Below are 72,089 nucleotides of genomic sequence, written 5' to 3' on the forward strand. Positions count from 1 at the left end.
GAGGGAACCTGAAACCTACTAAGTTGCTTCTTTCCTGAATACACAGAATCAGAACTTGAATAATAACTCATTACATTGGAGCACAACAGTCAACCCTTTTATTACTCCCTCCGATCGGAAAAAAAGGTGTCTCAGCTTTGAACTAAGGTTGACCGGAGGGAGCAATACGCACTGATTACAATTTGATTGAGGTTTTCGCTCTGATTTATTTCCTTCATTCCATAATATAGTGCGCCCATGCTTTCTGAGATTTAAATTTGACCATAAATTATACTGATTTTTGCTCCTGCCGCAGTTGATCTCGTTGGTAAAATTTATGATTAAACTTAGATCTTGAGAAATGCTAATGCACTACATTGTAGAATGAAGGGAATACTAGTTAGTACTCCAGTTCGAGAACCTGAAATCCAAGATAATTGCTTCTATCCAGAACAGAGCAACCTTAACTTAATTTGATTGTATGGAAGAAACAACAGACAGCTAGCCCATCTAGCTAGCAGGTCATCATCGTGTTTGTCGCGGACCCATGTGCCACGAATTTGACCATATCTCAACCAGACCTCTTGGTCGTTTGATTGATCCTTGTATAAATAATTGAAAAATTTCTATGACAAACGCTGGAAGGATGTAGCCAAACTCGAGCACGGACTCGAGCACAACGACGACATACGCCTCCTCCCAACATCAATCGTACGTTTGTACGCGCGCCTGCAGTCCCGACGTGTCCACTGCGCATCCATAACACGCACCGGTCGCGGCCGGCTCGCCGCTGAGGCTTATTGCCCTGCACCGTTGCGGCCTCAACCGCAGCGCAGCACCTGCATGCCGCCATGCCGCTGTGTGTCGTTGAAGCCACCACCATGCAGGTCCTTCATCACCGTGCCACGACAGCCACCGCGGCCTCCTCGCCGTGCCACGCACCTCCATAAACCGACACACGGCCCGGAGCATCGCGCAGCAGCCGGCGAACTCCGCCACCGCCGGCACGCCTCCGGCAAGGAGAACGACGCCTAAGATGAAACAACTCATGATACCAATTGTTGTTGCCGCTCTCTTTCTCTCACTCGCACAAACGAACGTGGAAGATGAAACACACAATTTTTCCGGCGCACAAACGCCTCCGCCGCACGAACGGCGCCTAGGCCGCACGAACAGCCTCACTTTACTAGGCACATACCCAGGCGCGGCAACACACCGCAGCCTACCCAGAGAAGCTCTCTCACAGCCGACCGGACGCATACCACAGTCCCGGCGGAGACTACCTCACCTCTGGCTCCTAGGCCCGGCTCATACCGGCGCACTTCGATGAGTACATGGGAGGGCTTTTTATACCCGGACGCCCACACACGACCAGGCCATCACACCGGCCACTAACTCACGCACACACGAACACGCATCTGGCGCACCCGACGCCGGTCGCCACCGCACATGGCATGGCTTATGCCAACACTCTGCTACTCATATTCATCTTCCTCCTCAACTCCATCCCAAGATTCTTGGGATGCTGTATCACCAGGCCCTCCCGAAATTATTGCTTCGCCTTAGTCGAGGCCTGCGTCGATCAGCCATGGAAGCAGCGGCTGTCTGTCTACCCTGGTCGATCAGACATGGGAGCAGTGCGCATCGAGTATCATAAAATACCAACCCAAGTTCGATCAGCGTGCAAAGCCTAATCCATCGGCCTCTGTTACTGCCTACTGCTGTGCAAAACCTGAGTAGAAGTATAGTGTTATCTTGTATTCTGAAGACGGACTGCCACCATGCGCACGGACACAACGTACTCGTCCGGGAGCTACGACGGTAGCACTGCATGCTCTCATTAATGGTCAATTATGCTTGGGACAGGACTGCAATGCATCCCGCTGAACACAACCACGCAGCTCTTCCTCTCCTTCATACGTACCCTCATGTTACTACTCCTGTACTCCTGTTTTACCCTAGAGATTGGGACGATATAGTGGAGTAGTGGACTCGAGGAGGAAGATGCATGGACCTTTACTGGCTGGCACGCTGCTCCATAAATACCAAAAGCAATGGTGAGGTACTAAGGTAGGTGAAGATGAGAGTGGGCAGTACTACGTACGTCGACGTGTAATAAAGCGCATGCCAGCGGAAGTCGTCCGTACATGCGTTAATTTACGCCCCTTACTGTAGATGCAAAATCCAGGGTAGGTGCGAGCATAAAATGAAGAGGGTCACATGCGTTAATTTACGTTTAGTCCTTTCAGTGTCACGAGGCAGACACCCTCGTCGGTTCGATCTTTTTCAGCTCCAATCAGGCCGCCACATAGGAGGCGTAGGCACGCACCATCCGCAGCGACCGTCGAGCACGAGCACATGGATGTATTATTGGCAGACCCAGCTGCCTTGGTCGTCTCTTGACACAACTAACCCTCCGTCCACAATATGTTTTCAAGCAACTTTTGGAGCTGCGACAGTAGCACTGCATGCTCTCATTAAAATGGTCAATTATGCTTGAGGCAGGGCTGCATTATTCATCCCGCTGAACTGAACACAACCATGCATGCAGCTCCTCCTCTCCTCCATACGTACGCTCCTGTTACTACTCCTATTTTACCCTAGAGATTGGGACGATATAGTGGACCCGAGGAGGAAGATGCATGGCATGGACCTTTACCGGCTGGCACGCTGCTCCATAAATACCAAAAGCAATGTTGAGGTGGGTGAGGGTGAAGATGAGAGTGGGCAGTACATGTAATAAAGCGCATGCCAGCGGAAGTGGTCAGTATACGTACGTGCCTTTAATCTACGCCCCTACCGTAGATGCAAAATCTAGGGCAGGAGCGAGCGATGCTCGAGCATATGAAGAGGGTCACATGCACCCTCACGGATCCACAGTAAATGTCATAAACAGGGTAATAAAGCCAGGCCCATCTCAACCTGGCAATGGTTAACCGTAACGGGCATCCCCATGGGGAGTTACTCTATTCAGGGATGGAGATGTGCCAGCTTTAATACCCACGAGAAAGCTGGTGTGTCAAATACCTTACCCAGCACGTAAGACGGAGATGGGGATGGGATAACATTTTACCCACCTTACCCGTGAAGGCCTTACATGTGGGCTCTAAAATTAGTGAACCACATGTAGTTCCTGCCCTTACCCATCCAGATTTTCACCCATCTCACCTCTTTGGCCAAAAAGCCCTAAGCAAACCCCAACCTAACCAGAAGATATTATTTATTATGCCAAAATGATATTTTTTTTCCTACTAAAATGCTACCGAAGGTCGTCGTTGATTGCGTGTATGGGTTTCCCCAGGGGGATAAAAAGCTGATGGGGATAGGAATGAGAATATTTTATCCCCGCGGACCGGTATGGGGATAGGGATGAGAAAACAGTGAAACAATGTTCTACTATGTACAGTGAAATATGAAAAAAAATCTGAAAGTAAAAAAAAACACAACAATTAATCATGAGAAAAAGGGTAACTAAAAATTAAGTCATTACAAAGAGCTTATCCCTCACCTGCAAAAAAAGGAAGAAAGAAAGAGCTTACCGCTAGAAGCTATAGTGAACAAATAACAAAACATGCAAAAAGCTAGGGTAAAAGAAGAAGGACGCCCACATAACTCAGCTCGTGCAAACAAGCAAAAGTAACCCGTGGCTCGTGCGTGGAACCGTAGAAAAGTGATGGGTAGAACACACAGACACACAAGGGTTGCCCCTCGTAGAGACGAGCCGCGCACCGGTCGTTCCCACGATAACGAACAAAAGCCATCACGAATCTTAGTGTGGTGATCGGAGGCCTAGAAAAGTGACTGGGACCATAGTTAAAAACTCAGCTAGCTAAGCTTCAGCAAAACCGATAAAATAAAGTTAATAAAATAAGATGAAACGAGGAAAAAAGTTTAATGAAAAAGAATACATTCAGGTTGGAGAGAGTGAGCCTAAAAAGTTAACTCAAATTTGAGAGAGTGATTGAGGAAATGGGAGAAAAAAGCTCACAGATTTGCCTTGAATCTCTCGTTATGCACAGTGTAGTAACTTGAAACAAGACCCATCCAGAGCAACGACAAAGGGACAACACAACCAGCTCCCCGCCACCTGAGACAAACAGTCCCAATGGCCTAGCGTGTGCTGAGCAAAAAGAAAAAAAAAAGATCAGATAACAGTCCGCTCCCCACGTATCTCCATAAAGCACGGATCTTGGCTTGTTCCCCGATCGGACGGTCGTTGACATGAATGAGCCCATAGATAAAACTCAGCTAGCTGAGTTCTAGCAAATCCGTTATTTTAATTCATAGAGACAATACGACGTCAAGTATTTGCACTCGAGCTCAAATGCTCTTGGTGGACAGTAAAATCAGAAGAAAAAAATTAAAAAAATCAAAATTCTGAATGAATGTGCATGCAAAATTTTATTATGAATGAACATTTCTGGAAGTCGTGGCAAAAGAACAAAAAATTGATACTCCGAATATGCTATTTTTGAAAGCATCTTGGAGTACTGATTTTGTATTTTTTGCCATGACTTCTACAAATGTTATTTCATGATTAAATTTTTTAAGCATAGAAAATATTTATCAAGGGTTACCAAAAAAAGAATTTATTGATTTTTTTTTACTTTCTTTTGATTTTGCTGTCCACCCGAGCTCATTTGAGCTCAGGAGCAAAAGAACACTTTCAGAGACGATACTTTGAGCAACAATTACTTTGTTAACATATGCTTTCTATGATCTTAGATTTTATAGTCGTATCTAAATACAGCTTACCTTTTCTCAAAAAAGAAAACAGCTTACCTATTACTAATTTAGTGGAAGTACTATAACTTTGTTCATCGATCTGATCCTGATCCTAGTGTAGTCAAATAATTTGGCTACACTCCTTGTATGAGTGAAGTCAAACAATATGTCTTATATATCGGACCAGAGTCATTTAATAGCTATGTATAATGATGCTATCTTAAGGCTAGTTGTAATGGAGAGTACCATAACTAGTATCATGCATATGATACTAGTCTATGATACTACATCCGTAATGCATAGTATCATATGTTGGTATCATAGGGGACTATATTTATTGTCATGCATGACACAAAGTAGCACATCATTTAATATGATACGGTATCATGATATGATACTCAAGCCTCTCTTTCTTCATTTAATTCTATGCCATTTCATCAAAATTGCTTAGCTGGCATGCATGATACTACCTATGATACTCCCATTACGGGCAGCCTAAGATTGTCACAAACTAGTGTAGAATAAATGTTGAGATGGTGGAGAAAGAAACCATAAGACAAGACTTTTCTCCTCTTAATTAAGAGATGATTTTTTTAGCAACAATTGTCTCATCACATATTTAAGGATATTTATTTATTGAAAAAATACTAAGAATAACCTATCGTACATAATTTTTTATTGTCTTATCTAGATTATCGAAAAAGACATTCGCCCCGCTTTATATATAAATTATAAAGCAACAACCATCACATACTAGGTACAAATGCACGCCACCATAACACATGCGCACACCCAAGGCAGGATACATAGACGCTGAGCGCAGAAACAAAACTCCTAGTACTACAAGAGCAACCGGAGTCCTCAATCGGGAACATGCTATCGCGAAGAGATGAAGCCACATATGACAAACCGTGTGCTCGAAGGCGGCGCCTTCAATAAGGTTATGACACCAGAGCACCGCCACCGCCCGGCCTGAGGATCAAAGTTTCCCTGGAACAACACGATGGGCAATGAGAGCCGCAACGACGCCTTTAAAAAGGAAACGAGCTTTGCCGCCGCGGGGGTTCGTCCGAAGATAGATTGGGTTTTCACTCCGGCCAACACTCACAGTCACCGAACGCCACACCTCGGCGACCACGCCGCCCACACGACCACTGCCACCGGGCAGCACTGAGCCACACGCTCTTCCCATGAGGACCGTGGAACCACCACCAGGGCCGCCGCCCCGGCATCCAAGACCTCGACACCACCTCACATGAGACCCACCGCTACCCCAACCAAAGATACGAGTGGAAAGGATCCGCCTTTCGCACCCCTTGGCGGACCCACTGCCAAAACCCAATAGGCCGGCCAAGACAGGCCTCGATCGACCCGTCCTGCGGCACCAGGAGCGAGACGAGCTCGGTCCTGCCGCCGGGTGCGAGACGAGCTATGGACCACGCGCCGCCGGGGGAGGGCCAACCTTTCGACAGAGGTAACGACCAGACGATGAGGAGATGGACCAAAGGTCGAAACGGGCCGCCTACAAACAAGCCGACGCCGAAAAGCTAACCGCCACCGCAGTCGGCCCGCCAAGCTGCCGTGAAGCCACCCACGGCCGGAGCCGTAGCCACACCGGGCCACTGCCCAACCTGCGTCGTCCGGCGAGCTCCAAGCGTCGGAGCCGCCGGACACGCACCAGCGTTGGCACATGCCGCCGGCACCCCCCATCACCTGATTTGGTCGAATCCGGCAGAGAGCCCGTCCGCGCGCCACCTCCTGAGACGGGAGCTCTGCAGCCACTGCACCGCGCGCAGGACACAGGTCGCCCGGTGCGCCACCACCAGCCTATCTCCCCGCTACATCGCAAATACGCCGCCACCCGAGGAAGCCGCCCCCGCGTCGCTGCCCCATGAGCAGAGGAGGAAGAAGGGCCCTGCCGCCGCCACGACCACCGGGCTTTGTCCGACAGCGCCTGCCGGCGGCAGCGGGGAGGAGGGGAGGCAGGCGGTGTGGAAGGGCCTACTGGCTAGGGTTTCCCCCCGAAGCACGCGGGCGCGTCGCGGGAGGGGAGAAGGGGGATCCTTTGTGTGACGAATCCTTATCTGGATTACGTGGCGGGCATAAAATAAAACAACTTTATCAATCATTGTACATGCCCATACCGATGACCAGGCCACTTTTACCGCTGCACACGAGAAACATAGATAGAGTGTACAGTGTGTTGCCAAACGTTTTTGAGCTCGTTGCGGCAATCAATGGATCGTCAAGCATCCTAAGGAGCGCGGGTAGATGGTCACAACTGACCCGGTTTAGATACATTCGTATCTAAAACAAATCTAAGACAATTTTTTTGGCGAAGAACCTCTGTGTCCTAGGGACACTTGATGTATACATACAATTTTGGAGTCTAACCTGCTGAAGCGACTGGGTGGATCACCTGACGCTGCGAACCAACCTATGATTGAATGGTTAGAGGGACTGTGGTATCCTCAGCCCATCTGGGTTCAAATCCTGATGCTTACATTTTTTTCTGAATTTCTGCTGATACGCATTCAGTGGGAGGCAGGCCCGTATGTAGACATGTGCAGCTGGAGCGGTTGCACATGGCCTCCAATTTTGAGGGGGGGGGGGGGGGGGGGGGGGGGATAGAATCAGCGATTACTAGTACTAGTCAACTGATTTGGCACTAATTCATGCAGTTTTATATAAGTGTAAATGAAAAAGGACTTGCCCTGAACATCAGAAACGCCTCCAGGCCAACCTCACGTCTCTCTCTCGGTATTTGCGTTTCTCATTTTCACTGCATGTTGAGCGATCCGGCCCCATGCATTGCCACACATCACGGTCTCCAACCTTTCTCCCCTCTAATTAGATTCTTGTAGACATTTTTTTGTTCTTTCTGATTTTTTCATTATTATTTTCATTATGGCAACAAGTAAAGTCCTTTTTGGTGATGATAAAATGTGAATTCTCTTAAAAATACTCCATCATCCGAATAGTTAATACAAAAAAGTTCAATTAATATTTTTACATATATGACCTAAATTTAATTTCGCACCGGGCCCCGGATTTGAAAGGTACGGCCCTGGTGGGAGGAGACGTACGTTTCCGTCGACGACGAGATGCCTATGGGGACTTCGTAAATTTCAAGATAATATGCCGGGTCAGTCTTTCGGAGATGCTCATAGGGGTAGGGTATGCATGTATGCATTCATAGGGATGAGTGTATGCGCGTGTATATGAACACTTGCGTCTGTACTGCGTTCAGGAAAAAAAAGATCACATGACGCTACACACGACCAGCACTGGTTGCTGGGCGTAAGGTGGTCAGCTCCGGCTCGTATGTCCTTTCTTTGTCGATACCCATCTCCCGCGAAACAAAATACTGACCGGTACCGCACAGCCTCGAGCGAGTGCCATGCATGCTGACTCGGTGGTGGTAACGTGGAGGGATTGACCGTGGACCGTCAAGTAACTCCCAGCCCAGCTACACTGGTCCAACCTCCAAGTTAAATAAAGGGTGGAGAGCCAGAGAGCAGAGAGCAGCTGAGCAGGAGTTTTTTAGATAAACGACACCGGCAGGCAGGATGAGGGTGGCGGTGGTGGGCGGCGGGGTCAGCGGGCTGGCGGCGGCGCACGAGCTGCTTTCCGCGAACGGCGGCGTGCGCGTGACCCTGTACGAGCAGGAGGAGAGCCTCGGAGGGCAAGCCAGGACGGTGGCCGTCGACGACGGCGCCGGCGGTTGCGCCAAGCTCGACCTCGGCTTCATGAGCTTCAACCAGGTCCGTACACTGATGAGTTAATGGTACCTGGATCGACTTGGATCGTTCGTGTGCATGCATGCATCCGCCAATTATTTGCCGTAGCTTCGTGGTTCACCCACAGACATGACATATCAGTTTGTGCGTTTCCAGCGATAACACATGTGTGCTTTCCTCTTTTCCATTTCTCGTGCGTTGTTGTGTTTTTGTTTTCGAGTCGTTGTCGTGTTGTGTCGTATCATTGGTTGCAACGATTTCAAAAAAAAAAAAGATTCACAAAGAGTGCTTATCAGGCTTGTGAACATTGCTCCATTGTTCAGAGAGAAGAATATGGAGCTCTCAGGTGCTCCATACTCCCATACGAACATTTCCTTTAAAAAAATACTGATAATTTTTTAAAAAAAATCTAGAATACAGGGATATCAAACCTGGGTCTGATCTACCCCTATATGAAATTTTGTGAAAGAATACCAGGAAACGTATTCGTGGCAAAAAAGATAAAAAAATCCTATGTATAAAAAAACACTGTTTGGATGGATTTTGTTCGGACAGTATTTCCTTCGCCATAAATAAGTTTTTGGGTATTTTTTCATGAAATTTCACACGGCAATAGATCGGGGACCCATGTTTGGTATCCCCAAAATTCAGATTTTTTTTGATTTTATTGGTACTTTTTATGATTAATTTTCGTATAGGGGTGTGGAGCACCCAAGAGCTCCTGTGTATTTTCCATACATTATGCCTTTTGTTGGTGGAACTTTTTTCCAAAAAAATACAAGAGAACTTCAGGTTTCACAGCCCGTATGTGGTCAAGGCTTGTAAAAATTGATGTTATTCCAAAGTTCAAAATTTTCATTATTCCTTCGAAAGCCAAATGTTTTTTTCTTCCCTCTGAATCAGTTTCGAATTTTTCATTATTCCTTTTTCTTCCCTCTGACTCTGAATATGCTGGTTCATTTTAATTCTATACAGAAAATCTAAACATACGGGCGTCCGGCGCCAAGCGTTCTGTCTCCCACCTTTCCATCCGGAAGGTTTCCCACCGTTCGCCAGGCGGTGGTGTGCCTCTAACTCTAAGCACAAAGATCATCTTTCTACTACAGATATCATCGCATTTTCACGCCAACCTTTGCATTATCATCATCGTCATTTGGTGTCTGATTCCATGTGCTCATAGTTCAAATGGAGAATTTTGCGTGTGGATTTGTGTTTGTGTTTTGCGGTGGTGCACCGTTCGTAGCAAAAAGTGCAAATTGATACAATACTATTCAGAAAGTATACAACAACGTTTGGCTGTCACAACGAGAACGGTGGCAGTGCCAGAAATTCAATCTCGAGTATTCAGTTTAGTTTTGTAGTCAAATAAATGAATTTCTATTAAAAATCAAGAGTTGTACATGTGTATATTGATTTTACCAAAAAGCTGGAGAGTCAGTTGAGTACCAACTTAAACGTGGCTTCGCCACCAGGCGAGAATGCTTGTAAGTGAAAATTGCTCTGTTGTACAGAGGGAAGAACATATTATGTTTTACATTTTGAAGGAATTAGGAAAATTTCGAAAAGTATTACCCCAAAAATAATTATCCAAAAGTTGTTCCTTACCTAATGTTGTCTGAATGTGTGTGGTGGTGTAAGTGTGTGTGTGGGTCTACGCCTTTTACTCAGAGTTCGGAGGTAGAAAATTTTGCCACACAGAGCATTAACCAATGGTGGGAAGCTTTACTCTGATAGTATAGGACCTCCTAACCCCGGGACTGAACATATTAGAAGATACTAGTACTATACTTTGTTCCTCACTAAGATTAATATTGTGCTATATGCATCAACGTAGGTAACATATCCCCACATGATGGAATGGTTAGAAGGGCTCGGGGTGGAGATGGAGAGATCGGACATGTCTTTCTCAGTGAGCACACAATCGAAAGGCGGCGGCGGAGGATGTGAGTGGGGCAATGGCAACGGTATCTCAGGCCTCTTGGCGCAAAAAACCAACATATTAAAACCCAGTTTTTGGCGCATGGTCTCTGAGATAATCAAGTTCAAGAATGATGCACTGACGTAAGCAGTACAGTTCGCATATTATAATACTTCCGTTCATAGCTGGATGCCTTGTGTTTATACTATATGATGACAGTTAATTCGCTGGTTTGATCTTTGAAATGAAGGTACCTGGAGGACCATGAACACAACCCTGATCTGGACCATAATGAGACATTGGGGCAGTTCATTCAGTCGCATGGATATTCCCTATCGTTTCAAGAGGCTTATCTTGTACTGCTTCTGTCTAATCTACTTGCTTATGTCCTCCTTTAGTGTAACCAGAAACCCTTCATTTGGCAAAATCTCACATCAGAATTCTGCTTTCAATTTTGACTTTTGAGTAAATGGCACGAAATTGTACATTTGGTGCAGATTCCAGTCTGCACAGGCATGTGGTCATGTTCATCACAAGATGTTTTCAGCTTGTCTGCTTTCTTCGTGTTGTCATTTTGCCGTAACAATGACCTTCTTCAGGTGCCCAGCTACTTCCTATGCATGTTCCTTTCCCATTGCATTTGTCTTTGTGCATTTGAAAGCTGATTAAATCGCTGCACTCAGCTGTTTCGTCACACCCAGTTTCCCACTGTCAAGCCTTGTTCGCAGTCCTATGCAAACAAGGTATGCATTGCGATCCAGCAGCCTCAAAAGAGGTTGCACATTTGTAGTTGTTACACTTTTTAGGCTTTTGCTGTAGGCAAATGCAGGGACTGAACAATGCGACTATTGCAGGTAAAAGGAGAATTGGAGAGCATGGGCTGTCGAATTAAAACCAGCTGTCGGGTCAAATCTTTTTCAAGTCTCGATGGATGTGCGTACATGCGTTATTGTTTGTTTATTGCCTGTACAAACAATGAGTCATCATATATATTATTGATTTACTGGCTGAAACAATCCTCTATCTTGGCACTGCAGTAGGTGGTTTCAGAGTCTTGGAGAATGATGGGTCAGAGGAAACATACGACAGTGTCATCCTTAGAACACCCTGTAGAGCAGGCTCAAAAATAACAGCAAAACGGAAGCTTCGGCCTAACCCCTCCAGCAGCTTGAATTAATTACTTAATTATTAACTGTGGTATATTTGTTCTTTTTTCCTCTTCTAGAAAATTGAATCTGCCAGGCCTTTCTTGGTGACACTCAACCCCCCTTGTGTTCCGGATCATGTACTGCTTAAATGGAATACAAGGCTTCCTGTTCCATCTGTGGCTGTGGCGAAAGCTTATCTTCAGCTTGATCAGATCCAGGGAAAGAGGGGAATATGGTTCTGTGGGACATATCAAGGTAACTTGTTTCATGAATTTCAGTTTCTAGATATGTACGATATACTTATATATACTACATTAAAGTTAAGTGTGAAATGATCTAAAGAGCACTAGGTCTCAAATGTCTCTTCTACATTGGATCTTAGGTCATGGCTTCTACGAAGATGGACTAAAGGTATTTGCGTGCCCAACCTGTCCATTTTTCCTTTTAGATCTGCCTCGCATAGTGAACCATACTGTTGCGTGCTAAATTGCTAAGGGTCCAGCAAAGCTAAACATAACTACAACTAGCCATATCGTTCCCTGCAAAAAAACTAACTAACCATCTCCTTGCTTAGTTCCATGTTTTTCGTTTATTCATCTATGGGGGCTGTTTATGTTGGGAATTCGCCGCTTGCCGTAGATCAGATCACCTACAGTACGCCGGTGCAACTAGTCTCAGGACTGAACCACGTACAAAGCTAGAAGCAAGCAAGCAAGCACCCGGCTGGATCGATTCCCACGTCCACTAGCACATGCACGTACAAGTCGCCGTAATCAACCTCGACGGAACACAACCCGCCGAGACGGCCGAAACACACGTACGCACACGAGAGAGTATTTGTTTTGCCTCAGCCCGTGGGCTTCATCGGTTGTTTTTGCTTTTCTATTTATAAGATGCAGATTACATGACCTTGACTCACACGGAAAAATACCGACTAACCTGCAACCTGACTCCAACTAGGACTCCTTGTAGTACTAACTCACGTAGAAAGTCTAGGACTCAACTCTAAGCATTATACGTGTCACGTGGGGAGTTTGGAATATCCAACAGTTTACACCACCCTGACATATATGCTTTTAGTTTCAGTCACATAATTTAGAGTGACTATTTCATGACTAGTTATGTGAGGTCTTTTTGTGTTGGACATATTGAATCGATGCAGTCCGGGAAAGCAGCAGCTCAAGATTTGCTTGGGAAGAAATGTGAGCTTCTGCTGAACCCAAAGAAGATGATTCCATCATGGACCGAGGCTGTGGCGCGCTTTCTTGTTGCAAGATTTTTCAACCAATACATATCCATTGGTAACTTGATGTGAGTCCTCGTACGAAGTCGAGATACTACGCGACGTCTAGTTATGCTTGTTGTTCACCTTAATTGTTTTTGTACAGATTGGTCGAAGAAAGAGGTAGTGTGTTCACCTTTGGTAAAGCTTGCGACAAATGCCGTGTAAAATCTGTCATCCAAGTTCATGACCCCTTGTTCTATTGGAAGGTTATCTTCTCTTCTCTTGTTGTGACCACACGTGCATTTAAAATAATTCTGAGTAGTGATGTGTCCGTGGATGTTTCCTAATTTCGTATATACTCCATGCTTTGTACACCTGGTTCTTTCATGTGTTTATCCTGGCTCTTTCATGGCTTTCAGGTTGCAATAGAAGGAGGCATGGGCTTGGCAGAAGCCTATATCGACGGTTGTTTCTCTGTTCTTGACAAGACAGAAGGCCTTCTGAATCTTATCCTGGTAAAACTAAATCATAGTCCATGAGCTTATGGGTAGAGCTGTTTCCTGTTCATTACAGATCAAATCCATGATCAATTACTTTGCAGATTCTCATTGCTAACAGAGACGAGCGTAGGAACCGACGTATTGCCAGAAAAGGGTTCTGGAACCTTCAATTCCCCACTAAATTTATATGAATTGATTATAAAATGAAGTTGTACCTATGAGTATGCATTTGTGATTAATCATGTACATAAATGTTTTTGCTTTACAGGTTTTGGTTGTCACCCGTGTATGTACTAGCTCAACTGGCATATGCTAAACACTTTTTGCGCCACACCTCGATGAAGAACACTGCGACACAAACTCGTCGAAACATCTCTCAGCACTATGATCTTGTCTGCACTCATGTCTTCTTTTGTTATTACATCCCATCATGATTAAGATAACTAGCTGCTTAGATCAATTCGTAATACCAGATTTACGGCAGATATTATTGAGATTGAGATTTTTGTGTTCCAAACCTCATCAAAAAGATTTGTTATCATTATTTACTTGTGATACGCCGAAATACTAAATAGTACTAATAGTTCTCTTTCTTATATATGTGCGCAGAGTAACGATTTTTTCTCGCTTTTTCTGGATAAATCGATGACATACTCTTGTGCAGTTTTCAAGGTTTGTAAATCCTATGTTTTGTTCTACAGCTTGTAAATTTTGCAGAGTACTTTTATTAATTCATGGACTAAGATTAAATTGCTAGGATAATGAAAGCTTAGAAGCAGCCCAGCAACATAAACTTAGCCTTCTAATCAACAAGGTAATACTTACATTTCTCCAGAGATTGCATTATTAGATTGATTACTAGTTGGACAATGTTGTGAACATGATCTGATGGTACTTCATTCTTGCAAAATACACATTTAACCAAAGGCTAAAGTCAAGAGGGGGCATCATGTTCTTGATATCGGTAGCGGCTGGGGAAGTTTAGCAATGGAAGCAGTTAAGCAAACTGGCTGCAAATACACTGGAGTCACTTTGTCGGCGGAGCAGCATAAATACGCTGAGAGAAAAGTCAGAGAAGCTGGCTTAGAGGTTAGTTCTATGTTACTCCTCCTTTACACAGTACCTGTCCAGTTTAATAGTTTTTCAGTATTATTCCACCATATGTGTTCATTGAGGAAGTGTGTGTATATAACCCTGTGAAGCAGACCGACTCGTTCCATCACAGCCCACTCTAAATGAAACGGTATTATCCCGCACGCCCACCGTTGCTGACAACACCGATCCTCCACACGACACTACCAGACCAGGGACAACACCCCGGGGATGAGACCCACCCCGGGGAGTGAAACAACTACCACTTCGCCATCGTTGACCAGTGGAACTTTACTGCAGCATATTTCAGAGTCGAGTAGTTTGGATTGCCGTATATTAATTATAATTTCGTAACTACAAAACAAATATAGACGTGCATGGTGAATTAGTATTATTTTGCCCCAGCTTATATGCTTTGGCAGGGTGAAGTTTTAGCTAACAATTCTACTGTCTATTGTTATTAATTTTCAGGACCGCATAAATTTTCTGCTGTGCGACTACCGTAAAATACCACCTTTTAAGTATGACGCAATCATAAGCTGGTAAGTGTTACTATATTACAGATGTGCACTGTGACTTCGACAATACCGGTGCTTGTGGTTGTACTTAATGTATTCCTCTTATGTAAATCAGCGGTATGATTGAACATGTTGGCCATGAATACATGGACGAATTTTTTGCTTGCTGCGAGTCTTACTTGGCTGAAGATGGGATATTGGTCCTCCAGGTTAGTGCATCAACAACTAAGTAGTATATTTCCAAACAGCTTCACGGCTGGATTCCACTGTCCCTACGAACGCCAACCAAGTAGTATATGCCATATTTTCGGTGCACAAGAACGAGGATTAGGCCTTATTCTCTCGGATTGGCGGAAAAAATCCAATGAAAGATAGTCCTTATTATCCAAACAAGACCTTAGGTTTATCATGAACTAACTATTATACATGTGTTCAGTTCATCTCAGTCCCAGAGGAACGGTACGAGCAATACAGAAAAAGGCCAGACTTCATAAAAGAATACATATTCCCTGGTGGTTGCATTCCTTCTTTGGCCCGTATAATGTCTGCCATGACCACGTCATCAAGGTTCTGGTACGTTTTACATGAATCGAACAATATTGATTGGTTACTTCATGGCCATGGATGAATCTCCATCAATTAAACCTCCCTGATCTTGTTGTGTACTGGGTGTAGCATAGAGCATGTTGAGAATATTGGGCCCAATTACTACACAACTCTGATGCACTGGAGGGACAATTTCATGGCCAACAAAGAGTAAGTATCACTTTGTCATTCACTATTCAAGAATACTGTTGTACACTTAATTATGAAAATTTTGGTAAAAACAAGACTAGCTTATATAACTATATACTCCCTCCATTTTTGTATACAAGGCTACAAACCCATATTACAGGTACCAAGGTAGAAATTAATGGCTACTTAAACCAATGTTGCAAACTAGTCTTTTTTCCTTGCTTGACGTGTTAGTTAATGTGTATTTTTCTCTACAACGCACAACAAAACAACTCTCTCACTCCTCGTTGGTTGATTAATACGGTGCATGCAAATCAATCTTCTCACTCCCGCATGCATGCATGAGGTATTAATGTCTTCGGTTGCTAGTATGAGGCAAACCTCATCAATTTTACATCGGTTTGTGTTAGTGGCCTTGTATAGCTGCAAATTGTACTTTTCATAGTGGCCTTGTATACAAAAATGGAGGGAGTATCATATGTTCATTGAGCGGGTAAATTTGTTGTGACGATTATATACACATATACGTACATTGTTACAGTTGGTTGCTCGGTTAGTTTTAATTTCTTATCCATTTCTTCTTCTTGCAGTGAAGTTTTGGCCCAGGGCTTTGATGAAAGATTCCTCCGTATATGGGAGTACTACCTCATATTCTCTGCGGCTGGTTTCAAGTCACGAGCACTTGGAGATTACCAGGTATGCTCTGTGTACATAAGTATTTACCTATCCTATTTCCAGACAAATGTAAGTCATATGCTCCATCCGGTCTTAAAAGGATGACATCTTGGAAATCAGCGACCATTAGTTTTCACTGCAGTAAATCATAAAACATTATTAAAAAAATCAAATGATGAAAATTGTTTTTGTTGAGAAAGACCTAAAAAATGACATTTTCACAAATCAAATCAAAATATTTAATAAATTGTACTGGTCAGAGTTTTGAAACTTTGACCAAATTATCTTTGAACCTTCACCTTTTTGTGGAAAGGAGGTATTGCTCCAGGTACTGATGGTGGTACCTGAATGGACAAATGGCTGACATGTATATACTGTATGCAGGTTGTTTTCTCTCGTCCAGGCAACCGTCGGCTAGGCCAGCCTTGATGGCTAAAGACAGCATATCCTTCTCCGTTTAGCGTTCGTTACTTCTCGACTACCTACAACCTTTTTTAATAAGTCAGTCGTGGAATGGTTCGTTCATACTGGCAGCCTAATCAAGCGGTTTGGTGATCTGTCGTGTTATTTAATCATGCAATGGTTGGTTTTTTCGTGGCAGTGTATTCTTATCCATCAATTAACGTGTATGTGTGTATGCAAGTGCTACTTTAGACTGGTAACGAGAATTTGAGAATTGCATGTAAGGAACTGGTTTGTTTGCTTTGGTATCTATCAGAAAGGGTTGATGTACCTTGTGTAGTTTTTGATCTATTCCGTGTTTGCCATTTTTAATGCTGCTTATGAGAGAGAATCAATGTTCCTAATTACCATGCTTCACCAATGACTCACTAGGAGTTTTTTTTCTTTACGGGAAGCCTACAAGGCTAGCTTTATTCAAACTCAAATAACAGATACACCCTCCGTTTCATGATGTAGTGCATATAGATTTTTTGAAAAGTCAAATTTTACAAACTTTGACCAAGTTTGTAGAGAAAAACATATACATCTGAAATACGAAATACATATCCTTAGATACATCACAAGATATACTTTCATGTTGTCTATATTTGTTACTATAGATATAAATAGTTTTCTCAATAAACTTGGTCAAAGATTGTAAAGTTTGATCTTTTAAAAAATCTATATGCACTACATTATGAAAGGGAGGGAGTACATCATCTGCTAAAAGTTTAACGATGAAAGGGGGTTACGACCTCATTTAGCTAGCTCATGAGCAACTACATAAGACTGCCTATTATAATGCTCGATAGTAACCTTTTCGAACTCAACCATAATAGAAAGACAATCATCAATAGCACAAGCTGCCATCATAGAATGTCCTTCTCTTTGCTTTAGGGCATCAACCACCATGATATTGTCCAGCCTTGCAAAGATATTGTGACAACCAATACTTATTGCAAGTTTCAGCCCTTCATGAAGAGCAGCATCCTCAGCCGAGACTAGGTCCGCTCTGATAAAACTTTCCCTATGATCTCGGATGATTTGGCTGTGTGCATCTTAGTTATGCAGAGACCGGGTATAATTGTTAAAACTTTTTAAGTAATAAAACGACTCTTTTCAAAAATGAACTCAGATGATCGCCCCACTGTATTCCAAGTAAACACACCGAAAAAGGAGTGAATTGCAAAAAACCACCACATTTGAAGTTGAAGCATCCAATTGCCACCATATTTGTTGCGCGTCCCAAAAATCCACCACTTGACTTGTAAATTTTCTCAATAAAAACAAATGACCGGTTTGCCGCAGTTAACACGATTTCTGACTAGGCTGGCCCACCCGTCAGGTGCCACGTGGGCGAGGCCAGACGGCGAGTGGGTTGACGGCCGTTAGGGCACGCGGTACAAAACAGAGCCCCCACTCCCCGCCGCTCACACTCCACTCCACTCGCACACTCTCTCACTCTCCCTCCTCTGCTCTGTCCCCTGTTGCCGCCGCCGGAGTTCTTCGCCGCCGCCGGAGGCACGGTTCCCTCCCCGCTGTAGAAGATGCCGTCGTGAAAGGATGGAAAGGAGAGCAGCGATGAGGAGGAGCTGCTCGGCATGGATCTGGAGCAGCACTGGGTAAGATATCTGCTTTGCACCTAGGGTTAGGGTTAGGGTTCAAGTGTTCTTCGATTTCAGACCATGTTTGGAGCAGTTCCTATCTTTTCTGCGGTTCACTAGTGTGCTACAATGCAGGCGAACCCTGGCACCACTATAGATGCATCCTTCTGTGGTAGAGCTGCAGATGCAAGCATCACATGTAGACTGCACTTGGCCCCATGCATGAAATATGTTGCATTTGAAGGAAGGGACACTGGGAGGAGGTTCTATGGATGTGTTGTTCCTCAGGTCAGTAAATTCAGTGGTAGTTAGTCTGCAGATTCAGTTAATTGTGTTAATGGTAGTTAGTCTGCAGTAAATTCAGATAATTTGGACTATCTGCAGTTGCAACAATCAAATGTTAGTTTGTATGCAGTAAATTTGCACTGTTTGCAGTAACTTTGGTAGTTAGTATGTAGTAAATTTGGACTGTCTGTAGTTGCTGTCAGTAAATTCAGTTAATTGTGTTAGTGGTAGTTAGTCTGCAGTAAATTCAGTAAATTCAGTCATTTTGGACTGTCTGTAGTTGATGAAACATGTTTTTAACAGTGATTTTGCAAGCATCAGTTTGTGTCGGTAAATTGAGTAAATGAAACATGTTTAGGACATTGATTTGAACTTGAAGTTTCCTGAATGTCTATTGTATCTGCAAGTATGACTGAATCACTGGATATCTCATCTATTTTATTTTTGAAGTTAGCATCTTTATTTTCTAATACTTGATGCAGGATGGTATTGACTGTGGAGTTGCTTAGTGGGTTGATGCCCCATGGCCTTCTATTCTGCAAAGATGTTTGGAGAAGATATGGGAGATGTTTCATGAGGAGAATTGTGGCAGAGTGATTGACCATGCTAAGTATAAGAAAGAGTTGGACAAGGTGAACAAGCAGTTGGATACACTTGGGGATCAGTACAGTCAGCTAGTTGAGGATGTCACCAAGATGTTTGATTGGGCAGATCAGAACAACAGGGTCGTGAGTGATGAAGAGTTCAAGCAGAAGCAGATGGATGTGGACAAGGACATGGAGAAGCTAGCTACCAGCAAGGAGAAGGATAGTGCTGACTTTGGCAAGATGAAGCAGATGGAGAAGCTGGCTCAGGAGCTGAAGGAGATGAAGTGCATTCTTAGGTCTCAGGGGGAGATCATTAGGAACACAAGGAAGGAGAGGGATGAGATGAAGAAAGAGAGGGACTGGCTGATAGAGGAGAAGAAGAAGCTGGAGTTTCTGGTGGGTGATCTTATGAAAGCTGGTCATGGCAACAAGGACAAGCTTGCCAAGATCAAGTCAATCCTTGATGAGTGAACAATGTTGTTCATCACCTCAGTTATGTTAAGCTAATATGTGGCCTTGGAACAATATAGCTGGCCTTGGGGTTGTATATTTTGGGAATCCCCTAGTTATGTAATGACTGTGATGTTTATCTGCAAAACTACCTCCAGTTAATTTATGTAATGTATGTAATGACTAGCTGCAAAACTACCCCAGTTATGTAATGTTGTTAGCTTTCTATAGTAAGAGCTATGCTGTTATGAATCTGCTTCTTTGGACTACATGGTGAATGGTCAAGACCAACTGGGCATGGCCAAATTGGGCAAATGCTTACATGATGTAAATTGTTGATCACATAAAGCACAAAGATATGCATTTAACCTATAGGGTACATAATCCTAATAATCCAAAAATATGCATAGTGCACTCACCATCTAGGATTTATTACATTGCACTCATCAACTGATTTGATACATAGATAGATAGCAAGATAGATCTAGGAGCAGTGAAACTTAACATATCATTCATCTAGGTACAGAATCCTACTCCACCTCATCCTAGTAACCTGAAAAGGATGGAAATTGGCCCTCCTCCTTGCCCAGTAGATGATATCATCATCAGTAGGGTTGGAGTCAACTGGGAATGCCTCCATGAATTGCTCCATGTCTTTGCGGTTGCATGCTGCAAGGATCCACGAAGCTAGTTGCCTTCTCTCCCTCCTTCTTGCCTCTCTACGCCTGGCCCTGGGCACCTGTTCTTCTTCATCGACAACCTCTCCAAGATCCATCTCTCAAAGGGTTTGCTCTGGCGGCTGGGGGGAGGAGAAGTGATTGTGTTTGGGTTTGAATGTTGTGTGTGCCAATTGGGGGGTGCCTTATATAGTAGAAATGATGGCTGGTAGGTAGGAAATAGATTAATGGTGTTAGGTAGGCTTTTAATTGGCTAAGAAACCAAGTCCAACTTTCCTTGTCCTCCTTAATTGGCTCTGAATTTTAACTAAACTGAATTTTAACCCAAGCCAACTAAAACAATCATTTAGGCTTTAGGGTGGCTTGGGCTCGACAAAGCCACCCTAAACCTATCATTTAGGTTATATGGTGGCTTGGGCTCGACAAAACCACCCAAACCACCATTAAATCTTCAAGGTGGCTTGGGCTCGACAAAAACACCCTAAACCTATCATTTAGGCTCATTTAGGCTTTAGGGTGGCTTGGGCTCGACAAAACCACCCTAAACCACCGAAACCACCATTTAGTCTTCAAGGTGGCTTTGGCTCAACAAAGCCACTCAACCTTGCATTTAGGCTTTAGGGTGGCTCGGGCTCGACAAAACCACCACTCCAAACTAACCATCAAATGCCAAAATCTCATAGAATAGCAAAAAGCATAAAATCAAAAAAGTAAATTGTTGATGAAACAAACATGTTCTCAACCATAAGAGTTATCATCCATACAAGTTCTCAAACTTAGCATGGTAACACAAACAAGTTCTCAAGCATAGTTCACACATAGCAGTTCTCAGGCTAAATACTGATTACACATAGCAGTTCACACATAGCAGTTCTCAGGCATAGTTTCTGAAATTTAGAAATACTTAAGGCAGGCGGTTCAAAAGACAACAGCCAAATTGTGCACTGACTAGTTTCCACTGGTATAAAAGTAACCCCTCATCCTGGTGCTCTGGAACCTCTTCCTTTTAGACCCTACTGTTGCTCCCTCTATTGTAGTTGCAGCCCTAGGTGCCATGTAGGGCCTTCCACCTCTCCTGCTGGCTGCATTGCTTGAACCTGAAGCTCTTGTGGCAGCCTGGGAAGGAGTAGTAGAAGCATCACTGGTGATGCTTGCCCTTCTAGAAGCAGCAGTTGTTCTTCTTGGCCTTGTAGAAGCAGCAGGCTGGGCAGGACCAGTAGAAGCAGCAGTTGATTTTCTTCCCCTAGTAGATGTAGCAGGCTGGGAATGACCAGTAGCAGTTGATTTTCTTCCCCTGGTAGATGTAGCAGGCTGGGAATGACCAGTAGCAGTTGTTCTTCTAACCCTAGTAGATGCAGCAGGTGGTGCACTGATTGCAGGCTGTGCAATAGCAGTAGAACTTCCCCCAGCTCCATGGTAGTGAGTTCTGGTTGTCTAAGAAAGCACACATCATAGCCCAACAATTAGGATGAATCAAATGATTAAAACAATGACAATAGTGTGCATATTCCATACCTTGTGCTTGTCCTTTCTTGCCTGAAGATGAGGCTTCAGGGGCTGAGGGCAGTAGGTGTACCTATGTTTCTGCATATTGCAGTTGCTGCAGGTGATAGTTGCCATCCTTGATGTATCCTTCTTTGTTGGGACATCAAATTGCCCCTTCCTCCTAGCTGTTTGCTTCCTGCCCTTCTTCTCTTTGAACACTGGTGGATCTATGTCAACAGTTGGTGTCCTAGGCCAACAGTCAGGCCCTGGTACATGGTAGATGATGTGCTTGTATGTTTCCTTATACAATGGTTTTTTGAAGAACTCATGCACATAGTCTTCTGGCTGTCCCTTCACTCTTGTAATGGCAGAAACTGCATGGTTACATGGCCAACCACATAGGTCCCATTTCTTGCAGTCACAGGTCCACTTATCAAGGTTCACACAGTAGGTAGACTCCCCACTAGTGACTTGCCAAATACCAGGACCTGCCATGTATGCAGTGCATTGCCTTGAGTACTTCTTTGACTCCTCCAACTTCTCCATATAAGTGGGTGTTATCTCCCACTTACTCTTCTCTGTCTTCTCTCTAACTGCTTGGTACTTAACCATCAACTTAGTTCTGAATCCATCTACACAGCTCCTTATTGGCTTGTTCCTCACATCTAGTATCATCTTGTTAAATACTTCACTAAGATTGTTGACTACTAGGTCTGTCTTGCATGTGTGATCCATAGCATGCCTTACCCAAGTCTCTTTAGGGATATCACAAAGCCACTTCCAAGCATCTTTATCCTCCTTTCTCAGTTCATTCATTGCAACCTCAAAACCATTCTTGGTGTATGAATATGCAGCATTGTCCATATGCTTCTTCAACTCCTCACTTCTGAAGCCAGCTGACTGGAAATTTGCATAGATATGTCTAAGACAATATCTTTGAGGTGAGTGTGGGAACACAGCTTGAATTGCATTCAACAGCCCCTGTTTAAGTCATTATATAGATTATTAATCATATAACTTCATAATTGCAGCAAGTATTACAAATTATTAATCATATTACTTCACAATGGCAGCAAGTATAACAAATTATTATTTCTAGAAATTGCTTATTCAATTGTGAAATGAAAAATATACCTTCTGTCTATCAGAGATGATTGTGTATGTGCCCCACTTGTTCCCCTCTCCAATGCAAGCTCTTAATTGGCTAAGAAACCAAGTCCAACTTTCCTTGTCCTCCTTATCAACAATACCAATAGCAATAGGGAATATGTTGTTATTCCCATCCCTACCAGTGGCTGCAAGTATCTGTTGCCCAGTAGAAAGCTTGATAAAGCAACCATCTAAACTTGTATTAAAGCATTGGGTAGTGAAATTAGTGCATTATTAAGTACAAGATATGGGCAATGAATTGGAGTAATTTGGAATACATATAATACCTATAAAGGGCCTACACCCATTCAAGAAACCTTCTTTTGAAGCATTCAGACAGTAGAACATGTAGTGGAACCTAGGATTTGGGCTAGGATGGAGCTCAAGCTCTTTGGTAGTCACAATGCATCTGCTCCCAGGGTTGGTATCAAGCACAGCTTGAAGATAATCCCTAAACCTTGTGTATTGTCCCTTCATGTCACCTTCCACCACTTCAATGGCCAATGACCTTGCCCTGTAGGCCTTGGTCTTTGGCACTTCCAGCCCATACTTAGTCTTTGTTCTTTTTAAAATTGCATCAACACCAGCCCTTGGATTATCTCTCAGTTGCTGCTCACATGTTCTGGCCATCCAGTCAACTGTCACTTTGGTTTTTTCTCCATGTGCACCACAAGTGTGCAACAACTGCATCTTCTTGATGCAGAATGTCTTCTCATGAGCAATTGTGGATGCAGTCATGAAAAAAGGACACCCATTGTCCCTTTCTGTGCAATGCACAATGATCCTATCCTTGCAGTTCCTATGGTACTGGAAATTTCTAAGGATTCTGATATGAAAATTCCTAAGTGCTCTTCTAAACTGATACACATCAGTGAAGCACATACTCAAGCAAAGTTGGTCATGAGCATCTGGCTTGCTCTCATCATACCAGATCCTAGTCCTGGCCCTCTTGGCTTGACTCTTCCTTCCACAAGGGAGTGGTAGACCTGACTCATCATCTGAATCACTAATGCCATAGTCCCCAGGGAAACAAGCAGAATCATCAGATGGAATGAAATCAGGAATTACCTCAATGTCAGCTTCATGGTGTGATCTTGTAGTGGGGCCTGCTTTGCCTACTTTCTTGAATGTTTGAGGAAGAGGTGTCTCAGGTTCTGTGTCTGAGTCCTCTGCCTCTGGACACATCTCTTCCACTTCTGTGTCTCCTTCAAAGTGATGCATAGGATCCTCTCTTTGCTTCCTTTTCTGCTTCAGCTTCTCAATGATTTCATCTTCCTCCTCATTACCTATGTCATGCTCTTCCTCCTCAATGATTTCATCTTCCTCCTCACAGCAGTTCAAATCAACAAACACTTCATCATCAGAGGGGCCAACATCTTCCTGTACTTTCTCTTTGCCCTTTGCTTTCTTCAAATTCATGCTCTGTTGTGTGTTAATATATGCAGACTCTTGACCTGGCTCTACAACAGCAATAGGCACAGCATACAACTCTTCAATTGTGTCTTCAACAGCAATAGGGAACAATACTCCTGCCTCATCTATAGAAATAATGTTGGAATCCCCCACATTACTTATAGGCACTTGTTCCTCCACAATATTTGACCTATAAACTCTCCTGGATTAGGCTCATTAGCCTTAATTACAGTTATGTTGAGCACCTTCTGCTCAGCATAATAGTCTAGCATCTCTTCCACACTATCTTCACTGTCAATAACCTGCATTCCTGCTGCCCCCTTTCCTTCTTCTTTCATATAGAACATGTAGTCAGCTTCAGTATATCCCTCTTCAGTCTCTAGCAGTGCTAACATGTTCATAAAAGTAATTTCTGACAAAGAAATGGTCCTCTCCAAGTTGTCTCTCCCTTGAAAATGGTACCTTATTTCCCATATCTCATCATCCAAACTACATAAAATTGAGGAGAATTAGTGCTTGATTGATTCTGTTTTAATAATGTAACATGTTATTCAGACAAGATATTCAGACAAGATATTAGCACTATCTTCACTGTCAATAAGGAGTAAACAAAGCATTCATGCATAAAACTATAAACCCAGAGCTATATTTCCTACTGAAACATGTTATACAGAAAAGATATTAACTATATCAGCTATAACACTTGAGTAAACAAACAATAATCTTCAGTAAACAAAGCCCTAAAATCAAACTGCCCTCAAATCTCCTAAAATCTAACAACCCTAAAATTTCCAGTGAATCCAATGAAGAGAGGGGTGGAGGGGGAAGAAATCTTACCACACGCCACCGAACCCTGAAGCCCACTGATGGCCTTCTCCAACGCCTGAAGCCCTGATCTTGCGTGCTAGGGCCGCCGCCGCACGGCGCTCAATGTCCCACTCTGGTGGCGAGGGGGGCGAAGGGGGTCGCTCCGGTGAAGGAGCCCGCTGCATCGGCAAGCTACTGCTTCCGAACCAGTTGTCCACCTCCGAGAACCCATCACCATCGCCTCCAGTCCCTCCGCCGCCTGCTGACTCGCCGCCGCCGCCTCTAGGTTTAGCCGCCGCCGCCATCGCAGGACAGAGAGAATGACGGGGGAAAGAGGGGAGAATGGGCCAAGCAGTCAGAGCGCGAGCGCTTTGACCACGCGCGTGCCCTAACGGCCGTCAACCCACTCGTCGTTTGGCCTCGCCCACGTGGCACCTGACGGGTGGGCCACCCTAGTCAGAAATCGTGTTAACTGCGGCAAACCGGTCATTTGTTTTTATTGAGAAAAATTACAAGTCAAGTGGTGGATTTTTGGGACGCGCAACAAATGTGGTGGCAATTGGATGCTTCAACTTCAAATATGGTGGTTTTTTGCAATTCACTCCCGAAAAAGAGGTGTCCACATTAAGGACTTGCTGACCTGCTAGGACTGTCACCCATGTGTTAAATTTGGGTGAAGTTGTTACCTTTCCCGCTGCCCTCACAAAGTTTAGAACTAAATCAAGGATCGCTGGTGTTCTCCCCTCGCGGGACTGAATATCTTCTCTCGCAATCTGCCTTCTTTGCCACCATAGGTACCAACAAGTTGCTGCTATTAACTCCGGAAACGTAACAAGATCCATATTGGAGCTTTAATAGGAATCATCACAAAGCCAAAATTACTTGTCCTAGATTTGTTATGCTTGCTAGTTGCCAAATGCATATTACCTCTGTCTCAAATTACTTATCTTATATTTGTTTAGATACGGATCTATCTAACACTAAAATGTGTCTAGATACATTCATACTTAGACAAATCTAAAACAAGTAATTCGGAACGGAGGAAGTACTTTTTTAAAAAGAAGGCGATCTCTCCCTCCCTCCCTTCCCCTCCCCCACACCCATATAGAGAAGTAAAGTTAATCAAAGCTAGTCTCCCTCCTCATGCATTCACCGGCGACGCAACCTGAGCAAAGCTCGGTGCTGCCTCTGGGTATCTGCCTTGGTGTACCAAACTTTTTGAAACCCCAAAACTTGTAGAAACAGTGGCCAGAAAGTCGTCAATGTAGAACAGGAGGCGCCAACGCCCCCCCCCCCCCCCCCCCCCCCGAGAAGAGAACGACGATAAGGCCTATAGAAACTCTCTGAAACCATGGAACCTAGCCAGACGAATCCACTAGTAACCTAAACCGATTGGATCCTGAAAGACTTGTCGGACACACAAAACAACACACCCTTCGCCGGTGATAAGCACACCAACGGAACGGGGATAGGGTGGGAAAAACACGATTTCTAAACTGGGAAAGCATGCCGCCACGCCATCCCTAACCAAACACGATGAAACCCTGAAGAACACTTGACACAAATTTCCCACACCGATGTATGCCAAGTCCGGATCTATGGTCAAACTCTCCGCCTTCCAGGGCCATGCGCAGACGTCATCTTCTTCGGTGGCCCAACCAGGCAGGGCCGTAGTAGAAGCTCACTGCGCTGGATTCGTCCGGCCGCCGTCGAATTCACAAGCGCCTCCGTCGAACACCGTCTAACGAAGACCTTCACTCAGCTCTCATCTCCTTCTCCAACTTCAATAGACCTCCTCCAAGACCTTCAAAATTTCCCCGGCAAGCCCTCCTTGAATCAGCGACTAGTTTGATCGGGATAAGCAATGCGATCGAGCATGCGGTCGCTGTAGCAGATCGGAATCAGCGGTGGTCTATTGCGGCGGGTGTGCGTGCACGTACAGGAGCGGAAGTCTCGCAAGATTGGATCGCGAGAGGCGGAGCTAGCTATGAGCCTATGACCCAAGGTGGCGTCAATGCAAGCAGTCCGCGGCAGTCTGCATACCGCAGCGGCCGCGAGAGCTATATCTCGCGCATTTGCTTTTTGCGGACGATTCTTTACTGTTGTTGGAAGCCACCGAGGAAAGTGTGTCAACAGTCAATGAAATTCTTGCCGTATATGAGCAGGGGTCGGGCCAAATTATAAACCGTGACAAGTCAGCTGTGCTCTTCAGTAAGAATACATCACAGCAAAGGAAACAAATCTTTCTGAACTTACTTGGACTTCAGAATGAGGGACAGCAGGGCAAGTATCTAGGTTTACCACGTTATGTGGGAAAGTCGCGTCGCCTCTGCTTTGAGTACCTCCGGGACAGAATTTGGGAGCTGCTTCAGGGATACAAAATCAAACTTTTGTCAAAAAAGGGAAAAGAAATTTTAATCAAAACCGTAGCCCAGGCAATCCCCGCCTATGCTATGGCCTGTTTTGACCTCACTAAGTCCCTATGTGAGAGCATTAGCCACATGATATGCCGATTTTGGTGGGATAATCAGGAGGACGAGCATAAACATCACTGGGTTGGTTGGGACAGGTTGACTCTCCCAAAGGAGCAGGGTGGGCTTGGTTTCAGAGACCTACACACGTTCAACATCGCTATGTTGTCCCGCCAAGTCTGGAGGCTGATCCAGGCACCGGATTCACTTTGTGCTCGTGTTCTTCGTGCAAAGTATTACCCGGACGGTAACATCCTTGCAGCTTCTGCGGCCCCTGGTATCAGCTACGTATGGCGAAGTATTTTGCAAGGTGTGGAGGTTATCAAGGAGGGTATGGTGTGGAGAGTGGGTACGGGCGAGAATATCCGGATTTGGCAGGACCCCTGGCTCCCCACCGGTGCTGTTCGGTTTCCAAGATCCCCAAGAGGCAACACTATTCTGACAAAAGTTGCTGAGTTATTAGACCCTGACACACACTCCTGGGATGAACAGCTGGTCAGACAAACTTTCAACACGGAAGAGGCTGCTGTTATTCTCAAGATTCCAGTTTTTCAGCATCACGAGGACTTTCTGGCATGGCAATTTGATACCAAGGAGCTATTTTCAGTGAGGTCTGCATATAGAGTTCAGATTGATATGTTGAAACGGCAGGCCCGCCGGCAGCAGGGAGAGAGCTCTTTGGGTGACACTGGGAATAGCAAGCTATGGCAGGAACTTTGGAAGGTTAAATCCCCAGGGAAAGTGCATCATTTTATGTGGAGGGTTGCTCACAATAGTCACCCTATGCTGAGGAATATTGAACGGATTGGGGTGGAGCTGGACACTACGTGTGTTATATGCCATAGGCTTCCAGAAGACGGCAGCCACCTCTTTTTTAGATGTAAGGAAGTAAAGAAGGTGTGGCGTGTGTGCGATCTCGAGGCGATCCGGCTTGACCTGCTGCAATGCTTGTCCCCGCACGAACTCCTTCTGTACATTTTTGCCCTTCCAGAGGAAAAGAAATTAAAAATCATCTGCCTCTTATGGCTGTGGTGGACGGAGAGAAATAAAGCCAATCATAAGCAGAATAGAGCTAAGCCTGAAGAGTTCTATTTCCTACTCCAGAAGCAGGTTGCTGAATGGCGTGAGTTCTGTGCGTGTCCAGCTTGGGAACGTAAAGATGCTCACCCATTCCCAGTGGGTCAAACCAAATGTGGACAAGGTGAAAATTAATATTGATGAAGCCTTTGATGCGTCTAACCAGAGCTCGGGATGGGGTTGTGTTGCGCGGGACCATATGGGTGATGTTCTGTTTGCTGCTGCTGGTAAGATTGAGCATGTGAGTGATGCTCTACACGCTGAAGCTACTGCCCTACTGAACGCCATTAACCTTGCTAAAGATCATGGTATGTGCCGTGTGGATTTTGAGACTGACTGTTTAGAACTTGCCCAAGCCATCAACACCCCGGTGCTCGACCGGTCCGCCTTGGGGGCTCTTTTCCGCGAGACAAGGTGTCTGCTTCAGTTGGGTTTTAGTGAGTGGCGTGTCATCCATTGCCCCCGTACTTGTAACAAGCCTGCCCATGAAATGGCGGCCATAGGTAAATGTAATTCTCTTAGGGATCTCCCTCCCAATGTAATCGTTGCTGTGACTGCCGATTTGGTCGGTCCGGCGTAAAACTTGGAATGCAAGATGTTCCAATTCAAAAAAAAAAAAAAGAGAGAGATGGTAGGAGCTCTCACGTGACGCGTCTAAAGTAACGGGCCAACCCACTTGCGAATACTTAAAAGAAGTTGAGTAGAGATAAAGAGAGAGAGAGAGTGGTGATCGATCCCAGGATCTCCAGGTTGCACAGTAGCTCGCTAGTCAATGAGACAACGGCGAGTTCGTGTTAAGTAAGTAGCGCGCGACCAAATTAAAGGAAAAGAGCCGGTTTTCCACTGGTTTCCGTCTTTTTCTTTGTTCTTATATTTACACAAGATTTTCTTTGTTTTGTTTCTATGTTTTACTCGGTTATTACTTCTATTTCTTTATTTTTTGTTTTTCTTCGGTTTTCTTTGTTTCTTTCTCGTTTCTCACTAGCTTTTTTCTACTATTTCTTTCTTCTTAATTTTCTTCGGGTTTTTTTTCCTTGGTTATCTTTTGTTTTCTCTCGGGTTTTCATTCTTTTTGTACAAATTTTTGGTATATATCTAATAGATTTTTCTAATATACGTTCAATATTTTTTAAATACAAGATTAACATTTACTGGATAAATGGTCAATATTTTTTAGACTGATTTAACATTTTTCAAATACCATATTAGCATATTTTGAATACTTGGTCAACATTTTTTCGATACACATTTAACATTTTTTTTGAATACTTGACTAACATTTTTTAAATACAAGATTAACTTTTTTGAATAAATGGTCAATATTTTTTCTATACAGATTTAACATTTTTCAAATGCTTGATTAAGACTTTTCAAATACCAGATTAACATTTTTAAGTACAAGTTGAACATTTTTTCTATACACATTTAAGTTTTTTCCAAATGATTGATTAACATTTTTTAAATACATGATCAACTTTTTTTTCTATACAAGTTAAAAAAATGCTTGATCAACATTATTCAAATTATTATTGTTTTTAATCTATGGAATATTTTCTATACACATTAATCATTTTTTTCAAATGCTCGATTAACATTTTTTGAATACAACTTCACTATTTTCTGAATACACAGTCAACATTTTCTCTAAATTTTTTGTTAACATTTTTCAAATACTTGTTTAACATTTTTTCAAATGCTTGGATTAACATTTTTAAAGACATGATCAACTTTTTTCACACACAATGTATATTGTTGTATACATGAGAAACAATTTCTCTATGCCCATATGTTTCATTGAAATTGCTTTTGTAATATCTTATTTAGAATATTTGGAATTATAAACGAAAATAAAAATAGAAAAAAAATATGAAAAAGACGAAAACCAAAAAATTAAAAATAAATAAATAACACGAAATATACTGGAAAAACGAGGTTGTGGCCTCACGCGAGCTGGGCCGGTGCAGTATGACTCTCCTTCAGGCGAGGCTCGCATCCAACTCGCCTGAAGCAAGGTATAGCCACGCCCGGCAGCGGCTGCTTACAGATCGATTCGGTCAATCGGTCCCATAATCTTTTTGTTAGCATAACTTTATTAACATTTTTTTAGAGTTACTCTAACCAGAAAAATACCCAGAGTGAAAATTTCCAAATTATTAATTTTGATTTTTTTGAAGTTAATTAATTGAAATATAAACAAGAGTCAAACAAGAAAAACAAAAGAGTGAAGAAACATATAAAAAGACTAACCAAAAAGTTGGGCAGGCCCATTACTTGCGGCTGGGAGGGGGCTTCTTCAACGAGACCTTCTTCAGTCTCGCTAAAAACTTAGGGCTAGTTTGGATCACGTCCACGCTGTGTGATGCCTAGCCTGAAGGGTTCCTGGGATCCGCCTGGTGGTTGTTTGGTTGGAGTCCAGAAAAATGTAGCGCTAGCCTGGCCTGGCATACTCAGGCAGATAGTTAGCCTGCCAGGCGTCCTTTTTCAGTCGTCTGGACTGTGGCCTGGAGCTGCCTGGCTCTAATAAAGTGATGTGCAGACAAGTTATATGCTGATGCATCGGTTTTTACATATATTTTATTACCTTGACCACCTTTCAGACCAGGCTATGATCCAAACGAACTGCAGACCAGGCTGCCTGCCCAGGCCAAATTTTTCGAAATCCCAGGCGCACTCCAGGCAGCACCTCTGCCCAGGCATGCAACCCAGGAAAGCAACCAAACTAGCCCTTAGGCACTCCCGAGCTAGGCAGAGGTCCAGAAGGACGTGGACGCAATGGTGGGCTGCTAGCCGAGTTGGTTGTGCGTGTGCTAAGGCCAGAAGTGCCGAAATCACTAATTAAAGAATACCCCTTACAAACTTTACTTCACACCTTCTCTCATACTGAGTGCCACTCGTCGCAAACTAGAAGCTTTTTTCTACATTTTGTTTTTCAAAACGGTTTATCTCTTAAACCGTGCGTCCAAATACTAAATTGTATGTATATTTCTGCATCACGGTTTTTATTCCTTACATAAATAGAGGGAGGAGTTATTTTTTCGAGTTCGCACTTCCAAGTTAGTTACACTTGCGCGCTGCACGAATAGGATCCACATTACGAAGTCCCTACATTATTACATCGCCTAACAAAGAGCGATTCACTTCCTATAAATTTGGTGATGTGTCGAGGGGATTCCTCGTGCAGAGGAGCATGCCTTTGGATGGATCCTACTCTGTGACCTTGAGCCGACATCGATCGAGGATGTCAATGGCATCGTCGTACATGGCACGCTTCAGTTCCTCCACCCACCGCCGCATGCTCTCGTCAGTGATGTTCCTCCTATTAGCATCGGCAAGGAAGTTTTTGAGGTCCCTGAGCTTGACGCCAATGTCGTCGATCTCGCCGGAGACCCTGGTCAGCATGGCCACCTTATCTTTGGCCATCTGCGCGAGCATGGTGGCGCCGTAGGATGCCAAAGCAACCAGAACCCCCTCCATGGGTTGCATGGTTTGCTGGTTCGAGCTGCACCTGAAAACATGCACGTAAAATAAATTTGCTCCTCTTTATACTAATCAATTCACACTCACTAGATACTGGCAAACCCTATAAAGAAATAAAAGGTTGCTTTCAAACAAGAAGGCAGAGGGTTGCCCTGAACTAAAATCGAGGAGGTCATGTGTTCTAGAGGAGAAGAATAGGCATAAGAAGCATCAAAGGTAGAGTAGTTTGCTCATGAAATTAAGCAAGCACCTAGAACGAATCAATTGGAGAGATGGATCTTCTTCCTTGGTGCTTTGCTCTAGAGCAACTAGCTAGCTGGTGGAAGTGGGGATTATTTAGTACATGACCTATATATCCATCTATGCTGGGCTATTTTGCCTTTTTCTTTGAGCCAATTAAGTTTCATGCTGCCACGACAGAAAGAATATGGGTTATGGCAAATCATCAACACAAAAAGAAGATGCCATGCGTATGGTTCGTGCAAGGCACCTATCTATCCATCTATCTGTCACGCACATGTTCACCACCTTCCTGCAAGCAGCACCTGATTCTGTACACTGATGATCGAGATGGAATTCGTTGCTACCCTACAAAATATCTTGTATTCTCTTGCTCTGTTTTAGTTAGCGGCAGCTTCAGAACATCAAACCTACTAACCTAAGTTGCTTCCTTCCTGAACACATAGCTTCAGAACTTGAATAACATTTCATTATAATCGGAGTACAACACACTAGTAACATGCAACTTTTCTATTCCCCCATACTCCATAGTACGCACTGATTACAGTTTGAGTGGGTTAAACTAATATAAGACTATTTAGATCACTACTTTAGTAATCTAAACGGTCTTATATTACTCCCTCCATTTTAGAATGTAGTGCATATAGATTTTTTCAGAAGCCAAACTTTGCTAACTTTGACCATGTTTAGAGAGAAAAGTATATTCATTTAGAATACCAAATACATATCATCGGATAGATCTTGAGTTAAACTTTCATATTGTATATGTTTCGTATTGTAGATATAGGTAGTTTTCTACATAAACTTGGTCAAAGTTTTACAAGTTTGACTTTAAAAAATTCTATATGCACTACATTATGGAACGGAGGGAGTGTTTACAAAGGGAGTACTAGTTAGTTAGTACAGAACCTTAAACCCAAGTTAATTTCTTCCATCCAGAACAAAGCAAACTGAACTTATAATTTGATTGTACTGAAGAAACAACAGACAACTAGACCATCCAGCCAGCAGGCCATCATCGCGTTCGTCGTGGACCCACGTGACGCTAATTTGGTCATCTTAACCCGGATCTCACCGTCACTTGATTGATCCTGTATAAATCACTGAAAAAACTCCTATGACATATAGTAACAATTCAGCAGCCTGGACATATTCCATGGCGGTAGCCTTCCTTCTTTGTCCCGTGTAATGCCTGCCATGACCACATCATCGAGGTTTAGGTACGTTTTGCATCAACCAACGAAGCTTCATTGGTTACATCATGGTCATTGATGGATCTCCATTAAACCCTTCCCTTCTCTTGTCGCGCACTGGGTGTAGCATAGAGCATGTTGAGAATATTGGGCCCAATCATTACACAACTCTGATGCACTAGAGGGACAACTTCATGGCAAACAAAGAGTAAGTTTCACTTGTCATTCTCTATAGAAGAATACTGCCACAATGGTTATATACACATATCCAAATGCATAGAGAAAGTTGTGGGTGTGTGGCCATGTAGCTACACCTCTTATCTAGATCATCCATTCTTGCATCAAAATTCATGTGTGCAAACTTCTCTTCTTTGTTTATCCCAAATAAGAAAATATCAGATTTGAACTTGTCTGTCCAAAATAAGAAAACATCGGATTTGAACTTGAAACTTTACATGACATAAATACTGCCATGTGTAGTATTTTTTCGGATTTTTTTGGCTGAAATAGAAATATATAAAATGATAAAACTCATTTGAGATTTGTAATTTGACAAATTTATGTTGCATCAAAAAATCAAAATCATGTTATTCATAGAATGGTACCTGTGTGGCATTGACCTGCAAATTTTCAAGGTCAAATGTTCTCTTGTTTAGAAGAAACAAAAAAGAGAAATGTCTATGTAAAGATAGCACAGATCTTGATGCAAAGTTGGATGGCATAGATAGAAGGTCTAGCTACATGGTAGGATAAAAAAATTGACACTCGCATGCATAAAATGTTACTAGCACATATGCATGCGCATTGCAATGGGAGAGATTTTTTTGCGTGAAGCAATGGAAAAAATAATTGATGTATCTACCAAAAACGGTCTCTAAAACGATGGGCGACAAAGCAAGGAGTTGTGGTCTTCTCACGGGTCATGTTTGACATGCGAAATCTTGATAGTGGTGGGTTGGTCGGCGTGGCGGCGAGCACCCAACTCGTGTCTTTTTTTTTCTCTAGGTCCCCGTCCATCTCGGGGTTGTGGCTGCCTCCTCATCTGGTGGCTGCACAACGACCTTCGACACGATTGCTTTGACCACTCTCTCCTACAACGGCGTAACTGGATGGATTACTAATTGCAACGCATAAATCCCATTTTATTAGCATACTCAATAAATGTCCCTTCTCTATCAAGGTTTATTCTCTTTGATTATTTTAGCTCTTATGTGCTCACAGTTATTTTTCTAGTTAGACTCACACAACATATTTTCTTTTATTGGCATGTGTTCATAATTTCTTTCATTTATAGCCAATCAACATAGAACAAACGCGTGTTGCTAATCAATGGCCAGCACGAATACTTAATAAAATACTATGACATCAGATACGAAACAGTTTTTTTATTATTAATTTTTTTCAACTTTCAGAAAAATATGAATTACCGAATATTCTTGAAAATGTGATTTTCTTAAAATCCCGAACAGTTTCGAAAAATATGAACAATTGTTTCTGAAATATCCTTATATTTTTGGGAAAACGTGAACAAAATTAGAACCAGCCATGGTTTTTGAAATTCATAAACATTTATTTTCAAAACACGAACCATTTATAAAAACACAAAACATTTTTTTGAATTTGTGAACAAATTTTGAAAATAGGAACATATTTTCAACAATCAAGCTAATCTAGAATATGTTTTTTAGATGCAAACATTATTTTGAATTTGTGAAAATTTCACAAAAATAAGAATATTTTTCAAATATGGAACATATCATAAAATATGTATTTTTAAACATGTCAAACAATTTTGGAAAAAACAAACATATTTTAAAAAAAATGGGAGCATTTTTTAAATATTTAGCAAATTGTAGAACATGAGAAATTTTTTAAAGTTTCAAACATTTTTCAAAACCGGAGTAAAATTTTGAAAACGGTGTCACAACCCATAAAAAACTGATGGTGCACTACTGTTTGTCATGATGTCGTCTCCAGTGTCTTATTTGAATGCTTGATAATATGTCATTTGGATGCTCATTTTAATATGTGGATCACTACCGTGAGAGATGTCAAGTCCCATTGTTATTATAATAAAAGTTGTGATGGCAATGTTAAATTTCAAATTTTCTCTAATTCAAATTCATATTGGCCTGCGAAATCAAACGTGCACATATTTTACGCTATAATAAAACCTATGACGGTACTTGTGACTGAAGTTGTGACCGCCACCACGTTCTTGTCCCCACTTGTAAGCAGCCACATCAGCCCCGTCCGGACCCTCATGTAAGCAGGCACGTGAGCACCGTTTGGTCCGACATGTAAGAAGCCACATCAGCACCGTTTGGTCCGACATGTAAGAAGCCACATCAGCATCTTCTGGACCCAGATGTCAACAGCTTTGACCGGTCAAAATTGACGCCCAGTTATTACTGACAGGACGATCGGCAATAAAACCCACAAGGGACCAACATGGAAGAAGCCATCTCAGCACCTACTGGCCCCACCTGTCTAAATCTTTGACCGGTCAACCCCCCCCCCCCCCGATCGATCACCGGTGACGGGATTATCGTCGCCAAAATGATTTTAGACGACAGATTGGGCCATCATAGGTGACATTCTAGGCCCTCAACGAAAAGGCAACCAGTGACATTATTTGGCTCGTCAACTGAAATGCGGTCTTGCTTGACACAAGAAGTGGTTCCATCAAAATTTTATTTTCCATGACGGCGCTTCGGTGACGATGGGGGTGACTGTCGGAAAACATCATGGAGGTATTTTCCACGACGAAAAAGGATTATACACTAGTGCAGAACCGGGCTTTAGCACCGGTTCGTAAGGGCCTTTAGTGCCGGTTCTATAACCGACACTAAAGTGTGGGGAGTAAAGGTCCCCCCTTAGTACCGGTTTAGCACGAGCCAGGGCCGGGGGCGGGGAGACCTTTAGTACCGGTTTGTAACACCAACCGGTACTAAAGGTTGGGGGTTTTGGTTTTATTTTTTATTTTGCTTTATTTTTGTGTTTTCCATTTAATTTAGAGATTGTTTTTACATTATAATGAGTTGTTAAATCACTAGGTGAAAGTACGGCGAATTAGTTTAAAGTGGATATGGATCGTCCTAATAAGTGATCAAGTAATATGTGAAGGAAATATGCCCTAGAGGCAATAATAAAGTTATTATTTATATTTCTTTATATCATGATAAATGTTTATTATTCATGCTAGAATTGTATTAACCAGAAACTTAGTACATGTGTGAATACATAGACAAACAGAGTGTCACTAGTATGCCTCTACTTGACTTGCTCGTTAATCAAAGATGGTTAAGTTTCCTAGCCATGGACAAAGAGTTGTCATTTGATGAACAGGATCGCATCATTAGAGAATGATGTGATTGACTTGACCCATCCGTTAGCTTAGCATGATGATCGTTTAGTTTACTGCTATTACTTTCTCTATAACTTATACATGTTCCTATGACTATGAAATTATGCAACTCCCGAATACCAGAGGAACACTTAGTGTGCTATCAAACGTCACAACGTAACTGGGTGACTATAAAGATGCTCTACAGGTGTCTCCAGTGGTGTTTGTTGAGTTGGCATAGATCAAGATTAGGATCTGTCACTCCGTGTATTAGAGAGGTATCTCTAGGCCATCTCGGTAATGCACATCACTATAAGCCTTGCAAACAATGTAACTAATGAGTTAGTTACGGGGTGTAGCATTACGGAACGAGTAAAGAGACTTGCCGGTAACGAGATTGAACTAGGTATTGAGATACCGACGATCGAATCTCGGGCAAGTAACATACGGATGACAAAGGGAACAACGTATGTTGTTATGCGGTTTGACCGATAAAGATCTTCGTAGAATATGTAGGAACCAATATGAGCATCCAGGTTCCGCTATTGGTTATTGACCAGAGATGAGTCTCAGTCATGTCTAGATAGTTCTCGAACCTGTAGGGTCTGCATGCTTAACGTTCGGTGACGATCTGTATTATGAGTTTATGTTTTTTGATGTACCGAAGGTAGTTCGAAGTCCCGGATATGATCACGGACATGACGAGGAGTCTCGAAATGGTCGAGACATAAAGATCGATATATTGGAAGCCTATGTTTGGGCATCGGAATGGTTCCGAGTGAGTTCGGGCATATACCGAAGTACCGGGAGGTTACCGGAACCCCCGGGAAGTATATGGGCCTTATTGGGCCATAGTGGGAGAGAGGAGAAGGGAGCCTAGGAGGGGGCGCGCCCCACCCCCAAGCCCAATCCGAATTGGGTGGGGGGCCGCCCCCCACCCCCTTTCCTTCCCCCTCCCCCCCTTCCTTCCTCTCCTAATCCAACTAGGGAAAGGGGAGAATCCTACTCCCGGTAGGAGTAGGACTCCCCTTGGGCGCTCCATAGAGGGGCCGGCACTCCCCCTCCTCCACTCCTTTATATACGGGGGAGGGGCACCCCATAGACACACAAGTTGATCTCTTAGCCATGTGCGGTGGCCCCCTCCACAAATTTCCACCTCGATCATATCGTTGTAGTGCTTAGGCAAGCCCTGCGTCGGTAACTTCATCATCACTGTCATCATGCTGTCGTGCTAACGAAGCTCTCCCCTGACACTCAGCTGCATCTAGAGTTCGTGGGACGTCACTGAGCTGAACATGTGCAGATCGCGGAGGTGTCGTACCTTCGGTGCTAGGATCGGTCGGATCGTGAAGACGTATGACTACATCAACCGCGTTGTCATAACGCTTCTGCTTACGGTCTACGAGGGTACGTGGACAACACTCTTTCCCTCTTGTTGCTATGCATCACCTAGATGGATCTTGTGTGTGTGTAGGAATTTTTTTGAAATTACTCCGTCCCCAACAGTGGCATCCAACCAGGTCTATGCATAGATGCTATATGCACGAGTAGAAAACAAAAGAGTTGTGGGCGTGGGAATATACATATTGCTTGGAGTAACTAGTTGATTCTTGATTCAGTGATATTGTTGATGAAGCAGCTCAGACCGACATTACGCGTACGCTTACGCGAGACTGGTTCTATCGACGTTCTTCGCACATAGGTAGCTAGTGGGTGTCAGTTTCTCCAACTTTAGTTGAATCGTATTCAATGAACAGGGTTCTTTCTGAAGATCAAAAAGCAATCACTATACCACGTTGTGGTGTTTTCATGCGTAGGTAAGAACGGTTCTTGCTCAGCCCGTAGCAGCCACGTAAAACTTGCAACAACAAAGTAGTGGACGTCTAACTTGTTTTTGCAGGGCATGTTGTGATGTGATATGGTCAAGACATGATGCTAAATTTTATTGTATGAGATGATCATGTTTTGTAACAGAGTTATCGGCAACTGGTAGGAGCCATATGGTTGTCACTTTATTGTATGAAATGCAATTGCCATGTGATTGCTTTACTTTATCACTAAGCGGTAGCGATAGTCGTAGAAGCAATAGTTGGCGAGACGACAACGATGCTTCGATGGAGATCAAGGTGTCAAGCCGGTGACAATGGTGATCATGACGATGCTTTGAAGATGGAGATCAAAGGCACAAGATGATGATGGCCATATCATATCACTTATATTGATTGCATGTGATGTTTATCCTTTATGCATCTTATTTTCTTAGTTCGATGGTAGCATTATAAGATGATCTCTCACTAAATTTCAAGGTATAAGTGTTCTCCTTGAGTATGCACCGTTGCTACAGTTCGTCGTGCCGAGACACCACGTGATGATCGGGAGTGATAAGCTCTACGTTCACATACAACAGGTGCAAGCCAGTTTTGCACACGCGGAAAACTCGGGTTAAACTTGGCGAGCCTAGCATATGCAGATATGGCCTCCGAACACTGAGACCGAAAAGTCGAGCGTGAATCATATAGTAGATATGATCAACATAGTGATGTTCACCATTGAAAACTACTTCATCTCATGTGATGATCGGACATGGTTTAGTTGATATGGATCGCGTGATCACTTAGATGATTAGAGGGATATCTATCTAAGTGGGAGTTCTTAAGTAATTTGATTAATTGAACTTTAATTTATCATGAACTTAGTACCTGATAGTGTTTTGCATGTCTATGTTATTGTAGATAGATGGCCCGTGTTGTTGTTCCGTTGAATTTTAATGCGGTCCTAGAGAAAGCTAAGTTGAAAGATGATGGTAGCAACTACACGGACAGGTTCCGTAACTTGAGGATCATCTTCATTGTTGTACAGAAGAATTACGTCCTGAAAGCACCGCTAGGTGATAAACCCGATGTAGGAGCAATGCCAGATGTTATGAACACCTGACAGAGCAAAGCTGATGACTACTCGATAGTTCAATGTGCCATGCTTTACGGCTTAGAACCGGGACTTCAACGACGTTTTGAACGTCATGGAGCATATGAGATGTTCCAGGAGTTGAAGTTAATATTTCAAACATATGCCCAAATTGAGAGATATGAAGTCTCCAATAAGTTCTACAGCTGCAAAATGGAGGAGAATAGTTCTGTCAATGAACATATACTCAGAATGTCTGGGTACCGCAACCACTTGACTTAGTTGGGAGTTAATCTTCCTGATGATAGTGTCATTGACAGAGTTCTTCAATCACTGCCACCAAGCTACAAGAGCTTCGTGATGAACTATAATATGCAAGGGATGGATAAGACGATTCTCAAGCACTTTGCAATGCTAAAAGCTGCGGAGGTAGAAATCAAGAAGGAGCATCAAGTGTTCGTAGGTTCATCATCGCTTCCTCATAGTTCGTAGGTTCTTCATGGTCAAGTAACACGACTTCCAGAACAGGATTACCGTACCACTCTGGTGCGGATTTTACTCTGGTTGACCTACGAGGTTCGATAGTAACTTGATCAGAACTTTCATGATCATCATCATTAGCTTCCTCGCTTACTGGTGTAGGAATCACTGGAAATGATTTCAGTGATGAACTACTTTCCAATAAGGGATCAGGTACAATTACCTCATCAAGTTCTATGTTCCTCTCACTCACTTCTTTCGAGAGAAAGTCCTTCTCTAGAAAGGATCCATTCTTGGCAACGAATATCTTGCCTTCGGATCTGTGATAGAAGGTGTATCCAACAGTCTCCTTTGGATATCCTATGAAGACACATTTCTCCGATTTGGGTTCAAGCTTATCAGGTTGAAGTTTTTTCACATAACCATCGCAGCCCCAAATTTTAAGAAACAACAACTTGTGTTTCTTGCCAAACCATAGTTCATAAGGCGCCGTCTCAGCGGATTTTGATGGTGCCCTATTTAACGTGAATGCATCCGTCTCTAAAGCATAACCCCAAAATGATAGCGGTAAATCAGTGAGAGACATCATAGATCGCATCATATCCAGTAAAGTACAATTACGACGTTCGAACACACCATTACACTGTGGTGTTCCAGGTGGCTTGAGTTGCGAAACTATTCCGCATTATTTCAAATGAAGACCAAACTCATAACTCAAATATTCAACTCCACTATCAGATCGTAGAAACTTAATTTTCTTGTTACGATGATTTTCCACTTCACTCTGAAATTCTTTGAACTTTTCAAATGTTTCAGACTTATTTTTCATTAAGTAGATATACCCATATCTGCTCAAATCATTTGTGAAGGTAAGAAAATAACGATACCCGCCGCGAGCATCAACACTCATCGGACCACATACATCAGTATGTATTATTTTCAATAAGTCTGTTGCTCGCTCCATTGTTCCGAAGAACGGAGTCTTAGTCATCTTGCCCATGAGGCATGGTTCGCAAGCATCAAGTGATTCCAAAAGTCCATCAGTATGGAGTTTCTTTATGCGCTTTACACCAATATGACCTAAACGGCAGTGCCACAAATAAGTTGCACTATCATTATTAAACTTATATCTTTAGGCTTCAATACTATGAATATGTGTATCACTACTATCAAGATTCAGTAAAAACAGACCGCTCATCAAGGGTGCATGACCATAAAAGATATTATTCATATAAATAGAACAACCATTATTCTCTGATTTAAATGAATAACCGTCTCGCATCAAACAAGATCCAGATATAATGTTCATGCTCAACGCTGGCACCAAATAACAATCATTTAGGTCTAAAACTAATCCCAAAAGTAGACATAGAGGTAGCGTGCCGACGACGATCACATCGACTTTAGAACCATTTCCCACGCGCATCGTTACCTCATCCTTAGCCAATCTTCGCTTAATCAGTAGCCCCTGTTTCGAGTTGCAAATATTAGCAACAGCACCAGTATCAAATACCCAGGCGCTACTGCGAGCATTAGTAAGGTACACATCAATAACATGTATATCAAATATACCTTTCACTTTTTTATCCTTCTTCTCCGCCAAATACTTTGGGCAATTCCGCTTCCAATGACCAGTCCTTTTGCAGTAGAAGCACTCAGTCTCAGGCTTAGGTCCAGACTTGGGCTTCTTCACTTGAGCAGCAACTTGCTTGCTTGCGAAGAACAAAGTGATCAAGCAAAGATATCATCGAGTTGAACATGGTCATGAGATTATAAGCGTTCACAAGACCACAAAAGCAAATCACTTTGAGATTAAGTTCAGGACGAAGAACACGGACATGAAAGGACAAGTACTAAGAGTATGAACTAGCTAATCACTCCTGCTGCTCTCTCAGGTAAAATAGCATAGAACATGTGTAGATCTCCTCATTCATCATATTGGAGCATGCAGATGAACATGTCTCCTAATCGTGGGTTGCGCTTCTCATTGCTGCCCCCTAGTACTTCTCTGCGATCCTTCACAATTTTGCTTCAGTCTTTCACTATTAAGCATTCCTCGGTTTTAGAATACTCAATGCACTCATGTGCAATGTAGGATGTCTTGGCCGTAAGCTAACCATTGGCATGCATGCGACCTTTAGTACCGATCCACTGAGGCACAACTATCATCGGGAGTCCCTATTGAAGAACATCGTATAGTAGCATACTTAGCAATGAAGTTTAGCTTGAAAAATAATATATGCAAAAGATGCACCGAGAACAAATAGTAAAAATCTTACCATCGTATATACGTGACACAAGTGAAACGTCGCAAAATAGAGCAAATTTTGTAGTGCTCCCATGTCCATCCTGTCCAGGTTGTCGCCATGGACGACTAGGAGCTCTCTACCTTGGTCGTGAAGAGGAGCCCCACGCCGCCGCCTTGCTCTGCCTTGGATCCGGGCCCTCTCCAGCAGCCACCATCAGATCTAGTCTGCCGCTACCCGTACGCGCCTCCAGCTACCTCTGACGTCGCTCGATGGAACCATTGCCGCCATTGACAACACACACAGGACCGATAATTTTTTGTTTTTGAAATTAATAGTAGTAACGCGGGGTATAAGACACTCGCTACAGATAATTAGTAGTAGCGCGGGGTGGCATCCGCCTTACTACTACCCAGTTAGTTGTAGTGCCCAAGTAGTAGCGCGGGCACCCGCGCTACAACTAGGCTTTCCTCTAGTGGTGGCTCGGATGGATGGTGGCGCTTCTTCTTCGAGTCAGTTTTCTGGGCTCCGAACCTCCTCAAGTTCGTTCATCAGGACGGATTAGACAGGGCTCCAGCTTAGATTCCTACTAGCTCCTTGGAGCGGCGAGGTTAAGTTTTCTCGTGCGTACGAAACGGCGAGATCTTATGTCAAATTATTCATATCGACTCAAGGATTCATTGGCGACAAAAACGGCCCCCGAACGTTGATCCTTAGGGGCACGTGCATGAAGACTTTCCATCTGTCATGGAGAAGGTCAAACCGGCTCCGACATGGGAGCGGCAATAGCAGCGCGTCGACGGCTCGTTTTGGCGGTGGCAATGGTTGTTCGGTTGTCCATGGACCTCGATGTTATTTTTATTATGTTTGAGGTGCTTTGTACTTTCGGTGAATTTTTATAATAGATCTAATATTTTTGCAAAAAAAACCCATCATGAAACACACCATGAGAAACAAGGCCTTCAGTCAAACAACCTTTAACATAGCAACTCCAAGACATCACGAACCCGCACACCTAGTATGTAGTGTTTGTCACGAAAAAACACAAACTGCCAGGAATAGTATTAAATCTAGCAGGGTAGAACTAAAAATGAATCAAACTATACAAGAGTACATTATGTATTATATTAAGGAGAAGAAAAGGAGTTAAGTATTTACGCGAAGATGAATAAAAAAGAAACAAACACAAAACCCAAGATTACAACAGGGAAGATGAGAAATAGCATGTTGGAGACAACCCTAGACTACCCTTGGCAAGATCTCACGAAGGCAGGCTGAAGTACCTTGAACTTGCATAGACCACTATAGTCGGCGTGTTGCGGATTGTTTTGACACGTCGTTGTCTCCATCTGCTAGCAATGCACCACCTCCACCTTAGCCTACCTATGACTTCCCTTCTTGCCCGCGTCCGACTATTGACTGCTACAGATGTTATGGCATTGCTCTTCTCGAGCCAACTTCTTATCGGGACAATGTTGTTTATCCTGAATGGTAGCATGCGATGGCATAGGAGATTAATGCCCTTGATCGCACTAGCACATGGAATCTTGTTTCCCTACCTCTTGTGTCCGTCCCATCATTTGTGAGGTAGTCTACAAGGTTAATGCTCATTTTGGTGGCTTGGAGCTCGTGGCTTTTAGTAGGAGCATGTCGTGACTACAATGAGGCATTTTCGCGTGTGGTCAACATGACCACTATTCACACACTTCTTGTTGTGTCTTCTGTTCGCCACTACCATATCTCTCACCTTGGTGTCAAGAATGTCTTTCTTAATAGTGAGTTATGTGAGGAGGTATGCACCACCTGGGTATTATGTTCCTGATGGCATGGTCTATCTTCTTCCTCGCTGTCTATATGTCATTAAGCAAGCCCCTTGTGTCTGATTTGAGTGTTTTGCTTCCATGGTCATTGTTGCTGGTTTTTCATCGAGTGGTCATTATCCTGCTCTCTTTGTCCACCTTTCATCCCGTGGTTGAACTCTTCTTCTTCTGTATGTCAATGAGATGATTTGAGTATATTGCCTTTGTGAAGGCTTGTCTTAGTTAGTTCCATATGCCTGACATTGGTCCTCTTTGCTACTTTCTTGGAGTTGAGGTTTCTATTACCTCAGATGGATTCTTATTTCGCAAGAGAAGTATACCAGGATCTTCTTACTAGTGACGCTCAATGTCCACCTCCGTGCTTCTGTTGGTGAGCCTCTTTCTAATCCGACGCACTAATGTCATCTTGTTGGGAGTCTTGTCTATTTAGCTGCCACTCGCCCAGATATCTTCTACCTTGTCCACATTTTGAGTCAAATTTTCTCGGCTCCCACTTTACTTCACTATGGTCACCTCTCACATTCTGATATCTTTCTGGGACTTCCTCCGGCCATCTTTTGTTCCCACGCTCCAGTTAGCTATAAATTCATGCCTATTAGGATGCTAGTTTGGATTTGGATTGTGACCATTTGGATAACCACTCGGTGCCTTACTTGTTGTGTTTTACTTGGTGGTTCTCTAATTACCTAGAAAACAAAGAAACATATTGCAGTTTCCCATTCAATGCAAAGGCCGAGTTGCATGCTATGGCTATTTTGACATCAAAGATGACCTGGCTATGTGGTTTTTCGGGATTTGTATCACTATACCTACTCCTCTCTTGTCAGACAGTACATTTGCTATAACTATTGTGTGCGACTCTATGAAGCATGAGCTCATCAAGCATATTGACGTCGATGCTTCCTTTGTGTGCTCCAGTGTGCACAATCAGGTTGTTGCTCTTCAACATGTGCCTTTGTAGTTATAGTTGGCGGGTTTTTTCGCAAAAATCCAGGGTAAAGCATATCATGACTTCTATCTCTCCAAAATCATTGTTGATCCACCATGAATCTAAGGTTTGGTTTTAGAACGGTATTCTTATGTATAGCCTTTAAGTTTTTCCTCGGTGTATAAGTGCTTTTATGTATATTTCCGTTACATGTACGTGCATATATGTTGGCCTGTGGCTCCATGCGAATACAAGTTGCCATTTCCTAACACTTTCGTAGTTCCTTTTCTTTATGTGCATGTAATCTCGGATTTGCTGTATTGTGTGAGCAATTTGTTGTACCCTTGGTCGATTTTGGCTTTATTAATTTAAAGCATGGCTCGTTTAGACCCTTACATCTAAGAAAACATGCATGTGGTAACTTGCAAGTATAACTGATGCTCTTCCTGAGCCAGTGGTGGAACATGGTAATTAGGAACATTGATTCTGTCTCATAACCAGCATTTGAAAAAAAATGTTAAATGTGGAATAGATAAAAAAATAACAAACCAGGACATCATCTCATTTTGATAGATATCAAAGCAACAAACCAGTTCCTTCCATACAATTCTCAAATTCTACTGACCAGTCTAAGGTAGCACTTGCATGCACACATACAAGTTTATTGATAGATAATACCCTGCCATGAAAAACTAACCATTTCACGATTAAAACAGAGAGATAGATCTCAAACCACCTGATTAGGCTGCCCGTATGAACGAACCATTCCGGGGCTGACTTACTAAAAGGTCGTAGGTTATCGAGAAGTAACAGTTCGACAACTGAACGGACAAGGATATGTTGCCTTTAGGCTTTAGCCAAAGGCTGGCCTAGCCGACGGTTGGCTGGGCGAGAGAAAACAACCTGCATACAGCATAAATGTATATATATATATGTCAGCCAGTCAGGCATCATCACAATCAATGCATGGGGTGCTAGCTCCTTTTCACAAAAAGGTACAGGTTCAGACATAAATTTGGTCAAAATTTCAAAGTAGTGGTTACTATGTTTTGATATATGAAAATCACATGTGAAGGTCTTTCCCAAGAAAATACTTTCATCATTTGACAATTTCATTAAGTTTGATGATTTATTGCTGTGAAAACTAATGGTCGCAATATTTGGGAGACCGTGCTGATTTCCAAAATGTCATCTTTTTAAGAGTACCAGAAGGAGTATATGACTTTAATTTGTCTGGAAATTAATAACATAGGTAAATACCATATACATTATATCACGAGTACATACGTACCTGGTAAACTCCAAGTGTCCGTGACTTCATACAAGCTGCAGAGAATATGAGGTAGTACTCCCATATGCGGATGAACTTCTCATCAAAGCCCAGGGCCAACATTTTACTGCAAGAAAAAGAAAGAAAATAAGATTTTTAATACTAACTGAGCAACCAACTGTAACTATATATGTACATGTGTATATATCATCACAGCAAATTTACTTGCTCAATGAACATATAATATATGTGCTAGTCTTGTTTTCACCAAGTTTTTTCCTAATCAACTGGACAACACTATTCTTCTATAGACAGTTGATACTTACTCTTTGTTGGCAGTGAAGTTGTCCATCCAGCACATCAGAGTTGGGTAGTAATTGGGCCCAATATTCTCGACATGCTCTATGCTACACCCAGTGCGCAACAAGATCAGGGAGGGCTTAATCGATGGAGATTCATGCATAACTATTAAGTAACCAATCAAGCATCAATCGGTTGATGTGTAACGTACCTGAACCTTGATGACGTGCTCATGGCAGACACTACACGGGCCAAAGAAGGAAGGCAACCACCAGGAAATATATATTCTGTTAAGAAGTCTGGCCTTTTTCTGTATTGCTCGTACCGTTCCTCTGGAGCTGAGATGAACTAAACGCACATGTATGTATTTGCAGATAATGGTTAGTTCATGATAGTGTAAGCCTAAGGTCTTGCTTGGATAGAAGGAGTACGTTTCATTGGGTTTTCTGCCAATACGAAAGAATAAAGCATAATCCTCATTCTTGTGCACCGAAATAAGGCATATATACTACTTCATTGTTCGTGGTGATAGTGGAATCCAGCCGTAAGGTTGGATGGAAAGACACTTAGTTGTTGAAAATGATATTTGACGTGCACTAACCTGCAGGGCCATTATGCCATCTTCAGCCAAGTAAGACTCGCAGCAGGCAAAAAATTCGTCCATGCATTCATGGCCAACATGTTCAATCATACAGCTGATTCACAGAAGAGGAATACGTATTATAACAATGCGTATATGTATTGTCAAAGTCACTGCGCACGTCCGTAATATATACTTACATGCTTATGATTGCGTCATACTTGTAAGGTGGTATGTGACGGTAGTCACACAGCAGAAAAGTTATGTGGTCCTAAAAATTAATAACAATAGACAGTAGAATTGTTAGCTAGGATTTCACCCTGCCGAAGTAAGCTGGGGACAATACCAGATTAATTCTCTGTGCATGTCTATATTTATCTATTCTATTCTATATTTAAAGTGCATGACAGGCTAGCCAGAAAATATAGGTTGCTAGAAAATCTCACAAATATCAGAAGATATGCCCATTTTTTATGTGGTACGGCAGCATAATTTCGCAAGTTTTACGGCTCAGATGTAAAGTTACTATCATTTTTAAAGGGACATGTAAAGTTACTAGATCAATCACCGACAGTCAAAGCTGTTAAAGGCCCAACGTGACACGGCGCCTAGGAAGTTCATGAGAAGGTGTGTTTTCCGTAGCAATGAAAAAGCTTCGAAAATGGTAACGTGTTTGGATCTTTACTACTGCATGCCTATTTTCATTGTTTTTAATGTGCACGTCTATTATTTCCATGTGCCATTCTTGAATGATATTTCTCTTTGCGAAAGATATTTAGAACCAAAAATATATTAAACTGACTCTGTCCAATCCAAATGCTTAAAGAAATCTTGATTAATCAAACTATATTTGTATACTTTGGTTCCAAATTGAAAACTTTTCTTGCCAAATTCTACAAACCTGTTGAATACTAACACATAGCGGTAAAGCCGTAACTTAGAGCTGAGGTGAGAAAATAAGTCAAAGCCAAACTATGATGCTGGCGGGCATGCGGGGGAATACCGTTTCATTCCGAGTGAGCTGGTTGGACCCTGGGTCATATGCGCCAGCTGCTCACACAATCTGTCCCATTCCACTCTTCCAAACCTGAATCATGTCGATGGTGACCGAGGCAGAGGCGGGGGAGTAGGGAGGTGGTGAATCTGGAGCTCGTGATTTGTGGTCCTACAGGGAGGTGTTGTTGACTCCTTCGCAGCGGAAGGGGCGTCGATACTTGTTGCAAGCGGATGGCGGGGAGAGGTCAAGTAAGATATGGAGGGGGTTTGGGCAATGAATGGCATGTTGTGAAGATGTGGTGGTCATCAGGTCATGACAAGAGTGGAGGCTGTGATGACTGTGCCGTTAGCGGTGGATAGATCGGGGTGGACCGCAAAGGGCGGGGGATTCCCCGAATCACAATCGCTTGGTGGCACGCATGGAGATACAGTGGATGCCGAAGCCGGTGCTTCAAGGGCATTCTTCCTCAACTACAGCCTCCACCAAGCAAGACAGGGCTACTTCTAAGGCAAATGTGCCTGTATAACCACATACAGGAATGAAAGTTTCGATCTGGGACAACAGGCCAAACCCTCGCAGCGCGTGGACCCTCAGTTTGATTCCAGTGTTTAGAGGTAACCTTACTCCCACATTGTTGTATTGTGGTTTCTCCATGCGGTATTAACGGAATCGGTCATGGAAACTTGTTGCTAAAGGAGAGGATTTTGTCCCCTGCAAAAAATGGGGAGGATTTGTGCTACAGTTCCTTCTCCTGAGATGATTGAAATGTTGGTTGATTTCGAGGATTTCGAACTAAAAGGCTGTGATGTGTATGTAACAGTGAGGGTTTTGACTGAGTTTAGACCTAAGGGGAGATTGCACAGGCGCGTGCGGGCAGATGGAGCCCAGAAGAGATTGTATAAGAACTATGTGGTTTGGGTGGTTTCGCCAATGGAAATCCACACTGATAAACTATTAAGTTGCACATGTATTTCCTAAAGAAGGGAGTAATATAGAAAATTTTCATCACAGTACACTTTCTCAGTTAACACAGGCATATGGTGAATTAGCAATTATTGATAAACAATTAAACTGCATGTGTATTGCATAAAGCCGTAAACGAGGGACTAACATATAACTAACCTCTAAGCCAGCTTCTCTTGCTTTTCCCTGGGCGTATTTAAGCTGCTCCTCTGACAAAGTAACTCCAGTGTATTTGCAGCCAGTTTGCTTTACCACTTGTATTGCTAAACTTCCCCAGCCGAAACCGATATCAAGAACATGATGCCCCCTCTCGACTTTAGCCTTTGGTTAAATGTGTATTTTGCAAGGTTGAAGTACCATCAGATCATGTTCACAGCATTGTCTAACTAGTAATCAGTCAAATGACACAGTCTCTGGAGACATGGTAGTATTACCTTGCTGATTAGAAGGCTAAGTTTACGTTCCTGGGCTGCTTCTAAGCTTTCGTTCTCCATCTAGCAATTTAATTTTAGTCCATAATTAACAAAACTACTCTACAAAAATTACAAGCTGCAGAACAAAATAACAAGATTTACAAACCTTAAAAATTGCACAAGAGTAAGTCATCGATTTATCCATAAAAAGCGAGAAAAATTCGTTACTCTGCACACATATATGAGAAGACAGAACTATTAGTATTATTTGGCATGTAGACATATGACAAGTACCGAATGATAATCTATCATTTTGATAAGGTTTGGAACACAAAAAATCTCAATTTCTATAAGATCTGCAATAATTATATATTACAAATTGACGGAAGCAGAGATGGAATATAATAACAAAAGAAGAGACATGAGTACTGACAAGATCATAGTGCTGAGAGACGTTTCGACGACTTCGTGTCACAGTGTTCTTCCTTGAGAATTTGCCCAAAAAGTACTTAGCATGTGCCAACCGACCTAGTACATGCAATGGTGTCCATCGACCCCTGCAAACCGAACAATTTTTATATACATGATTAGTCACAATCACAGGGATTCATAGATACTACTTCATTTTTATGAAACAATTCACAGGAATCTAGTGGAGAATTGAAGGTTTCAGAACCCTTTTCTGGCAATGCGGCGGTTCCTACGGTCATCTCTGTTAGCAATGAGAATCTGCAACGGAGTGGATCATTGATTTGATCTGTAATGAAGAAAGAAATAGCTCTACCAATAAGCTCATGGACTATGATATAGTTTTACCAGGATAAGATTCAGAAGGCCTTCTCTCTTGTCGAGAAAAGAGAAACAGCCGTTAATATAGGCTTCTGCCAAGCCAAGGTTTCCTTCTGTTGCAATCTGAAAGCCGTGAGAGAGCCAGGATAAACACATGTAGTTCAAATGAGAAGGTTGGATAAAGAAATTGCAGTGGAGTATATAAGAAATAAAGAATCATGCATGGACACATCACCAATCAGAAAAAAAAAATGCATGTGTGGGAAGAAAAAGAGAAGAGAAGATAACCTTCCAATAGAACAAGGGGTCATGAACTCGCATGACAGATTTTACACGGCATTTGTCGCAAGCTTTACCAAAGCTGAACACACTACCTCCTTCTTCAATCAATCTGCACGAAAACTTTGAAGGTGAAAAATAATCATAATTAGACGTTGTGTAGTATATTGACTCACAAAAGGACTCACATCAAGTTGCCGATGGATATGTATAGGTTAAAAAATCTTGCAACTGCAAGGCGCACCCCAGCCTCAGTCCATGATGGAATCATCTGCTTCGGGTTCAACAGAAGCTCACATTTCTTTCCAAGCAAACCTTGAGCTGCTGCTTTCCCAGCCTACATCGATTCAATATGTCCAATAAAAATAGACCTCATGTATCTATTTCATGAAATAGTCACTCTGAATTATGTGATTGAAACCAAAAACGTATTTGTCAGACTGTTGTAAAAAGGAAACGACCCCCATAGATTAATAAAGGAGAACCTTGAAGATCTAGTAGCTTGGGCCTTAGGCCAACTAGAGGTAAACAAGGATATAATTTGTTATGGTTATGATAGGATTATTTATGTTCAGATTTGTTATACCATTGCCAATTTTAGCACGTAACAGTATGGTCCACTATGGCACACAGGTCCAAAAGAGTGGAGAGGTTGTGCATGCTACCTTCAATCCATCTTCATGGAAGCCATGACCTGTTATCCAAGGCAGAAGAGACATTTGAGACCTGATGTTCTTATTTCATACCAAACTTTAATGTAGTAAAAGTATGTCGTACATGTACATGCAAGTTGTTGCATCTACAAACTGAAATTCATGAAACAGGTTACCTTGATATGCCCCACAGAACCATATTCCTCTCTTTCCCTGGATCTTATCAAGCTGAAGATAAGCCTTCGCCAAAGCCACAGACGGAACAGGAAGGCTTGTAGACCATTTAAGTAGTACATGATCCGGAACACAGGGGGCGTCGAGTGTCACCAGGAAAGGCCTGGCAGATTCAATTTTCTAGAATTGCAAAAAAAGAACAGATATACCACAATTAAAAATTAAGTAATCCATTCATACTGCTGGAGGGATTGGACCGAAGGTTCCATTTTGCTTTTATTCAGTGAGCCTGCTCTAGAGTGTGTTCTAAGGTGATGAAAATATGGCTGTATTGCTACACAGAAATGATTTTATCCATTGGATCTTTCTTTTTGCTGGGGAGGCATGCCTAGTCCTGACATGTAACGCTAATGTACAAAATGGTGTTAGCGTTGTAATAAATCCGGGCAGGGTCCTTTCTTCAAGATATATATCATCAATACAATTAATTCATTATACAAAACTTGTACGTGAAACCAAAGAATTTACCTGAATATGGTTTAGCCAGTAAGTAACAGAAAAACCCCTGCTAGTTGTCCCCAGGAAATTCCAGGCGCTCCATGCCGACGAATTTCGGGGCATCAAATTTTGATCGCAGTGGAGGTATATATCCCTGCAACATAAATGTGTCGTACGATTAGTACATCAGATCAAACTTTATTAAAGCGCTTGTTTAGCAATAGAAGACAGGCTTTACCTGTGGACATACTGACAAGCACCTAGAATTTTCAATTCGTAATGTGTAGCTTCAGCTCCTAGTACTTTCAGAGCATTGGGTGCATGGACCCCAAGGATAACACTGTCATATGTTTCCTCTGAACCATCATTCTCCAAGACTCTGTGGCCAGCTGCCAGTGCCAAGATATTATTTCCGTTAGTGCCAACATAATACGAGATAGACACATTGTTTGTACTCCCAGGCAATCAACAAAGAGTTTGGCATTAGCAATAACGCATGTGTTTACCTCCATCAAAACTTGAAACGGATTTGACCCGACAGCTGGTTTTAATTCGACAGCCCATGCTTTCCAATTCTCCTTTTACCTGCGTGTACGCAACAGTTGCACTGTTTAATCCCTGCATTTGGCTGCAGCTAAAGCCTATAGAGTGTAATAAACAGAGATCATGTGTGACTGTTGTTGCCCATATGGGTCGCTGTAAGTACCTTGTCTACAACAGACTGCAAAAGAGCCTTGACAGTGGGCAACTGGGGGTAGCGAAACAGCTGAGAGTGCAGCGACTTTAATCAGCTTTCTAATGTACAAAGAAGAATTAAGCATGCAAATGTAGTGGGAATGGAACATGTATAAAATGTAGCTAGGTACCTGAAGAAGGTCATGGTTATGGAAAAATGATAGCACGAAGAAAGCGGACAAGCTCAAAACACCTTGGGATGAAGATGGCCACAGGCCTGCACACACTGGAATCTGCACCAAATATATATTTTCGTGTCACCAACTAAAAACTGCATAATTATCAGCCTTAATTACCGTCCCCTGCACTGCGCCAATGTTGGTGGGAAAAACATACTAGCCATCAAATAGTCAGCCCAGAGTTTCATTAGAATGTGAAAATTTCATCTGAATTTTATAATTAATTGAAAACTGTAGTTTCTCTTTACAGTTTTACATGACTGTTCAAAGACTTTAAAATCAAAACTTGAATATAGAAATTCTGATGTTCGCCAAAATGAAGAGTTGCTAGATACACTAAAAATGGGAGAAGCATAAGCAAGTAGATTAGAAGCAGTACAAGATAAGCTTCTTGGAAAAATAGGGAATATCCATGTGACTGAATGAACTGCCCCAATGTCTCATTACAGTCCACATCAGTGTTATGTTCATGATACTCCAGATACCTTCATTCCAAAGATTAAACCAGCAAGTTAATTGTTATCTCTGAATGTACAGCTTCAAATGGAAGTACTCCCTCCGTTCCAAATTACTCGTCGCAGAAATGGATTTATCTAGAACTAAAATACATCTAGATACATCCATACCTATGACAAGTAATTCGGAACAGAGGGAGTATTATATATGGACATAAGAACTGAGGGACTGGACTGCTTACGTCAGAGCATCGTTCTTGAACTTGAGTATCTCACGGACCATACGCCAAAAACTGGGTTTCAGTATGTTGGTTTTTTGCGCCAAGAGGCTCGAGATACCGTTGCCATTGCCCCACTCACATCCTCTGCTGCCGCCGTCCGATTGTGTGCTCACTGAGAAAGACATGTCCGATCTCTCCATCTCCACCCCGAGCCCCTCTAACCATTCCATCATGTGGGAATATGTTGCCTACAATTGATGCATATGGCACAACAAAAATCTTAGCCAGGAACAAACAAAAAATCTTATAATATAGGCTTACAAAGATCTTCCTCTGAATGGATTTAATCAGAGTAAAGGAAAAAAATCAAAATAGGTTACAAACATGCACATTAAACATATATAAACCAACATGTACAGCTACAACTGCATTTCCAACCATAAGAATTATAGTACAATTTTGGTAATATGACAATACATAACTTAGGCAGCCAATGCGAGTCCATTCAAGGGATATACAACAGATGACAGCAAACGCTAGGTGGATGCATATCATAATCTTTGATTAGCACTGAATTATCAGAAGGAAACAAGAACTCTGATTGTTGAGATCAAGCCAGATACCATAAGGAAAGACTAACGCTTGGACAATTTCTTAGTATAATATTTTTCGAAATTTTCCTAGCTCCTCCAAAAGCCATAAAGTTTTCTTCCTTCTGAACGATGGAGCAATTTTCACAAGCCTTGTAAACACTCTCATTGTGACAACTGAACCTTTTTCCTAAAAAAAATCTACCAAAAACCATGATGTTCGCTTCCCTCTATATAACGGAGCAATTTTCATAAACCTGGTGAGCTTTCTCGTTCTGACTGATGATCTACAGGAACATTTTTATGAGGCATAAACACATTTAAGAAAACGAAACAATTATTCGGAGAGACTAGTGCTGTAGAATCTACTCACTAGGAAAGTTTGGAACCTAAATCACAGCCGACGAAATTGCTTCTCTCGAGCTGGTAACAGTATTATTTAGATCACGCATAACTTTGAATGGTGAGGTCAACGTTACGAGGAGTCGACTGAGAGTCAGTTTTGAACTAGGAAGCCAGATACTGTAGGTTCACATGCTATGGTGGTCAGTTGGTCACCAATCTCCAAGCTGACATAACCCCGTTAAAAAATGATCGAATGAGTCAAGTTGAGTCTTAGTTTGAAAACAAAATGAGTCAAGTTGAATGGTAGTATTTGGTTGGGTAATTGTTTGTACACAATTAGTCTTTCCAAACTAAATCAATGAGCAAATAAGTAGACACTGGATGACTTTTGCGCTTAGAAGCATTTTACCGAGCACCTTCCCTGCTGTCTTGGAGACTGACGGGGCTTGCTTCAAATGACCGCGGCAGGGCGCGTTGCAGTAGGCGAAGGCATAGGGATGCAAGGGGGAGGCTTTGTGGCGCCGCCGAAGCAGCATAGGAGGGTGCCGGGGGGCACCTCGTCGGAGCGGCCTTCGGGCCGGCGCCGGCTGACATAGGCGAACGCACAGAGCAGCGATGGGTAAGCCTCGACGGTGGCGCCGAAGCTACGTCGGAGGAAGCCGGAGGTATCATGGGGATGGTACTCCTTGTCGGAGTGGTCGAGATCGCCGGTTGCGGCTCGCCGGAGACGACGAAGTTGGCCGCCGCGGCGGAGGACCACAGATGATGGCTGGCGGAGTCAGTGGAAAGTTTTTTTTCAGGAGAAGAGTAAGGCTGGTCATGGTGGCAGTAACATAGCAAGTAACATAATATATCGAAGAAAAATTACTTAAACATCTCCAACAGTCGTATAATCATCATTGATAAAGCTGCCACCTAGACTATTTGGATGACATGGCTAATAATAAAAGAAGAGGGAGAATGAAATCGTATGAACTTGAAGCAACCCTCCAGATACAAGTTCCAAGACAAGCATGTTCATTTCTTCAACAATTAGTGGACCCGCTTGGTTGTTTAACATATGCCTCATTGAAGAAGAGCATGTATGATGTGTTGTTGACTGTTGACATGGACATTTATACCAACGATCGTATATACAAACTGTTGCAAATGCTTTTATGTGACATGTATTTAATGAGGAAAGAGAGGTGTTTGGAGTAACATAATAAGTTTGTTACTGTAACATAGCATCCCAAGCGAAAATGAGTCTATATCTTAATAAATGATGATTTGCATGATACCACACATATGTTACTCTCTACTATGAGGGTGGTTACTAGTCTAAGTTACTTTCCACTATGACTAGCCTAAGTGAAAAGATGTCCGAAACCGAACGCAACAGAAAAGACGGCAACCTCCCAGGAGGCGGGCTCCCGCTCCTCCTAGGGTTCCCCCCGCTCCGCCGCCGCCGCCGGCCCTCTCCCCCCACCCTCCCGCGCCTTCGGCCGCGTGCGCCGCGCCGCGCCCCGCCTCCCTCTCCCTCCCGGCCCGCCCCCCGCGTCGCCTCCCCGAGCGAGGCGACCGGGGGCCCATCTCCCCGCCCTCGAGCGCCTCCCCCTCCCGTTCCCCTCCTCCCGCCGCCGCGTGGTGTTGGCGGCGGCGGCGGCCGTCCCTTCCCCGCGCGCGGTGCCACGGCTCGGGTGGTGGCGTCCCGCGGCGGTGCTCCTCGGTCCATGGTGATTCCGGCAGCGGCGACTGCTCCAGGCGGCGCAGCTTCGGGTGGCCTAGAGGCGGCGGCGCAGCCCCTTGGCGGCGCGCTGGCGCGGTGGATGGTGGCGGCGCCCTCCCGGCCCAGATCTGGGCCCTTTTGGGCCCCATCTGGATCTGGGCGGGCCTGACTCGGTCTCGCCTGCGGCGGCTCCGGCCGGGGCGGTGGTGGTGCCGCTCGTGCGGGGGGTGGTGGAGACGGCGGCACGTCTACTGCAGCTCGGCGACGGGTGCTTCACGAGCCCCTTTTGGGCTTGGCCGGGCCTCGAGGGCCTGGTACGCTCCCCTTGCCGCGTCCGGTCGGTGACCGCCGATGGCGGTGGAGGTTGTGTCCCCCGGCGTGGCTGCTCTCGCTGCCGTTCCTCGTTCCCGGCTGCTCCCTTTCGTCCTTGTCGGTCTCGCTTCGATGACCACGGTGAAGCGGCGGTGATGATGGCAAGTCCGTGGTGGCGCACGTTCGTGGGTGGCTTGTCTGGTGGTGCGCGTCGGACCGTTCGGGGTTGTGGGTGTTTGGTGGATGGGAGAAATCCGGGCCGGCTTGCCGGCCCCGACGCGGTGACGCCCGTGGGCGCCATCGTTCCTTCCTGAAGGGCGTCGGGTCTTCCCCTTCCCCACGCCTCTTCGCGTACCGGGGGAAACCCTAGGACCTGTCCGGGCAGCAGCGTCGTCGTCGTCGTCGTGTTCCTTCCTGAAGGTGCTGCTTGGTATGCGGAGATTCGAGGTGCCTGGAGCGAGGTGGTACATCTCCGGTGGGCGCAACGGTTTTGGGTTATCATCGTTTTCGTCGATCCGACGCTGTGGACATTATTTTCTCTCTTCTTTCTCTTTTGTTTCTTTTGGGCATGCTTGTGTTGTTTGCCCCAGCATTGGACTCTTTGTTGTATCGGGCGGTTGCTATATCTATATAGCGAGGCGAAAGCCTTTTTCGGTATAAAAGATGTCCAACGAAATTAATTATTAGGGTCGGGCCATTTCCATTCTTCTTCTGTTTCAGGTTTCCCTTTTTATTATTTTACTCACTAGTTGTTTTCTGCTGTTGTTTCTTTTCATCTTTCCTTTCTTTTTATTTTATTTTATTTTTAATTTAATTTTTCGCTTATATTTACCTTTTTACTTGGATGGTATATATTTGTTTTTGCAATACGTTAATAATTTTTTAAAGTATATAAGAACATGTTTAATCTGTCAATGTTTTCTAATATTTTTTATATACACAAATATCTCTAAAAATGTGATAAACATTTTATTTCATTTATATGGGCATTTTGTTTCATTTATATGGGCATTTCTACTGAGGTACGTGAACATTTTGTTTTAAACTCATTTTGACAGTAACATCTTACGACATGTTAGAAAACACATTTAAAAAACACAAATTTAATGGACCGTTCTATACAAAACATGCCGTCCACTCAAAAACTGAAAAGAATATGCCCGGTTCTACAAGAACATATTACCACAAAGGGTAAGGGAACCCCTAAAATACAAATGGTAAAGAGAATATGTCATAATTAAACTTAGCACTGAGTTGCCAGAAGGCAGAAGCAAACAAGAACTCCGGATGCCAAGATTAAGGCGGGATCTATACATTTCTCGAAAAAAGAAAAGGTAGGAAGGATCTATATCTAGAGTTTCAGCTCCAGTGCTCACCTCAGTGATCTAGTAAATCGTTTTCCTTCTCTCCTTTTTTTTTATGGTTTTTCCTTCTCTCTTGACAATGGAGCAATTTTTACAAGCTTTCTCTCTTGACGTTTACGTATGCTTTTTTCAGAAACAGTTTTATGCGAGGTACAGACACACTTATAGAAAACCAAAGAGTTGTGCTATCCTTCTCTTCTCGAGCTGGTTCTGCATGAGGCAGGTGGCTTCACTCATGCATGTATGTACGGACCTGGTTGAAGATCAGGAAGCCGAGGTCGAGGTGGACGCGTCCGGCGCCGTCGTCGACGGCCACCGTGCTGGCACGCCCTCCAAGGCGGTCCTCCTCCTCGTACAGGGTCACACGCACGCCGTCTCCGCCGCTGGCGGCAAGCAGCTCATGCGCCGCCGCCAGCCCGCTCACCCCGCCGCCGACCACCGCCACCCTCATCCTGCTCTGCTCTCTGTTTTCTGTTCTCCTCTGCTCTCTCTCTCTCTCTCTCTCTCTCTCAATCTCCCTCTGGCTCTGTGCCCTCTGCTCTGCCCTCCCACTTCTATTTAAGTCGGACTGCCGGAGTGGACGATGGGCTTGGGCTGGTCTAGTCTAGTGTGAGTCACACAAGTCACATGACATCGTCCTCCAACGTGCTACGTCTTCATCACCTAAAAAAAAGAAAACAAGGTGCTACTCCCTCCGTTCTGAATTACTTGTCTCAAGTATGGATGTATCTAAATGTATTTTAGTTATAAATACATCCACTTTTACGACGAGTAATTTGGAACGGAGGGAGTACGTCTCAACAAACAGGATTTATAGACAAAGAACGTGATTAAGGATTAGGATCCCCTCTTCACCCTTCCGTTTCTTTCGTTCTCGTGGGCTGTCCCTTGCTATTTATTGTTCTTCAAATAGTATTAATAATCGAGAGTGTTCAGCTAGCTTAAATAAAAGTCTAGAGTTTTCAGCTAGAAAAAAAATTTCTAGAATGCTAATATTTTCTGGTAAGATACAATTCTTCATGTTTGCTATATACAGGTTGCCTCAAATTTGAATTCAGGTTAGTGATTCTGGAGAGAAGGGCAGGCGTAGACGGGGTGCCAAGGCAAGCGACATTGAGGTGCGCGGTCGCTGAAGTGGCCGATCTGGGAGTGACATGGAACCGGGGACGACGCGCCAGCATCGTCGCCAGGGGATGATAGATCGGGGTGTGGGGTGCTACCGTCCAAGAAGAACGGTGGGGTGTGTGTGTGTGTGTCGGGGGGGGGGGGGGGCAGAAGCATTACAAAGGCGGCAACGGCGAGGCGTGTAAGGGGTACCGCCAGTGGCGGCATAGGCAGTCCGCGGGATGGGCGTCTCACTACGGGGGAGAAAGAAGACCAACTAGAACCTTTTTCGAATGACTCATATATAATCGGCCCATATTTATTCAAATTTTAGGAACTTAATTATGAACACAAAATTCTTTTGTTGTTACTTTTTAAACATAAGAGCATATCCAATCAGACCCCCTACTCTGCCCCCATATGTCTGGGTGCATAGCCCAGACACCAAAAAAGACATCCAACCGGACCCCTTAAATCCAGCTCATATGTCCGGGTTATCTGGCACCTCTCAACCCATCTTGTATGTAGGGCAGATTTGGGGTTATTCAGACACGTCCACCATGTAGGATCTGACAGGATGGAACCACCCTAAACCTCTCCAAATCGTAACCAACCCTCGCCTGAATTACCCTCTTCCTCTCTTTTGCCTCGTCCGTGCCACCCTTACCTTGTTCGCCGTTCGTACCCACCTCTGTCACCATCCCAACCCATAGCACCACCACCATGTGCCCGAAAAACCTCTCGAGCGTCCATGCCTCCCACAGCATGGTCGTCGCCTCGTTGCATCCTACTCCGGCGGACGTACACCTTTCCCGCCATGTGTTCGATGAAATGTCTGAGCTTTTTTTTATGATGCTTTAGCTCATTTTTAGGAAAACGGGGGACTTGTTGAATGATGGTTGTTATTACAAGGAGCTTGATGGCTATCGTCTGATTTAGACATCGATGATGACGAAGATGCCGATATGATGGTGGTGGTGTACATCGAAAAGAAATGGATAAGAAAAAGTAGCAGCACGTTCCTCAACTTCAAGGGTTTGATAAAGGAAATGATAGTTGTTGCATTAGATAGGATAAGTGAGGCACGGTGTCTCTACAATGACTACCTTAAAATACAACCCGATATTTCATGCGGGTTTATTCAGCATCGCTTGCGGATGAGCATTCATTTGTTCTCGTGCATAGTGGATGGTGAGAAGGCATATGATCCTTACTTCACATTGAGGATAAATTGTTGTGTACAACTGTTCTTCTCTCCTTTTACTTTTATAGCAGATCTTATGTAAGAGGGCTACGAATTTGTAAGGGATGCTACTCCCTCCCTCCCAGCACTGGTGACCATGGGTGGGGATGGAAAAGGGCCGGCCGCTCTCGTTCCGTATCGAGTGTGGACCTGCGAATCTAAGAGCCTATACGGTGGACATGGGTGGGGATGGCAGTACTATCATGTTGCAGTTCATTGGCTCACCACGAGATCGGTGTCAGGAGACGGCGACGGCGAGGACGGTTGATTGGCTCCGCTCCGCCATTATTGTATCGGCCGATCGGCAGGAGTTTGTGCCTGCCTTCCATGGCCGGGTACGTGTCACTGCATCAGCATGCACGCATGTGATGCTCTGCACAGTCAAGCACGGGCAGCGCTAGCTGCATTGAGTTTTGCTCGTACACGTACTACGTGCTAACCGCTTTCGTCGGCATGCACTTCATTCATTTCTCTGCATCAGCGTCTGACCCCGTGAGTGTGAGGGCATAGTGTTGCCCTTCCAGGACGCATAAAAATCGTCTTTTTGAGGCGAGACGGCGATACAATCGGTGCTGGGGCTGTTTTGCGCCCAGTCGTCGTTCCCTGCTCGTCCTCAGGCGTCGAAATTGGCTCATTTTGCAGCCCAATTTCGGCGAATAAAGGGTTCATATGGGCGAGAATAGGCCCATATTCGGCATGGTTTCGCCGTGTCTCGGCGTTCAATTATCAACATAATTATTTCTTATCACATATTTCATCACAGAAAAATCAAATACTTCAATAAAATAATACAACAACAAGTAGTTCAATACAAATTATATAGTTCAACAAATAAAAACTCGTATTTCATCCCACGGCGTCCCCCTTGAGCCTCCATAGGTACTCAATCAGATCTTTCTGCAGTTGATGATGCATCTATGGGTCTCGGATCTTCTGACGCATACTGAGATAGGCAGTCCAAGTTGCCGGTAGCTGGTGATCAACTTCGGCTAGAGGACCCTGCCTGTAGTATGGTTCAGTGTCAAACACTGGGTCTTCTTACTCGCTCTCGATGATCATGTTGTGTAAGATGACACAGCAAGTCATAATCTCCCACATTTGATCTTTGGACCAGGTCTGAGCGGGGTATCGAACAACAGCAAATCGAGATTGGAGCACACCAAATGCCCGCTCGACATCCTTCCTGCAAGCCTCCTGAAGCTTCGCAAACCAGGCGTTCTTGCCTCCTGCCACAGGGTTTGAGATCGTCTTCACAAATGTCGACCATCTCGGATAGATGCCGTCAGCTAGATAGTATCCCCTTGTTGTATTGGTGCCCATTGATCTCGAAGTTCACCGGAGGAGAATGGCCCTCAACGAGCTTGGCAAAAACAGGAGAGCACTGCAGCACGTTGATGTCATTGTGAGTTCCTCGCATACCAAAGAAGGAGTGCCAAATTCAGAGGTCATGTGTGGCTACCGCCTCAAGCACCACACTGCAACCGCCTTTGGCGCCTTTGTACATCCCCTACCAACCAAATGGGCAATTCTTCCATTTGCAATGCATGCAGTCGATGCTTCCAAGCATCCCAGGAAATCTTCTTGCTGCATTCTGGGCTAAGATCCGAGCAGTGTCTTCCGCATTGGGTGTTCTCAAGTATTGTGGCCCAAACACTGCCACCACTGCCCGACAGAACTTGTAGAAACACTCTATGCTGGTGGACTCGGCCATGCACCCATAGTCGTCGAGTGAATCACTGGGAGCTCCATATGCAAGCATCCTCATCGCTGTCGTGCACTTCTGGATGGAGGTGAATCCAAGAGCGCCAGTGCAATCCATCTTGCACTTGAAGTAGTTGTCGAACTCCCGGATGGAATTCACAATCCTAAGGAAGAGCTTTCGGCTCATCCGATAACGGCGCCGAAATGTTCTCTCGCCATGAAGTGGAGCATCGGCGAAGTAGTCGGAGTAGAGCATGCAGTAGCCTTGGAGATGATGACGGTTCTTTGCTTTCATCCGCCCCGGCGCCGAGCCACCTCGCCGCGGCTTTTCATTGCTCGCCAACAGTTGGGCGAGGGCGGCGAGCACCATGAGATGCTCTTCTTCCTGGACGTCGGCCGCGGCTTCCTCCTCCAGCAGCGCGGCGAGCTCTTCCTCCTCATCCGAGTCCATCGCCGAGGCAGGCAAAACGCCGAACACCTTGCGCTCGGTGGGCGTGTACCCGCCGTTAAACCGCGCCTCCGTGGCTGGAAACGGCGGCCGGAAACGCCCAGCTGCTGTGGGAGGGGCTGCCGCGGCGAAGCGCTGCTATTTTCCGGCGGGGAATGGCTATCTAGCGGAGTAGCGTGGCGGCCGTCGCCGGGATATAGCTAGTGGTGGCCGAGGGCGCGGGCGGTGCGAGGCGAGCCGGGGGAAGAAAACCTTGACTTTTTCCCTGTCGGTGTGGGCCAGGCGTGCTTTTCCCTAGCGCCGGAGCACCCAACTGCTCCCCAGCGCGCCGGGTTCGGCCTATGACCGCCGGGCGGAAAAAAGGTCCGAACCGGCGATTTTCGGCGTCCTGGGGGCGCGACTGGGCCGTTTTTTCGGCGCTGGCGCCGAAAAAGTGACCTGGGGGGCCCTGTTGGGGGCGCGGCTGGAGATGCCCTGAGTGCCGAGTGAAAACGCATGCATTTCTACCATAACACCGTAGCTAGGCCCGGCGACGATTGACGTGCGTACCCCCTCCATCTTGATTATTTTTCAAAAAGACCACCTGCACAATGTAATTGACAAAAAAACACTATCTCTAGATGAAATTAACAGAAGAGAACCCAAGCCGTGACAACAGATGCGCCAGCCAACGCGTGGCACCAGTCGCTGCCGCTGCCGCCACACGGCCAGGCGGCTGCAGGTGCATAACAGCCAACTAGCGCCCAAAACGGAACAGGGGCTGCATGTGATCCCTGCCGCCTAGTGGCGCGGTGGCATAACTGTTTGCCCGTACGTTTTGTTTCGTCTGAACTGACGAATAATGTCATTTCGTTTGTGTCATAACTAGGTGCCCTGGCGGTAGGATGTCTAACCCTACCGTCAGAACCCCTGGCGATAGCGAAAGGGTCAGATCCCGAAATTCTTTTCAACAGGGGTCAGATCCTGAATTTCTATGCGAAAAGGGTCAAAACACGAAATTTGGCCGCGTGCAGCAGCGGTAGTGCGGCCGCTACAGGGTGGAGCGGCAGGGCCCACCCCTTCGCCGCGTGCGGCAGCAGCGCTGTCGGGCAGCAGCAGTGCGGCCGCCTCATACGGTGGCGGCCGGGCCCACGAGCCCGTCCCCGTTTCATCGTCGGCCTGGAATCCCGTAGCGAGCGACTGGCCGCCGGGCAGCGTGGCGGTGGGGTCGGCCGCCTCACGTCATGGCGGCAGGTGCCACGTGTCGCATGGCGCGCACGCCGCCATGGCGAGGAGGTCTCTTTTGTCAATCTGATTCAGAGATGGTCTTTTTTGTCATTTCAATCCGATATGTGGTCTCTTTTGCGAAAAATCCGTATATACATGTTGTACCTATATAGCTAGCTTCGTCCTCTCAGTCAGTGTCACGTGGACGTGGTCACTGCTCAGCCAAAAACTTTTGCTCCATCGGCCATCGGGTCGATCCCAGCTACTATCATGCCCATATGCGCCGCATGCACCGTCGGCAGCAATTGTCGATCGAGCATTCAATGGAAACTGATCTTGTTGCTACGTACTGTATGTCAGAGAAGCCATCGAGTGGTGTTTTAACTTACCGGTAGTGTCATCTTCCATGAAGTAGGACTGCAGGAGTATGTATCTTGGAGTCGCCCTTAGTTAGAGCGTCTTCAGCCATTTGGCCTCCAGGGCACCGAAAAAGAGCCGTCTGGGGCGAGCCGGTGCTAGATTGGCACGTGGGGTGATTTTGTTTCCAGTTGTCGGCTCATAGATCGTTCCGAGCATCGGCGATATTCCGTGCAAATGTATGAAAACTCGGCAATTTTGGCACGAACTCGATGAAAATTCATTGAAATTTGTACAGAAAACCTGAAAACATGCAAACTACGCCAAACTACGCCTAGCCGTCACCGCTGCCGTTGTATACATGCCGAAAACACTAGTGCAGAATCGGGCAATAGCACCGGTTCGTAAGGCCCTTTACTGCTGATTCGGTAACCGGCACTAAAGTGTGGGCACTAAAGCCCCCCCTTTAGTATCGGTTCAGCATGAACCGGTGCTAAAGGGAAACCACATGGCACGAGTCAGCTTCGGGGGTAGGAAGCCCTTTAATGCCGGTTGATGTCACCAACCGGTATTAAAAGGTTGGGGGTGGGTTTATGATTTCTTTTTCATTTAATTTTGTGTTTTCCATTTAATTCTTTTTCGTTTCCTGGTATTTTACGATACTACATATTGTACACGTTATGCATATATATAAATAGAATTTCTAGTAGAACCGATCATAATATATATATATATATATATATATATATATATATATATATATATATATATATATATATATATATATATAGGGTCGTGCTATTCGTTACCCTGCGTGAGGAATAGTTATTTTTCACCCCCTCTCTATTTTTACGTCAATGCACTGTATTTTTAGGTTTCGTAAATTTTGTCCTATTTCATACGTAAAAAGAGAACGTAAAAAAAATATACTCGCTGTAAAAAATATTTTATGTTATGTAAAGTTACGAACGTAAAAACATACATAAAAATGCAATATTTTTGGTCTTATAACCTGTTTTTTTGTTTTTTTATACCAAATTTTAAGTGAAAATGTAACTATTTGTATTCCAAACGTAATTTGTTTATAAAGCGATCGTAAGATTACGTCGAGCAAAGAATAACTTATTCTGCACCCTGGATGATGAATATTATCACTATATATATATTGATTCACTACGTAAAATTGGATATAAGAAAACAAAAAATATGTTATAAGACCAGAAATATCGCATTTTATGTACGTTTTACACTATATTTTACGTTCGTAATTTACGTAACATAAAATATTTTTTACGGCGAGTATATATTTTCTTACGTTCTCTTTTTACATATGAAATAAGGCAAAATTTATGAAACCTAAAAATACCGTCACCCTGGGTGAGGAGTAGTTATTCTTCACCCCTCTCTATTTTGACATCAATGCACCGTAATTTTACGTTTCGTAAGTTTTGTCTTATTTCAGACGCAAAAAGAGACTATAAGAAAATATATAATCGCCGTAAAAAATATTTTATGTTATGTAAAATTACAAACGTAAAAATATAGTCTAAAATACACATAAACTGCAAATTTGCTTGTCTTATGACCTATATTTTTATTTTTCTTATGTCAAATTTTAAGTAGTGAATCAATAGGAATGTAATTATTTGAATTTCAAACGTAATTTAATTATGAAATGATCGTAAGATTACCTCGGGTGAAGAATAACTTATTCTGCACCCTGGGTGATGAATAGTAACACTATATATATATATATATACAATTAGCTAGCTATCTAAATTTTTTTTAATTGGTGCCTTCGGAGCCAGTGGCATTAGCCTAATTGGTGCCTTCGGAGCACGATAACAATTGGAAGTGGTTCATGGGGACGGTAGCTGGTAATAGTATTCTCCTTTGGGATCTATGGCCTGGTCGAGCAAAAATCCCGCTATTTCCTCTTGAATTGCTTCTATGCGGTCCTCTGTTAGGAGCTTCTCCCGCACCTCTTTGAACTGTTAAGAAGGAGATCAATATGCACGTGTATTAGTTGTGTGACTAGATATCGATAATGATGTAAAAATTGTGAATAGTGTTCTGACAAACATACCCACTCTTGTCTTTGAGATCTGCTCCTTTCGAACGCCATCATGCGAATGTTCTCGCAAACGTAGTATGCACACAGATTATTCCCCGACGCCTGCTTCAGGGCCTTTACGAGAATGAAATTTGATCAGATAATAATTAATCAAGCATGATAATTAAAGAGATGACAACTAGCTAGTACTACTTAATTACTTACCTGGGGTCGATACCATTTCAGATTTTGTTTCCATGGGCCTGAAGTGGCCCTGATGAACTTTGCCCAAATCCTGCCCGCCGACAAAGAAAATGAATAAATGGGTTATTAAATAGTTGTTATCAGGAAATGACGAACTAATTAAATAGGCCGAGATATAGTTAATAATGATTGAAATTACCTGTTGACTATCCCCTTCACGATGGTATAGTCACTTGCTTTCTTAAGTAGTGAGTCTAGTACTTCAACTGTTACTTCATCAACTTTAATGATTAACAAGATCTAGTGAAATCTGCATGCACACACGTTTGCATGTCTTAATTAAGCGAGCATAAAAAGGGGTCAGCCCCAGTGCATGTAGCTCCCGCTTGCGCAGGGTCTGGGGAAGGGTCCGACCACTTTGGGTCTATTGTACGCAGCCTTTCCCTACATTTCTGTAAGAGGCTGTTTCCAGGACTTGAACCCGTGACCTCATGGTCACAAGGCAGCAGCTTTACCACTGCGCCAAGGCTCCCCTTCTTAATTAAGCGAGCATATGTAAGCAAAAACATGTAGCTAGCTAGTAAGCAAAAACAGAATTTATAGTACAAGACAGTGTGACTCACTCGAAGTTGTAAGGAAGTAGTATATCTTCATTATATTTGAGGCGCTTGAAGAACTCTAGCATGATTTTCTCTACACTTTTTCGTAATATGGATCTAATTTTCATGTGTATTCATTAATGGTATTTGGGTCAACGAACCCAATGCCATAGCGTCCACCTTTTTTCATTTCATAAATCTTCATCCTACATAATACCACAGAAAAGAATATAGTAAGGATAATTACAGGTAATGATTGATCAAAATGACCACTACAGCTAGCTTGAGACTTAAATTACAAAAAGAGATCACTTACAGACAATAACAACTGACGATAGATTTGTCGAGTGCGTCTTGATTGTATAGCTGAAATAGTTCTGAATACTCAACGGTCACAGCTTTCTCATGGTAGTAATGATCCTTCTTGACATTCACCATGAGGGACTCTCGATTGGAAATCTTGGTAATGTCCATGTACCATTGATGCAATTCATACATTCTCGTTGGGAGCTTCTTGACCTCGTCTGGCTCGACCAAAGGTTGGCCCGGACATATTTCTGTTTTATTTCCTCCTCTCTAGTCGGAGACATGGGCTCGATATCAAGGATTTGTCCAACAGTCATCATGAGCGTTTCAGCCTGCTCAATATGCTCCTCGGTTATTACCACATCGCCTAGCCCGGGAACGTTAACGGTTTGCCCACAATAAAATTGGGCGCACCTACTCTCATGTGTTGTTGGCACAACATGCAGAGGGATTGATTGCGCCGCCTGTTCTCCCAGTTGGGGAACGGTTTTACCGCTCCTTTTGCCAACTGATTTGCTCGAGCTCGAGCTCGCCTCTTTCTGTAGACGTGCTCGATTTAACTTCTTGATGTGGCGCTCATAGTCTGTGTCAACAGGCTTGGGAGCTGGTGCTCTAGCCATACGAATGAAGTGGTCAATCTTTTCCTCAGGTACTTTCTCCCTTGGCGGCAGTGGCGATTTCGGTGCAAAATGGGCTTCCACCTCGGCCTTTGATATGGCTACGTTTTCCTCCCTGGACTTGTCGTAAGGCCTCTGCGGAAGAGGCACGAGGCTTGGACCATATTGAAATCGCTTGCCTCCGTCTGTACCTCCAGTACTACCTCGACTTGTACCGCTACGCACCATAGCTGAGACGGCTCTCTTCCGTGATTGCTGAGGCGGCGAAGACGGCTAACATGGCTGAGTTGGAGGAGAAGGAGTGGCCTGAAGCTATGCCAGACTTGGAGGAGGAGTGGCCTGAAGCTGTGCCGGACTTGGAGGAGGAGGAGTGGCCTGAAGCTGTGCCGGACTTGGAGGAGGAGTGGCCTGACGCGTTGGTGGACTTGGAGGAGCGGGAGTCTGCTGACTCGGTGGCGGACTTCGACGAGGAGTCGGATGACGCAGTGTCGGTGGCCTTCGAAAGATGATGCAATCCTTTCTCCATAGGATGATACGATGGTTGGCCTCTCCCAGTATGTGCTCATCATCACCTCTAGGAATGTCAAGCTCTAGCCCCGAATATTGGTCCACCACCTCATCAACCAAGACATGAGTATAGCCCGCTGGAATCGGGTTGCAATGGAAGGTTACCTCGGGGGGATTTGTAAAAGCAAGGGCGTCCGCCACCTTCATGGATATGTTCTTCATTTTGAAGTGTAGCTCGCAGTTAGTGTTCTCCATGATGTCATCCACTGGGTAGCTATCCAGCAATGCATTGCCCGGGGCGGAACCCACACTGCTTCTCGGCATGGATGGGATGGTTCTATCCAATGCTGGATCATCCGCTAGCTGCTGCAGCTGCTGAGATCCCCTTTGCTAGCTAAGTGAGTCGATCTGCTCCTGCTACCGCTGGAATTTGACTGCCAAGTCCGCGTGCTGATTCTAGGCCTTGAAGGCGTTCATAGTCTAGCTTCCTCTGCTCCTCCTCCATCTTCCTCTTCTTATCCTCCGCAATCTTCTTTCTCGCACGGGTTCTGTAGTCGGCGTTCCAGTCCGAAAACTCCTCATACCACGGAATAGCGCCCATGCCTCGTGTTCTTCCCGGATGTTCAGGATTTCCCAAGGCACGCGTAAGCTCGTCGTTCTCTCTGTTGGGCTGGAACACCCCTGATCGAGCCTCTTCTATTGCAACAAGTAGCTTATCTTCGGCTCCGTCCAGACATGCCTTCTTCGAAACTTTGCCTGTCTTCGGGTCCAACTCCCCCCCATGCGCATAGAACCAAGTCCTGCACCTGGGGGGCCAGCTCAATGTTTCTAGAGTGACACCTGCATCCTCCATCTCTTTCTCTGACTTAACCCACTTAGGCATTCCCACCGCATAGCCACCTGGCCCCAGCTTATGGAACTTATCTTTTTTTGCGGCATTGGCCTTGTTTATTCTCGACCGTTCCTTAGATAATTCCGAATCCTTGAATTTCACGAAATCGTCCCAATGAGCACTTTGCTTCTCTAGTATTCCCTCGAATACTGGAGTCTTCCTTTCTCCCTTGACGTACTTGGCCCATTCACGATTCTTGTGGTTTTTGAATGTAACCGCCATCTTCCTAAGAGCAGCGTCCTTGACTTTCTCCACATCTGCATCTGTGAAATGATCTGGTAGGGTGAAATGTTCCATGAGCGTTTTCCAAAGCAGAAGTTTTTGTCTGTCGTCGACAAAAGTAACTCCTGGACGTGGCTTTGCTGGCTCTCTCCATTCTTGAAGGTAGATCGGGAGTTGGTCCTTCACAAGAACTCCGCACTGACGAATGAACTTGTTCGTAATCTTCTTAGGCGCTAATGGTTCTCCATTAGGTTTGATGGCCTCGATATTGTACTTTACGCCCTCCTTCAACTTTTTGTTCGGGCCTCGTTTCCTGTTGTCTGAAGATTTGCTCGATCCGGATGGCTGAAAGAAGAAAGATCGATTCGTTAATATATCTTCAAATCATTTAAAACATGTGATGATCACCAGATGCCTTCTTATATAAATATATATACCTCCGGTCTTTGTTGTTTCAAGATCAACTTTTTCTTCGTCGTGTTCATAGTTCATGACTTCATCAATTCGGTCGTCGCGATCGAATATCATATCACCCTCCCCGGTGTTGTTTAGATATTCGGAGCCATCATAATCTTTTTCATTCTGATCATCATCTGGCCCGCGAGGATTGCGTATGATATTGAACAGGGCCTCTTCTCCCTCTCTGCCGGTATTGTCCGCCATAGGTTTTGTTTAACTAATCCAAAAGAAATATATTTAAATTACAATGCATGGATGCAATCAATTAATAAGGAAAAACTGAATCAATCGTAGTACATAATAAGCATCATCGAATATAATCTCGAATACGTCGTCTCGAATAATAGACATAATCTCGAATACATCGTCTCGAATAATATATATAATCTCGAATAAATCATCTCGAATATTATATATCGAATACATCACTAGCTAGCTAGCTAGCTAATAAAGATCGAATACTAGAGAGTAATCTAGGCGGTGGACAACCAAAGTGAAGGAACCATCACTGGATCATAGCTCGGGTGATCTCCCCAAAGAACTTGCCAGGTATTGGAGAACCTAACGTCCATAGCAGCCATGTAGTGATGGACGTGCTCGTCCTCCTCCCTGACACGGCGACGTACCACCGCTGGCGGGACCGGCTCCCTCCGCACCGAAAGTGGCCCACACGAACGCCACCAAAGGAGATGAGGGTCGACGACGGGACCCGGGGCCGGGTTCCTCACCAAGCGTCGCGCCCCTGAAGGTAGCACCTCCCAGTGCTAGCCCGGCGGAGCCCAGTCCCGGACATGGGTCCTCTGAAGCAGGACGCCGTCGCGAACGGGTCGACGGCGAGGATGCGGGCCGGGCATCGTCGACAACAAATACTATATGCCGCAAAAGTAAAGTAACATTTTTTAAATGATGGATTGTGATTTCATATATGCAAATTCTAAATTTTATAACTAAAACTAACATTTCGAATATTTCTATAACTAAAACTAACATTTCTAATATTTCTATAGCTAAAAAACATTTATATATAACTAACATTTCTATATAACTAACATTTCTAATATAACTAACATTTATATATAACTAACATTTCTAATATTTCTATATAACTAACATTTCTATATAACTAACATTTCTATAACTAAAACTAACATTTCTAATAATTCTATAACTAAAAAACAGAAAGATTGTTAACAATTCTATAACAATGTGTGTGTGTGTGTGTGTGTGGTTGGCGGCCGGGGCAGGAGCTCACCGGTGAGGCGCGATGACGGGGGGCGGTGACGGGGACGGGGACGGAGACGGCGACGGGGACGGGGCGGCGACGACGGGGACGGGGACGGGCCGGGCGGGGACGACAGGAGGACGGGGCGGGGCGCGGTGACGGGGACGGCGACGAGGGGCGGCGGCGAAAGAAGCAAAGGGAGAGATGAGAAACTGACAAATTTTTTGAAGTGTTTTCTTATATAGAACCCACCTTTAGTACCGGTTGGAGCCACCAACCGGTACTAAAGGTCTGTTTTGGCCAGGCGAAGCGGCGGGAACCGCACCCCCTTTAGTACCGGGTCGTGGCACCAACTGGTACTAAAGGCCCCCCCTTTAGTACCGGTTGGAGCCACGACCCGGTACTAAAGGGTGTGCGCTGCCAGGCGAGGGGCGTAGAAGTTTAGTCCCACCTCGCTAGCCGAGGGTCACTCGCACCTGCTTATAAGCCCCGCCGTTGCTGCTGTCTCGAGCTCCTCTCTTAAGTAGGCCTTCTGGGCCTACCTCTGCTGCGATGCCCTATTGGGCCTACTGGGTTAGCGGGTCTGCATCCTGGCCCAACTAGAATTTGGGTTTCTAGTCGTATGCAGGCCGCTGTGGCCCAGTAGGTGGGCTTTTTTCTTATTTTTTTGCTTTATTTATTTTTGTTTTATTTATTTTTGAGTTGTTTTTTTGCTGTATTTAGAGTTTCTTTGTGAATATTTTTGCTTTAGGTACAAAAAATTACAAACTTTCTGTTAGTACCGGTAGT

General features: G+C 44.0%; 3 protein-coding genes across 3 annotated transcripts; 1 reads left to right on the top strand and 2 right to left on the bottom strand.

The window, feature by feature from the left end:
- Positions 1 to 8,221: 8,221 nt before the first annotated feature.
- LOC123038221 (uncharacterized) lies at positions 8,222 to 16,987 on the top strand. Its single transcript, XM_044462111.1, has 23 exons — positions 8,222 to 8,468; positions 10,279 to 10,505; positions 10,613 to 10,718; positions 10,860 to 10,961; positions 11,046 to 11,105; positions 11,217 to 11,295; positions 11,400 to 11,503; positions 11,588 to 11,765; positions 11,893 to 11,921; positions 12,673 to 12,821; positions 12,899 to 13,001; positions 13,155 to 13,250; positions 13,337 to 13,389; positions 13,504 to 13,627; positions 13,845 to 13,907; positions 13,993 to 14,049; positions 14,163 to 14,324; positions 14,799 to 14,869; positions 14,961 to 15,054; positions 15,282 to 15,418; positions 15,521 to 15,601; positions 16,171 to 16,276; positions 16,640 to 16,987. Exons 1-23 carry the CDS (start codon positions 8,274 to 8,276, stop codon positions 16,682 to 16,684), a joined length of 2,421 nt encoding a protein of 806 aa, XP_044318046.1. The 5' UTR covers positions 8,222 to 8,273; the 3' UTR covers positions 16,685 to 16,987.
- A 14,676-nt stretch (positions 16,988 to 31,663) lies between these two features.
- Positions 31,664 to 32,580, bottom strand: LOC123190952 (uncharacterized). Its single transcript, XM_044603677.1, has 2 exons — positions 32,429 to 32,580; positions 31,664 to 32,206 (listed from the first exon to the last, which is right to left on the bottom strand). Exon 2 carries the CDS (start codon positions 32,182 to 32,184, stop codon positions 31,906 to 31,908), a length of 279 nt encoding a protein of 92 aa, XP_044459612.1. The 5' UTR covers positions 32,185 to 32,206; positions 32,429 to 32,580; the 3' UTR covers positions 31,664 to 31,905.
- A 13,296-nt stretch (positions 32,581 to 45,876) lies between these two features.
- LOC123190953 (uncharacterized) lies at positions 45,877 to 58,700 on the bottom strand. Its single transcript, XM_044603678.1, has 24 exons — positions 58,414 to 58,700; positions 53,863 to 54,089; positions 53,545 to 53,650; positions 53,118 to 53,219; positions 52,958 to 53,017; positions 52,758 to 52,836; positions 52,490 to 52,640; positions 52,282 to 52,405; positions 51,756 to 51,933; positions 51,592 to 51,620; positions 51,115 to 51,263; positions 50,936 to 51,038; positions 50,675 to 50,770; positions 50,535 to 50,587; positions 50,292 to 50,415; positions 50,025 to 50,087; positions 49,880 to 49,939; positions 49,605 to 49,766; positions 47,686 to 47,756; positions 47,507 to 47,600; positions 47,117 to 47,253; positions 46,932 to 47,012; positions 46,627 to 46,732; positions 45,877 to 46,238 (listed from the first exon to the last, which is right to left on the bottom strand). The coding sequence occupies exons 1-24, from the start codon at positions 58,609 to 58,611 to the stop codon at positions 46,182 to 46,184; spliced, it is 2,610 nt and encodes an 869-aa protein (XP_044459613.1). The 5' UTR covers positions 58,612 to 58,700; the 3' UTR covers positions 45,877 to 46,181.
- Between the last annotated feature and the right edge of the window lie 13,389 nt (positions 58,701 to 72,089).

This window comes from Triticum aestivum, chromosome 2A, assembly GCF_018294505.1.
Source record: "Triticum aestivum cultivar Chinese Spring chromosome 2A, IWGSC CS RefSeq v2.1, whole genome shotgun sequence".
Lineage (NCBI taxonomy): Eukaryota > Viridiplantae > Streptophyta > Magnoliopsida > Poales > Poaceae > Triticum > Triticum aestivum.

Excerpts from the sequence above, each read along its gene's own strand:
- LOC123038221 (XM_044462111.1), top strand. The coding sequence starts at position 8,274 with ATGAGGGTGGCGGTGGTGGGCGGCGGGGTCAGCGGGCTGGCGGCGGCG. Across the intron at positions 13,002-13,154 it reads ACCCCTTGTTCTATTGGAAG|GTTGCAATAGAAGGAGGCAT; the intron begins GTTATCTTCTCT and ends CATGGCTTTCAG. Across the intron at positions 14,870-14,960 it reads TATGACGCAATCATAAGCTG|CGGTATGATTGAACATGTTG; the intron begins GTAAGTGTTACT and ends TATGTAAATCAG.
- LOC123190952 (XM_044603677.1), bottom strand. The coding sequence starts at position 32,184 with ATGCAACCCATGGAGGGGGTTCTGGTTGCTTTGGCATCCTACGGCGCC.
- LOC123190953 (XM_044603678.1), bottom strand. The coding sequence starts at position 58,611 with ATGAGGGTGGCGGTGGTCGGCGGCGGGGTGAGCGGGCTGGCGGCGGCG. Across the intron at positions 53,220-53,544 it reads TTTTCCAAGAAGCTTATCTT|ATTCCAGTGTGTGCAGGCCT; the intron begins GTACTGCTTCTA and ends TATTTGGTGCAG. Across the intron at positions 51,934-52,281 it reads ACTGGCTAAACCATATTCAG|AAAATTGAATCTGCCAGGCC; the intron begins GTAAATTCTTTG and ends TTGCAATTCTAG.